This window comes from Acartia tonsa, chromosome 15 (genome assembly GCF_053477335.1).
Source record: "Acartia tonsa isolate MP-2025a chromosome 15, ASM5347733v1, whole genome shotgun sequence".
Lineage (NCBI taxonomy): Eukaryota > Metazoa > Arthropoda > Copepoda > Calanoida > Acartiidae > Acartia > Acartia tonsa.
Genome location: NC_137274.1, coordinates 28,218,140 through 28,290,228, shown reverse-complemented (window position 1 = coordinate 28,290,228; position 72,089 = coordinate 28,218,140). Strand labels below are relative to the sequence as shown.

Sequence of the window (72,089 nt, the reverse complement as noted above, 5' to 3'; positions counted from 1 at the left end):
ATCTAAAGAAGTAGTAATATAGTTTATCACCATTGGGGATATAAATAAATTTATCAGCCATTGCCTTATCCCTTTAGAACCCGAGGAGACATGTTATTGGTTCATTTTAGCGGCTCATTAAATATTGTTTCAAATAAGGGGGAGGTAGGTTGTGCTAAAATTCCGTAAAAGTGTGAGTTTTAAGACTTAAAAAGAACGATAATTTTCACTAAATATAATTTTTTTTGTCTATGGTTCTATTCAATAAGGAATACACATATTTAGTGATTATTATCATTTTACTACTGTTTTCAAGCCTTAAAACTCACAACCTTTACAGAATTTTAGCACAACCCTGCTTCCCCCTTTTTTTATTTAAAAAAATAGATTCTTAACATTAAATCTTCTAAAATTGGACATATTTCAAATGGATATATGTTACACGTGGATATATTGACAGTGGAAATTATTCATTTTATTGGTCAGTTAGTTCATCTAGTATAAGAGGAGGAGATGGGGTAAATGAAGGGGGTATAGTTATTTTAGCCAGTTGCAAGTATTACTTTATTAGAGTACATACAAATCTGGTGCAAAATCCATGTGATAATATATCCATTTATATTTCACGGGAGTATTGTATTAAAAAAAATATTAGTTTTATATGCTGAACAAAATATATGTTTTAAACCTGGGATCTAAAGGGATAAGACAATGACTAATAGATTGATGTACATCCCGCAATGATGATACACAAAATTAACCCTTCTGTAGGTTAAGATTAGTGGTTGAAACGTTTAAACACTCAACTTAATGCACCGACAAATCAAAAGTCCTCAAAGTTGTTAAGCCAACCAATAAGAATACGTCATTAAAAAACTTTGGGGACTAGTGTAATAAACAGCCGATTGTCGACTCTCTCTCTCTCTCTGGCTAAATAATAAGCTAAAATTAAAATTTGGTTATTTCTTACAAAAATTAAATTATTAATCTAGAAAATTATTTTTGAAATACACATAAAGGCATTTCCAGTATGGCTTTGAAACCGATTAATATCCGCTGGAACAGAACTGGTTCTCAGCCATACTCAAAAATCTTGCACAGCATTGTATTACAGTTTTCCACGAGTATTGAAATAAAAAATATGAAATTACTACAAGTTATGGCTAACAAAACTGGTTTTAACCTTATCATTTTTCAATTTTATGTCCGCGGAAAGATGTCTATAATACGATGTAATAAATAACTACTCTAGCAGTGTAGTTACACTATACCTTACATATGTCCATATGTCAGTACATATTTCCCAAAGAATAACCGTGTTTAAACTAACAAGGTTTCGTGATTGTATAATAATTTAATAGATTAACACAGGGATCATTCTTAAGGGATAAGACAATGAACGATACATTGATGATTTAAAAAAACTACAAATCTTATACATTTTAATTACTGGTTAATTGCTGAAAGAAATAAGTTTAATGAAAGCTTTTAGGCCATTGATAAAGAAAATATGAGATTATAAAACTTTGAGTAATAGTGTAATTAACAGTCCCTTTCCCCTTTTTTATACCATTTCTAGCTGCGCTACTTATGTATATAATTGTCTTTTTGTCATTTACTTTAAAATATAACTAGCGGCTACGCCCCCTAGAGGCCTCTAGGTGCACTTGTGGAGGGGGGAGTCGAATTTGATAACCCAATTTCCTATTTTAGATTTTATAAGAAAATTTTATAAAAATATTTTGGGAGGTGGAATTTTTTTTTTTTTTTGGGGGGGGGGAGTGTCTCACCCCCCAAGAAAATAGTTATAAACCTTTCCGGGACCTATGAGAAGCTACACTGTTAAGGAGAACCCAATCTGTTCAGCAGTTAGCGAGATCCTTCGGTACAGACACACAGACAAACAGACAAACATCCTATTACTTTAGTATAAGGATTACCTTTTTTAAAAAAAATACATTATGAATATATATCACAATATTAACTTTATGATTTTAATAGCAAAGTTATTTCAAATAATTAAATTGTTCGTCGTTGTCAGGGGGGTACTCAAATTTTCAAAATTGAAAAACAAAATTCTAAGTTGATAACGCCATTTTTTCAAGAAAAATTTTTTTTTTAAATCTAGTTTAAAAATGTTCCAAACTGTTTAAAGAAAATCTATGAAAATTATAATATTTGTAATCAAAGTTAGTAAGACATAACCTCTCAGTGTACTTTTATAAAAAGTACCTTATTGAGCACTGATAACAACACCCCCTCCCCCCAAAAAGGGCAATAAGGGGGCAGGTTTGTTTTTCGTTTTTTCTTACTTTAGGTGCAAGGGTCTAACCTTTTAGGGGATATAGAATAATACTCTTTCCCCACATTATTTTCATTTTTTTTTAAGTGGGAAGGGGTTGGTGGGTCATTTGTGCCCAATCTGTAATCTTAGTGAAAACACCCCCCGAAAAAATTACTACCAGGTAAACAAAGCACTGAGTTATTTTTTCTCGCTTTAAAAACTTTCTTTGCCGCTCATTATATTTTGATACAGCTATTGTGATATTTCATTAAATAAAAATATAAATCTTAATATATAGATAACTAGCTGCTGCGCCCCTAGCCTCTAGGGGCTTTGCCCCAAGAGGTAATTATAAAAAAATGATGCTGTACGTATTGGTGCAAAAAGTGGGGCACACCCCACCCAAAGGCGTGTTAGGTTAGAAAAAAACCCCGCAGAAACGGTTTACACAGGATGTACTGGGACCTTATGGTGAGTTCAGAACATGCTTTCCCTAAATTGAGTTAGTACCTTCCCATAGTAGAAAATTTTAAAATTACTGTTGGTGATCAAATTTTACTTTTATTTTTAGACCACCTTCACCTGACCTGCTTTATTGTCATATTTTGCCTTTCACGTTTATTATGCAAATTCGCTCACATTACAGTTGAAATGACAGATATTGCAGCTTTCTAAAAAGGTCTCTAACATTTTTCTAGCTCTAATACTTTTTGAGATATCTTATTTGAAAGTATTGTTGTAAAAACATCTTTTACACAGCAAAAAGTTGAAATAAGAAATTAGTTATTTTAGAGAAAATTACAAGTATCTTCATGTAAATCTTTCTAATTTTGCTCCAAATTGACCAAATTGGACAGTTAAGGTGCCTAAAACTATCTACATTCAATGGACAATCCAAATCCACACTTTTTAAGACTTTATAAGTCAACAGGAGCATGATGAAGTGAATTTTAAAAATGCTAAAGGAAAAAATATTTGCTGTTTATTTAAATAAATTGAAATTTGATCGACTTTAGCAAGGATTTTAAGATAAGTTATGGTGTATAAAGTTGTCACTTTGTAATGAGAAAGCCAATAAAACACAATCATCTGATATTTTGAACCAATAGAAACATATCTTAAGAAAAATAGACATAATCATTGAAAATAAACAAAAAATTTGTTGGAATTTTAAGCATTTCCAAGCAGTTTACAAATGTAATCTACTAATTCTAGTAATTTTTTCTAAGAATAGTTGATTGGCCTTTTAAATTTTTTATAACCTTATGAAACAAAATTAGTTTTTGCCACCTTAAATAAGAAATCATAGTATTTTAAAGACTTTCATGGATAATCTCATATATAATAAAAGAAACAATTTATTCTTAAGCCACATTTTTTTGTTAATAAACACTATTAGGTACTCTAAACTAATACTGAGATTTTTAAAAATAATAAATCATAATCAATTATGAGTTTCTAGACCTTAAAACACATTTTACATTATTAAAAATGCCTAAAAAGTGATTTATAATTAAAATTAAATTACATTTGTTTCTTTGATATTACATTTTAGCCTTCTCCTATTGACTTATAAAGTCTCAAAAAGTGTGGATTTGGATTGCCCATTGAATGTAGATAGTTTTAGGCACCTTAACTGTCCAATTTGGTCAATTTGGAGCAAAATTAGAAAGATTTACATGAAGATACTTGAAATTTTCTCTAAAATAACAAATTTTTTATTTCAACTTTTGCTGTGTAAAAGATGATTTTACACACACCCCACCCCAAGGCGTGTTAGGTTAGAAAAAACCCCCCGTGGAAACGGTTTACATAGGATGTACTGGGACCTTTTGGTGGTTTCAGAACATGCTTTCCTTAAATTGAGTTAGTAGCTTCCCATAGTAGAAAATTTTGAAATTACTTTTGGTGATCAAATTTTACTTTCATTTTTAGACTACCTTCACCTAACCTCCTTTATTGTCTTATTTTGTCTTTCATGTTCATCATGCAAATTCCTTCACATTATGGTTGAATTGACAGATATTGGAGCTTTCTAAAAAGGTCTCTAACAATTTTCTAGCTCTAATACTTTTTGATATATCTTATTTATAAGTATTGCTGTTAAATCATCTTTTACACAATAAAAAGGTGAAAAATAAAATTAGATATTTTGGAGAAAATTAAAAGTATCTTCATATAAATCTCTCTAGTATCGCTTAAAATTGACCAAATTGGACAGTTAAGGTGCCTAAAACTATCTACATTCAATGGACAATCCAAATAAATACTTTTTATCACTTTATAAGTTGACAGGAGGATGCTAAAATGTAATATCAAAGAAACAAGAGTAATTTAATTTTAATTAAAAATCACTTGTAGGACATTTTTTTGAATGTAAAAGGTGTTTTAAGGAACAAGAAACTCATATCTGATAATGATTTAATATTTTAAAACACCTCAGTACTAGTTTAGAGTAACTAATGGTGTATATTAACAAAAAATTGTTGCCTAAGAATAAATTGTTTCTTTTATTACATGTGAGATCATCCATGAAAGTCTTTTAATTACTATGTTTTTTTTTTAGTTAAGGTGGCAAAAAATAATTTTGTTTCATGAGGTTGTAAAGAATTTAAGAGCCCAATCAACTATTCTTAGATAAAAATTACTAGAATTAGTAAATTACAGTTGTAAACTGCTTGGTAATGCTTAAAGTTCTAATCAATTTTTGGTTTATTTACGATGATTATGTCTATTTTTTTTAGATATGTTTCTATTTGTTCAAAAAATCAGATGATTGTGTTTTATTGGCTTTCTAATTACAAAGTGACAACTTTATACACCATAACTTACCTTAAAATCCTTGCTAAAGTTTATTAAATATCAATTTATTTAAATAAAACAGGAATTTTTTTTTCCTTTAGTATTTTTAAAAATCACTTAAGCTTAATCCTATTGGCTTATATAGTCTTTGTAAGTATGAATTTGGATTTTCCATTGAATGTAGATAGGTTTAGGTACCTTAACTGTCCAATTTGGTCAATTTTAAGCGATACTAGAGAGATTTATATGAAGATAATTGTAATTTTCTCTAAAATATCTAATTTTATTTTTCACCTTTTTGTTGTGTAAAAGATGATTTAATAGCAATACTTTGAAATAAGATATCTTAAAAAGTATTAGAGCTAGAAAATTGTTAGAGACCTTTCTAGAAAGCTCCAATATCTGTCAATTCAACCGTGATGTGAAGGAATTTGCATGATGAACATGAAAGACAAAATAAGACAATAAAGGAGGTTAGGTTAAGGTTGTCTAAAAATAAAAGTAAAATTTGATCACAAAAAGTAATTTTAAAATTATCTACTATGGGAAGCTACTAACTCAATTTAGGGAAAGCATGTTCTGAAACTACCATAAGGTCCCGGTACAGCCTGTGTAAACCGTTTCCACGGGGGGTTTTTTCTAACCTAACACGCCCTCGGGTGGGGTGTGTACAACAATACTTTGAAATAAGATATCTCAAAAAGTATTAGAGCTAGAAAAGTGTTAGAGACCTTTTTAGAAAGCTCCAATATCTGTCATTTCAACTGTAATGTGAACGAATTTGCATGATTAACCTGAAAGACAAAATAAGACAATAAAGCAGGTTAGGTGAAGGTGGTCTAAGAATAAAAGTAAAATTTGATCACCAAAGGTAATTTTAAAATTTTCTACTATGGGAAGGTACTAACTCAATTTAGGGAAAGCATGTTCTGAACTCACTATAAGGTCCCAGTACATCCTGTGTAAACCGTTTCTGCGGGGGTTTTTTTCTAACCTAACACGCCTTCGGGTGGGGTGTGGGGGACAAATTTCAAATTGGTTGGCGGTTCTAGGGGGTTCCTTTCCTCCTTCCCTTTTCTTTCCCCTCACTTGTGACGTAAATAAACAGCCCCTTCAAATCATTTTAAAAATTGTCCCCATTTTTTGCACCAATACGTACAGCATCTAAAAAAATTATATAGGTGCATAAAAAAAGATGCGAAATGGGAATCATTACATCTTTAATTACCTACCCAGCTGAAAAAATTGCAAAAGTTGGTAATTTTCGCAAATAAATGGTGAATTCGCAAAACATGTGCAAAAAAAATTCTAAAAAGAAAAATTGGGGGGGGGGGGGTTGGTAGTTGTTTTTTTGGGGTGGTTAGGGATATCCCACCCTCCAAGAAAATATCTTAAAACAGACACACAGACATCACACACAGCTAATTGCACAAAGAAAATAAATATGTGTGTGTGTGTGTGAGTGTAAGTTTTGTATTAATTATAAGAAAAATTTGACAACAGATTTTTGGAAAACAAATGATGAACATTCTAGAAATATTTAAACACACACACACAGAGAGATATGTCTGCTATGAATTATTTGTTTTGTCTTTACTATGATGAATCTTTATAGAGAAATAAAGAATAACAAAAAATTGTTTTGTTTATTGTTGAAATAACTTTATCTGCTCTGGACAGATAGATGGCAGAAAATGTGAATTTAACAAGGATAACAGCATCTATAAAAGCAGAAAATTGTGAATAAATTTATTGCCTATTGCACCACCATACAGTTATGGCCTAAGCATAATAAATATTAATAAAATAATACCTAGAGGTTACAATAACTTACAGAAATCCTGCAAGAAATACACTGCTTTAATTGCTGAAGACTTCCACAAGTAGAACAAATACTCCAAATTTGAAGCCTTCAGCTTCAATAACAAAAAGTTAAAAATGAAAAAAAGATTTCCATTGATAATAATAGAAATTTTAATATTAAAATTTGTTAGCTTATTTTCTCAATGGAAATCTTTTAAAATTTTCCTTTCCTTTTGAAACATTGAGGGTAATTATGGAGATCTAGGTCATTGAATTATTTTTGAAAATAAACCAAAATTGATGGCTAATATAGGAAGAACAAATTAAAGTAATATTATGCTGAAATACTGGTTTTGTTTGGTAGCATTGGGTTAATATTTTCATTTGTCATAGTTATTCTTAGCTTTCCATCCTTTGAAGTTTATTCACCCTTGTTCTTAACCCTTAACGGTCGGGGGGGAGGAAGGCCTTGAACGCCCCCCCCCCTCCGGTTTTTTCTATCTCATTTTCTGTGTGTGAAAGATAAAGAGCCCAAACTGCGTGACTTTTTAAGTATGGGTATGATACATAACTGAGAGTTGGAATTTTTTGAATATCTTCATCCTGGCGGGCACAGGATGCCAACAAACCTGGCAGGGTTATCCAAATTTTTGTCCATGCCTGCCATGGTTAATGTTTACTTTAAAGGATTTTATATTTTATTATGCATTTGTTGTGTGATATCCTAGATGCACTAACAACATTATTTGTATGGCTATGTATTGTCATTGTATACTTTCATTCTCGCTTTTTATGAATTAATTAACATTGTATAACAAGTGTTATTTAGACATGCATAAGATTTATTTTCAATAATATTTATAAAATTATGGATGATAAATATCCCCAAAAAAATAAGAAAGGCGTTGTTTATTGCTCAATACTTTCCTTTAAAAAGTTATAAACCTAAGGCTCTCCATTAGAGTAACTGTTTGTCCGTGGCATAATTTTATTTAGTGGAACAAAATTTCATGGTTTTTAAATTCATTTTATAAATGGTGCATTATTTGCCAAATGTACCAGAGTCCCTGGATGTCTAGATATCTAGCTATCTATGAAGGTAGATAACAAAAATTTAAAAAACACCCATTTTTTTACAATTTTAAAAATAAATGTTTTCATCAATCTTACATCCAACCTATACATTTTATACACCAAAATGATTGTTTATTCATGTAAAAAGCGCACATAATGCTATTTTGGCCAAAACTCTAATTTTACAGGGTGTTCAACAAAAAGTGTATTTTGGATATCTAGCGTAATACCCAAAATACCTGTCCAAAAAAAATCATTTTTTTTTGGCTTAAATCCTGTGTTTTATCTGTAGGCATATGTGGTATATAACGGTTCGGAGGACCCGGGACTTTAAGGTTGTCAAATTTCATTTTGGGACACCCTGTAAATGTGATTTTTGTGTCTGTAGAGCTAAAACTTGGTCCAAATTGGCTATTTTTTTCAAATTACTCTAATATGTGTCTTAGTATGTTTCGCCATAGTTTTTTTTTGTTTTTTTTTAATTTTTTTTCTATTTTTAAGCTACTTAAAACTGTCATATAGATACAGATTTTGACTAATAACAATAATATTTGCCTATTTTACAAATTTTTACACTTTTGGGACACCCTGTGCATGTTTTTAAAAAATGATGGTTTTTGCCCATTTTTGGGAGGAAGGAGTCGTTTTAGGGCCATAGACTATTTCTTTATTTTTGTAGAACTTTTCAAGATACATCATTTGTTATTTATGCAAAAAGCGCAAAAAACGAACCGTTTTGCCGTTATTCACTGCCAAAGGCGGAATTTTTTACGTTTTTTGCCGTTCCCGAGGTTATAATGGGCATTTGAGGTAGGAAGACGTTGATTTTTCAAGATAACTGTGAAATACTTTTATTTAGGATTTTTAATTTACTAAATTTCATGTGAAGTAAAAACTTTTCAAAAGGAATTTTAAATGCACATGATTTATGTTTCTTTTATTACTTATGTCATAGTAATTATTTATATTATATTCACTTCATTTTCTTGTTTTAACAATTGAAATCCATCTCGACAAAAAACGGTTAGCTGCACAAAAAATTTGACTTCACATGAAATGGTGGGAAATAGGTCCTAAAACTGTAGGTATGTCCTTAAGCAGTATTCTGTATTTGAACATTTTTGCAACAAATTTACTTACTATTTTGTATTGATTTATATTTGAATTCAGTTCTGACACTCTACAAGTGTCAATGCTTGTTTGTCTTACTGCTTCAGAGCTTGGCTTTTATTGATATTTTCATCCTTGGTTGAGCAAAATTTAATATGAAATAATCACGAAACCTATAAAAAAGTAAAGAATAACATATAGTAAACACATTGCAATGATAAGCTTTATTATTAAATTATTAAAAATGGAAATAATATTAATAAATATTAAACTTGTTAGTTGATAATTAAATAATAAATGGATATATATAAATATACAAACCTCTGAATCAATTTAGAAAAAAAACAGTCAATAATTTATAATTTTTTATTGTACAAATTATAACCCTACATAAAAATAAAATGGATGTCTTTTGTTTGTACCAAAGGATCTCACCAACTGTTTAACCTGCGACTCTGGCTAAATCCACTCGTCGTCTGGGAGGAATTGGGTCTCACCATGCAAAAACTAAAGATATTTACCCTTTACAGTCGGGCCCCTTGCCGCACCTTAATAGGTTGGGGGGGGGGGGGGGCCTTCAACGCCCCCCACCCCTTATTATCTCAGTTCCTGTTAGAGCAAGAGGGCTAGAAATGGTTTCTACAGCTGTTATGTCAGATGTGGGACATTAATAGTTATAGTAGGATTAATGAATTGGCAAAAAACAGGCGCAACTCATTTCCATGCACAGTTTTTTTCTTTTTGAAAATTATACGGGAAGTTGGTTGTTGACTTACCCCTCCCTTCTTTCCTTTTAGTGCCCATAGAGGTCTCTAGTGGTGTAGCCGCTGGTAGATATACATATATTAGCTCAATGCCAGCTGAGTATTAACATGAATATTCAGCTACTATTGGGGTCATTTTTGGATACTCAGCTACCATTGCAGGGAAAATGTGTGGATTTTCAACTACAGAGATAAAATCAACCTTATTCGACGTTCACTCAAAGCCCAAAAATAATGGACTTAAAAGTGGATTAAACTGTATATAAGACATTTGCGAATATATTGATACCATTAATTTGCCTCTTAGATAGAAAAAAGTATGTTTTTTTAATATTTTTCTCTTGCTACAAATCAAATTTCAAATTTGAGTCACCAAAAATGCTAAACTAATTTTTGCTCTAGAAGAATCAATTTTTGGAGTTAGAAAGTGCTTAATACCTCATTTTAATCGCCTGGCATTGCTTTATAATATACAGGTAATGACTTGGTTTTTTATGGAACAGCTGACTAAAAAATCGAGGTTTTGTAATAAACCCACTTTTGTTGTTGCTCCATAAATGATATTTTTTTCCCCAATTTTTTTGGCTGTAAAGAAGCTTTATATATTCATATAACATCCAACAAAAAAGCTAAAGGAATAAGACAAATATGATGTACAAAGAGGTTGAAACGAAATTAATAAAACAATTAATCAAAAATCACTAAAGTCACCCAAAGTTGTTGAGCCAACGAATAAAAAAAAGTTATTATAAAATTTTAGAGACTAGTGTAATAAATAGCCCATAGTCTTCTCTCTCTCTCTGACAAAAGGGTAATTTTTTTGTTGCAATGAAAACCATATTTCACAATTTTTAAGGCCAAACCACCAATTAAATATTTTTACAGCGATGTCTAGACCTGTAAGAAGCTTCACCGGAAAGAATGAAAACATCTCACAGACATACAGACATCAGGGTATTTATTACACTTGTCCCCAAAGTTTTCTTACTGGATTGTATGACAATAACTTTAGGGACTTTATTGAATTTTGATTGGTTGGTTATTTTAGTTGAGTGTCTCAATATTTTAACCACTAAATATAATCTACAGAAAGAATAATTTTGTTTATCATCATTGGAGATGTGCATCAATTTATCATCCATTGTCTTATCCCTTTAGATCCCTGGAAATATCCACTATAATACTGCCTCTTAAATTTTAATTGATATTTGTTTTCTTTTTTTATCAAAGAAAACAACCATTTTTGAAGCCTTGGGCTTAACTTTTTTCTTGCAGAGGGGTATTTACTAATTAGGATCAAAGGTGGGTTCAATTTTAAATTAATTACTATCATTACACCATCTCCAAAATGTATTTTTAGGATATCTCTCTCTCTCTCTCTCTCTCTCTCTCTCTCTCCCCCCCCCTTCTCTCTCTCTCTCTTCACCACAAAGAAGCATATCTTAGACATACAGACATACGGCTAGACATACTGTATAAGATTTGTGTCTATTAGCTTTCAATAATGACATTCCAAGGTTGGGAAAGCTTTGTTTACAATGTACTATTAAAGAGAAAATCCCCCCCTATTTCCCCTTTCTCCCCAACCCACAGGTTTAGATAGGATAGTGGACAAAATAATGCCATGGTCGTAGCAGGTATGCGTTTTGTGTCAGTTTGGAAGGGTGACGCAAATTTCAGACCCAAGATTTAACGATTTGAGAAAGAATTGTCTTTATATCATGGCGAATTTGATGATCTTGCAAGCTTCGCTTTTATCTTATAGAGAAAATAAGTAAATCAGGACTGAGATCTGAAATTTGACAAAGCCCAAATTGTGGTAAAATTGTGTCACAAGTGATCCATGTGACGTAATAAAATGAGGGAGATGAGAGGAGAAGTGGGAAAGAATACAAAGAATAAAAAAGAGATGGATAAAACCTTATTTTTAAACTAAATAAACTAACCAATTAAAAGTCTCCAAGTTTGTTAAGCAAATGAATAAAAAAACTTTACTATAAAATTTTGGGGACTAGTGTTTTAAACAGCCCAATGTCCCCTCCCTCCCTGCCACTATATACAATATATATTGTTGTCTGTCTGTCTGGCTAATGGCTACCAGTACCTTGTGCTAAAATATACTGCCATGGGTGAAGGAATAGGTGTATTGGAAAACATTGTTTTTGGGCCTATGAATAAATTAAATTGCTAAAATACATAAACAGTACTTAAGCCAAATGTATAAATAACATCTATCTATCTATCTATGATAACTATCTATCTATCTATCTATCTGTCTGTCTATCTATCTATCTATCTATCTATCTATCCATCTATCTATCTATCTAACAACTATCTATCTATTTATCTATCTATCTATCTATCTATCTGTCTGTCTATCTATCTATCTATCTATCTATCTATCTATCTATCTATCTATCTATCTATCTATCTATCTATCTGTCTGTCTATCTATCTACCTACCTATCTATCTATCTATCTATCTATCTATCTATCTATCTATCTATCTATCTATCTATCTATCTATCTATCTATCTATCTATCTATCTATCTATCTATCTATCTATCTATCTATCTATCTATCTATCTATCTATCTATCTATCTGTCTGTCTATCTATCTATCTATCTATCTATCTATCTATCTACCTACCTATCTATCTATCTATCTATCTATCTATCTATCTATCTATCTATCTATCTATCTATCTATCTATCTATCTATCTATCTATCTATCTATCTATCTATCTATCTATCTATCTGTCTGTCTATCTATATATCTATCTATCTATCTATCTATCTACCTACCTATCTATCTATCTATCTATCTATCTATCTATCTATCTATCTATCTATCTATCTATCTATCTATCTATCTATCTATCTATCTATCTATCTATCTATCTATCTATCTATCTATCTATCTATCTATCTATCTATCTATCTATCTATCTATCTATCTATCTATCTATCTATCTATCTATCTATCTATCTATCTATCTATCTATCTATCTATCTATCTATCTATCTATCTATCTATCTATCTATCTATCTATCTATCTATCTATCTATCTATCTATCTATCTATCTATCTATCTATCTATCTATCTATCTATCTATCTATCTATCTATCTATCTATCTATCTATCTATCTATCTATCTATCTATCTATCTATCTATCTATCTATCTATCTATCTATCTATCTATCTATCTATCTATCTATCTATCTATCTATCTCATCTCTCTCTTTCTCTCTCCTGGCGTATTTTTTGTAGCTGTGAAATTTATCCCTTACCCCTAAGAAATTAGGTTGTAAAAGAAGGGCTTTAGGGTCGGATCTGAGATATTTATTCTGAAAAATAAAATACGACGAATTCAAGTACCAAGTGATTTAAAGGGACAAGACAATGATATATAAATTGATGTACATTCCCAATGATGATACCTAAAATTATCTCTTTTGTAGATTACAATTAGTGGTTGAAACGTTTGGACACTGATTTTTATGAATCAACAAACCAAAGTTCATTGAAAGTGCCCAAAGTTGTTATGAAACGTTAGTATAAACCTTTTGGGACTAGTGTAAACAGCCCAATGTCCTCTCCCTATAAAGAAAAAGGGGAAGGGGGAGCTAGTTTATGTTAGTTTGTTTGTTACTTTAGTTTAGGTTAAGTTGAGTTTAATGAATTTTGATTGACTGATTCATTAAGTTGAGTGTTCAAACTTTGTAGTTTGATTTTTATACAATATGTATCTTTAATATTTTTTTTTTCTAAGATAAGAATACAATTTATAAATAAATCAAGACAAGTCATAATCTATTCTTGTGATTTTTTTATAAATTTTTTGGAACTTACAGTGAAGCAGTCAATGCATTGCGATTATGGGCTGCAATATCAGATGTTGCTTTGGTTTCAGCAACATCACTACTCCGTTCAGCTACTTGCAAACATTGGATAAATCTTTATCTATATCTTCTTTATAGCATTTAGAATTTTAGACATTTTAGTTTTAATTTTGAAATAGTAATCAAAAACATTTTATCAGTGAATTTGGATTTTAAATTTTTGATTTATTTTTGAAGTTTAGAAATTGTAAGAGAAAAGGAGGGTGAGTTATATTTCTGTCCTTTTAAGGAGCAATTTTGTTTTCTAGCATGATTCAAATCTAGATTTTTTACATCTAGACTTAAAAGACTCTTAAAACTACTTTGAAAAATACATTAAAGTCATTTGAATAAGATTATCCATTCCTTTAAATTCATCATTGTTCTCATCTGTGTTTGAACCAATAGTAGAACTAGTTTCATTCTCATTAGATTTTTCTTGTAATTCTATTGTCAAAATTTTATAAATTTACTCAACATTTCATATAACATTTTTAGTTGTTTTATCAGAATAATTATTTCTCAAATTGTATTAAAACAAGTTTATAAAAATTTACAATAATAAGATTAAAACCAGTTTTTTGCCCCAAGATTCCAAAGGCACAGGCTAAAAAAACTGGTTTTATTCTTATGATTGTATATTTTATATTCATAGAAAACTTGATATAATAAGATGCAAGACATAATTTTCCAGTATGGCTAAGAACCAGTTCTAATCCACAGGATATTATTCAGTTTGGAAGCTATACGGGATATATATATATTCAAATTGGGATTTGAATCCGATTTGTTTTGGCTGAATTAGAACCTTTCTAAGCCATATTGAAAATCATGTATCATATTATATACAAGAATAAAATGATATTAATAAATGATAAAATAAATTCATGTAAATATTTAGTAAAAATTTTATTTTCCTTATAAAACTGTCTATAATATAATGTAATAACTATTCTCATATTCGTTGACAACCTTTAGTAAGAAAATCAATATAAATTATAAATATTTTTAAAACCTGAATTTTGTGTCATCACCCTGAAAAAATAAAAGTATTAGCAAAAAAAGTGAAAAAAAAATACTTTTCTAAATTTTTCCCATTAATTCCTTTAATTAAAAAAAAAAGAGGATGTTTAAAAAAATAGCTTTATATTTATTATTATAAACTCTACAGTTTTGGTCAAAATTATATACAAAATAATACAATTCATGTTCAATGACAATAAGAAAACAATATATCTACTCACATCTCCAGAACACTACAGCTCAAGACCAAGCCCTTGTGGAGAATTTTGCTTTACATAGGACACTAAACCATCTTACTTACTTTAGAAAAAGACAAACCTGTCTTAATTTGTAATAAAATATTTTCATGCCTCTGGAGAGGTAAATAGATTCAAAGTTTAATATTGTTTCTAATCTGCATTGCTTAAGCATGAATTGGATTATTTTTTGTTTTTATTGAATGTAGGGTTTATATTGAAAAAAGTGAGAGAAAAAAATTTTAAACACCCTTTATAATTTGAAATCCCTGTAAAAAAAAAATTAGAAAGGAGAGATAGATAGATATAAGACTAACCTGTTTATGAGCAGAAGAACAATTATGAAGGTATAGAGCTTTAAATATCCACCCATCTGAAATTGAACAAATACAAATTAGTAAATATTTTTTTTTATATTTTTTCAGAAAAGCACTATTAATTAAGTTCTTTTTATGGTTTGATAAATAAAAATATGTGCAAAAAAGAACTTTCTATGTCATCTGTATAAAAAGTGTCATAATCATGGATTTTAAAAGACAAGAAAATTGACAAAATTATATATTCATCCTCAATTATGAAAACAAAATTAGCTACTTTGTAGATTATAATTGTTGGTGGAAAAATTTGGACACTGCTAGATTTAACCAAATAAAGATCTAATAAAGTCTTAAAGAATTCTAAAGTTTCTAATGAGAATAGTTATTTCTCACGATGTATTATAAACAGCTTTCAGCGAATATAAAATGTACCATCATAAGATTAAAATCAGTTTTTTTAGCCCCGAGATGCTGAAGGCAAGGGCTAAAAAAATTGTTTCAATCTTATGATTGTACATTTATATATTTGTAGAAAAGTGGATATAATACAATGCTAGACATAGTTTTATTTGTATCAATGAGAACAGGTTCTAATCCACCGGATATTAAATGAATGAGAAAACAAGCATCATTTCAAATTTTACATCCATGACAGACGGTGGATTACAGCAGAGTATGACATAGACTAAGTAAAGCTGTGTTAGTGGTGTCTTAGGCTTGCTAGATCTTGCTGAAGTCGCTGTGTTTAGTGCCATAGGAGAATGGGGATAAATGCCACAGCTTTTGGCCTACCCATTCTATTGAGAGGGAAAGAGAAAGGGAAGGGGGGATGAAACCCCCTAGAAAATAAATTGGGTATAGGGTATATCCAGACGTTAATAGAATGGGTAGGCCAAAAGCAGAGACATCTATCCCCATTTTGCTAGGGCACTATAAACAGTTACACTCAAATTGATTGCAACTGATAGAGGATTTTGGTAGAAGGGGCTGAGGTAGGCTGAATGCATCACGCAAGGTTACTTAAGCTGGGTTTGGTTTATGGATTATGAATCTTAGAGTAGTTTATTCAAGTTAATCTTTTAAAAGGATAGAAAATAACTTACTTTAAAGTTTTTTATCAATCTGTTAAAAGAATAGAAAATAACTCACTTTAAAGATTTTTTTCTTTCTTCAACTGTTTATTACAAAGGTTCTGAAACAAATATAAAATGAAGTAACATGAAGTAAATAGTGTTAAAAAGAATGATCACAATAGTTATTATAGTTAGATATAATTAATATCAATTTTTTAAACCTAGTTTTTTTTATGTTTGTATTTATATTTATCTTCTTCAAAATTAATTTTATGCATTTTTAAAATTTGAAGTCAATCTGCTCGCCAAATGTTTTTTTTTTCCATAAAATATTTTAGATTTTTAAAGTCGCCTTATTGATTTATATCTCTATATGTCATTTCTGTAATAGATAGATATAATCTGGAAAACAAATAAACTTTATATTGAATTGACGACGTATCTCTATATTAATGGCTGATTAGTTTAGCTTCGCTTTTGTGGATGCTAATTGATACGTATATATTTATGAATCTCATTGAATCTCAACAATAATATAGATATTAATATCATTTCCAGTATCACTTTGAAACCGATTAATATCCAGTGAATTAGAGCCGGTTTTCAGCCATACTGAAAAATTATACATAGCATCGTATTATATCCAGTTTTCTGTGAATATAAAAAAATACAATCATAGGATTAAAACCAGTTTTTTTTAGCCTGTGACTTTTGGCATCTCAGGGCTAAAAAAACTAGTTTTAATATTATAGCTGTACATTTTTATATCCGCAGAAAGCTGTTTATAATATGATAAAATAGCTATTACCTATTACCCTCCCCCCCCCCTCCCTTATTCTATTTTAATTTTTGCTGTTATTATTTATATTAAAATTGACCCCTCCTTTTCTATTTTGTTATTAATAATTATGGATCATGTTAAGAAGACAAAGTCTCAGGTTGTGTCGCATTTTTACATTAGCTTTTCTCACATTTCTAGCCTCTGCGGAGGGCTCTAACCCTGAGGAGCCTATTTTCTAACCCTGCGTGGCAATCATTAACCCTTACCTTACCTAACCTATCCAAAAATAACATTTCAAAATCTACTGTGAAAATGCGACGAAACCCCCAACTTCGTTTTCTTTCCATGACCCATAATTTGTTTTATACTAGTCCATGATAATCAAAATTAAAAAAAAATATTTTGCATTACACATTATCAAAATTTAGATTTATAACTATGTTATTTGAAAGTGTTGAAAACTTGATCGATTAATGTATTTAAAATAATTCCCACAGTTTTTGAGAACCAGTTCGTGCTTATGTGGGGGCTTGCATCACTTTTCAATATTTTAATGGTTTTACCATTATATAAGCATAAATTGAATAAATTTTTTCATGCATAGTCCCTTTAATGGTTTTACCATTATATAAGCATGAACTGAATGAATGTTTTCATACATAGTCCCTTTAATAGTTTTACCATTATATAAGCATAAACTGAACGTTAAAACTATAATAATTATTGTGATCATTCTTTTTAACACTATTTACTTCATGTTACTTCATTTTATATTTGTTTCAGAACCTTTGTAATAAACAGTTGAAGAAAGAAAAAAATCTTTAAAGTGAGTTATTTTCTATTCTTTTAACAGATTGATAAAAAACTTTAAAGTAAGTTATTTTCTATCCTTTTAAAAGATTAACTTGAATAAACTACTCTAAGATTCATAATCCATAAACCAAACCCAGCTTAAGTAACCTTGCGTGATGCATTCAGCCTACCTCAGCCCCTTCTACCAAAATCCTCAATCAGTTGCAATCAATTTGAGTGTAACTGTTTATAGTGCCCTAGCAAAATGGGGATAGATGTCTCTGCTTTTGGCCTACCCATTCTATTAACGTCTGGATATACCCTATACCCAATTTATTTTCTAGGGGGTTTCATCCCCCCTTCCCTTTCTCTTTCCCTCTCAATAGAATGGGTAGGCCAAAAGCTGTGGCATTTATCCCCATTCTCCTATGGCACTAAACACAGCGACTTCAGCAAGATCTAGCAAGCCTAAGACACCACTAACACAGCTTTACTTAGTCTATGTCATACTCTGCTGTAATCCACCGTCTGTCATGGATGTAAAATTTGAAATGATGCTTGTTTTCTCATTCATTTAATATCCGGTGGATTAGAACCTGTTCTCATTGATACAAATAAAACTATGTCTAGCATTGTATTATATCCACTTTTCTACAAATATATAAATGTACAATCATAAGATTGAAACAATTTTTTTAGCCCTTGCCTTCAGCATCTCGGGGCTAAAAAAACTGATTTTAATCTTATGATGGTACATTTTATATTCGCTGAAAGCTGTTTATAATACATCGTGAGAAATAACTATTCTCATTAGAAACTTTAGAATTCTTTAAGACTTTATTAGATCTTTATTTGGTTAAATCTAGCAGTGTCCAAATTTTTCCACCAACAATTATAATCTACAAAGTAGCTAATTTTGTTTTCATAATTGAGGATGAATATATAATTTTGTCAATTTTCTTGTCTTTTAAAATCCATGATTATGACACTTTTTATACAGATGACATAGAAAGTTCTTTTTTGCACATATTTTTATTTATCAAACCATAAAAAGAACTTAATTAATAGTGCTTTTCTGAAAAAATATAAAAAAAAATATTTACTAATTTGTATTTGTTCAATTTCAGATGGGTGGATATTTAAAGCTCTATACCTTCATAATTGTTCTTCTGCTCATAAACAGGTTAGTCTTATATCTATCTATCTCTCCTTTCTAATTTTTTTTTTACAGGGATTTCAAATTATAAAGGGTGTTTAAAATTTTTTTCTCTCACTTTTTTCAATATAAACCCTACATTCAATAAAAACAAAAAATAATCCAATTCATGCTTAAGCAATGCAGATTAGAAACAATATTAAACTTTGAATCTATTTACCTCTCCAGAGGCATGAAAATATTTTATTACAAATTAAGACAGGTTTGTCTTTTTCTAAAGTAAGTAAGATGGTTTAGTGTCCTATGTAAAGCAAAATTCTCCACAAGGGCTTGGTCTTGAGCTGTAGTGTTCTGGAGATGTGAGTAGATATATTGTTTTCTTATTGTCATTGAACATGAATTGTATTATTTTGTATATAATTTTGACCAAAACTGTAGAGTTTATAATAATAAATATAAAGCTATTTTTTTAAACATCCTCTTTTTTTTTTAATTAAAGGAATTAATGGGAAAAATTTAGAAAAGTATTTTTTTTTCACTTTTTTTGCTAATACTTTTATTTTTTCAGGGTGATGACACAAAATTCAGGTTTTAAAAATATTTATAATTTATATTGATTTTCTTACTAAAGGTTGTCAACGAATATGAGAATAGTTATTACATTATATTATAGACAGTTTTATAAGGAAAATAAAATTTTTACTAAATATTTACATGAATTTATTTTATCATTTATTAATATCATTTTATTCTTGTATATAATATGATACATGATTTTCAATATGGCTTAGAAAGGTTCTAATTCAGCCAAAACAAATCGGATTCAAATCCCAATTTGAATATATATATATCCCGTATAGCTTCCAAACTGAATAATATCCTGTGGATTAGAACTGGTTCTTAGCCATACTGGAAAATTATGTCTTGCATCTTATTATATCAAGTTTTCTATGAATATAAAATATACAATCATAAGAATAAAACCAGTTTTTTTAGCCTGTGCCTTTGGAATCTTGGGGCAAAAAACTGGTTTTAATCTTATTATTGTAAATTTTTATAAACTTGTTTTAATACAATTTGAGAAATAATTATTCTGATAAAACAACTAAAAATGTTATATGAAATGTTGAGTAAATTTATAAAATTTTGACAATAGAATTACAAGAAAAATCTAATGAGAATGAAACTAGTTCTACTATTGGTTCAAACACAGATGAGAACAATGATGAATTTAAAGGAATGGATAATCTTATTCAAATGACTTTAATGTATTTTTCAAAGTAGTTTTAAGAGTCTTTTAAGTCTAGATGTAAAAAATCTAGATTTGAATCATGCTAGAAAACAAAATTGCTCCTTAAAAGGACAGAAATATAACTCACCCTCCTTTTCTCTTACAATTTCTAAACTTCAAAAATAAATCAAAAATTTAAAATCCAAATTCACTGATAAAATGTTTTTGATTACTATTTCAAAATTAAAACTAAAATGTCTAAAATTCTAAATGCTATAAAGAAGATATAGATAAAGATTTATCCAATGTTTGCAAGTAGCTGAACGGAGTAGTGATGTTGCTGAAACCAAAGCAACATCTGATATTGCAGCCCATAATCGCAATGCATTGACTGCTTCACTGTAAGTTCCAAAAAATTTATAAAAAAATCACAAGAATAGATTATGACTTGTCTTGATTTATTTATAAATTGTATTCTTATCTTAGAAAAAAAAAATATTAAAGATACATATTGTATAAAAATCAAACTACAAATTTATATCTTTATTTTATTTCAAATAAACAAGAAAGCTCTATTTTATGATTTTATGTTTTGTGTTTTTAGTTGAATATATTTGTTCTTTTTTAAAAATATTTTTCTGAACATTTAAATCTATGAGTTATTATGCATTATTTATTGTGATTCAAAAACGGCTATCTTTTCTAAATTATTTAACAATTAGATGTGGTAAGGGCTCCTAGAAGGGAACCTAAAGTGCCCCAGGATTTCAAACTTGTTCTAGTGAATGTTAAAATGTCCCTCTTTGACTTTTCTTTCATTAATCATGAATATTGATTTCAGGGTTCAACTTTTTACCACAATATTCATGATTGCTATGGCTCTGTTGGTGAGTTAATTTTCAGCAGCAAACTTGCTCTGTAAGTTTTAAAGTTTGTCCGTTCATCTACATTGAAAATTTTTTGCCTTGTTTTTAGGGATAGATGTCTTGAGAATATAATCTTTTCTTATGTTTTATCTCCATACAGACTGTCAGGAAAATTAATAGTTATTTCTCTCATTGTATTATAAACAGCTTTCCACAGATATAAAATGTATAATTTCAAGATTGAAACCATTTTTTTTAAGCCTCGAGATGCCATGTATATTTTTATATTTTTAGAAAACTGGATATAATACAATGCTAGACACAATTTTTCAGTCTGAGAACCGGTTTTAATCCACTGGATATTATTCTATAATTTATTGGGTTTTAGTAAAATAAACATAAAATATTGATAAAATACGCATATATTAAAATAAGATAAGATAAAGTAAAAACGGTGAGATATAGTTTTTCTGGTTTATAGCTGTATCGATTCCATTTTCCATGTTGATGTTGTCATCCTCTGCATCGTTGTTGGTGTTGATGATGGTGTCGCTGTTGAAGATATTCTTCTTTGAAAGCAGGAAGAGAGTTGTATCTGTAAACACTTCTTAAATCTGGAAGTTGATTTGTTGAGTTTGGTTAGCAGACCAAACACAAATTTTGAAAGTGTTTCTGTGTTGCTGTCCTGTAGATGGACGCCATTGGTGAGGTTGACGCCAGCAAAGTTGTCATTAAACACAGCAGGATATTCGATGTAGTGAACATGTTCGTGGCTGAGACCGGGTGACATGGCAATATACTTGGAGACATCAAGAGTGAAGTTGATCATGTTGACAGGGTTGCCTGTGACGTCAACAATAGCATGGTCACGGTTGTCACAGCATTTCACTATGTGTTGGGGAAAAGGACCAAGCATAACTATTTTCCCTGTGAAAATACTTGTTAGTTTGACAAGTATTTGTGACAGTAGGACTAGATGAAGGGCAGCTTGTTCATCATTGAGGAGTTGTGGGTGAAGAAGGTGATACTGTCCATTAGCTAGTTGGTGTTGTTCTATGACTAGCATACTGTTTCAAGTGGCATGGATGATTATAATATCATCTTTGTTACACTCCTTTAAAGCAGACATGTCAAATTTCTTGAACGAATCAAAAAAATCACCTCCTTTGGACCAGTTTATAGTATCCGGATTCAGCGCAAGTACAACGCAGGCTGCTCTCGATTTTTCTGCCAAGATACCTAGTGTTGAATAAGGATTTGTGAACAAGTTCATCAGTTGGAAGTACTACACGTCCAAAGGTGTTTATGACATCATTCTCCTTGAGTGTGATATAATACATTCCACAAACTGTGCCGCAATGTGTTTAGGAGGTCCAAGTTGCCAGTTGCCTCTGAATCCTGTCACGAATTCCATACTGCAATCACACAGAGAACCCACCTCATTTACCATAATTGGCAGGGCGGGTATAGCCACTACACCCGCACCAAAGTTCTGAGAGGCAGATAGAAAAGCTTTCCATAGACAGAACTTGGATATTAATCGGTTCTGCACTGATAAAGAAATTTCTTTAATGATGATTCTTTGATTAAAATAGCTTAATCTAATTTTCTACCTCCATTTCTTGTTCATCTTATGTTGTTGTTTCATTTTACTCATCTTTTTTAACAATAATCTTATCCCTAGGGTTTATTGCTGCAGGGAATTCCAATTGTTCCATTTCAAACATCATTGAAGTCTGATTTTCCAGGTAGAAACATTTTGATTTTTTTAAACCTGCAAGCATGGCTCAACATTTAGTGCATCTTCTTGTTGTCAGGAATGGATAGGTTTGAATCTCAGCTGACATCGCTTCATAGCTAAAGATGTTAAAATAGTTCCTACTGCTGCTATGTCAGGTAGGCCACATAAATAGTAGGAGGAATGACTTGTCCAATAAACAGGCACATTAAGGTTTTCTCAGAAAAGGTTGTGTAATCAGGGAGTTGGTTGTCTATTAAATGTTACTTAACCTAATATCCTTGGGTGTTAAAGTATTACATCTCCACAAGATAAAAGGCATCCACCAAGGTTCCAGATATCTCTTCTAATCCTTCTAGTCTTCAGATGGTCCTGGAGCTGCCAGCATCAATTCTCTAAATGAAAATCAGGGCTGGCAAGATGTGATTAATGGAGCTCCTAAAGGTGAAGTTGTGAAAACTACAGGTTTATTGCCAAATGATAATGATCTTGCTCGTTCTCGTTTTAATGCTGATTCATAGAAAGAATTAATTTCATTTTAATCTTAAAATTCTACCTCATGTAGTTTTTAATTTTACTTTTTTTTTTCATGTAACAATTTAATTCCTCTACATTCTTCAATTAAAGTAAATCTGATTTAATAACTTAACCTTATCACTTATTTTAAAAAATTGTCGGACACCCTAAACTTCTATAATTTCTTAGCCGTAAATGATAAATTCAACCCTTTTTTTTTCTCACATGTATATATTATTTCCTTCCTCCCTCCTTCTCCCGCCCCTTTTCCCTTTAGATTACTCTTTCCCCCTTCATTTTACCTGTATACTTTACCACGTATGTGTGTGTGTGGGATTATTATTCTCTCCTACTATTAGATCTAATATAAATGAATGAAACATTCCATAGGCTTGGAACAGACAATTTAAGTAACAACAATTTTCATAGATTGTTATATGATGACAACGAAGATTTTGATATTTATAAAGAAATTGATTTAGATAGCTCATATTATTCTCCTGATCAATTTTGTGAAAAATTTAATAACTCTAAAAATATTTCTATTTTAAGTATAAATTTACAATCCATAAATGCTAAATTTTCTAGCCTTTCTGATTTAATTTATTTTTGGAAAGAAAAAGGGGTTATTTTTGACATCATTTGTATACAAGAATGTTACTCCATTGTCATTCCATCCATTTTTGAAATATCTTTGTATCATCCGATTGTATTTAAAACAAGATCAACTTTCGTTGGTGGAGGGGTAGCATATTATATTAACAAATCTTTAAATTTCTCTGTTCTAAATGAGTACTCCATTTTTCATGAAAAAATTATTGAAAGCTTATTTATTGAATTAGAATTTAACAACAAGAAAAAACTTGTTATTGGTAATTTTTACAGATCTCCTAGCACTGGTGTAAACAATCTCACACCTAATATGCAAATTGAGCTTTTTTTGGAACATTTTCAAGGTATTTTAGATTCTATTAATGAGAGAAAATGTAAAGCTATTCTCTGTGGAGATTTTAATCTAGATTTATTATCTTACAATGTACATAACTATACAGCTGATTTTGTCAGCATGCTCTTCAGCGCTGGCTTCCTGCAGCTGATCTCTAATCCTACTAGAGTGTCAGCCCATAATAATACAGCTACACTTATTGACCACATATGGACAAATGATATTAAGGATCAAATGGTTGCTGGAATAATAACCACTTATTTGAGTGATCACTTTTCAACTTTTCATTTTATTAGCACTAATAAACACAAGCCAAGCCCAAAAGTAATTTCCACCAGAGTCTTTTCTGACAATAATATTGAAAGCTTTAAAGATGACTTAAGTAATTTGTCTTTTAATGAAGTCTTTGAAAAAAATAACCCTACAGAAAGCTATGCTATTTTCCAAAACTTATTTCAATCTTCTTTTGAGAAAAACTTTCCTGTTAAAGAAATCAGATTTAATAAAAATTACCACTTCATTCAAAAATGGATGACCAACGGTATATTAAGGTCTAGGAATAAGAAATTTGAATTACAATCTAGATTAGCAAAAGTTCCAACAACTGAGAATAAGGAATTGTATACTAAATATAAAAATATTTATAACAAAGTTTTAAAAACTGCAAAAAAGTTATATTACAGTAATCTTCTTGTCTCCAACCAAAACAATCTTAAAAAGAGTTGGCAAATTATTAAAGATGCAGCTGGTTTGAACTCAAAAAGAAAATTTACAACTGATAAAATTATTGTTGAAGGTAATGACATTCTTGGTGAAAAGAACATAGGACAGGCATTTAATAGGCATTTCTCTAGTATTGCTCTTAATATTCGACAGACTATACCACCTACTGACAGACCACCTGATTCTTATCTTGAAGAATCTGGCAATCTTTTTAATATTCCCCCAATCACACCTGCAAATATAACCGAAATTGTTAATAACTTTGAGATAAAAAAATCTTGTGACAACCTTGGAATCTCATCATTCTTATTAAAAAAAGTTGTCCATTATATTTTAGATCCTTTATGCCATATTTTCAATAAATCAATTGAACTTGGTTCGGTACCTGACCAATTTAAAATTGCAAAAGTAACTGCTGTCTTCAAAAAGGGCGGAGACCCTTTTAATCTTAATGATTACAGGCCAATTTCTCTACTTCTTATATTTTCAAAAATTCTAGAAAAGTTTATTGCTATTAACTTGCAAGCATATCTTTCTGAAAATAATCTTATTGATGAACTACAATTTGGATTCCAGCCAAATAACTCAACATTTCATCCCATGATTCACCTACTTAATCACGTTAGTAAAGCTATGAATAACAAGGAGTATACAATTGGAATCTTTTGTGACATTCGTAAAGCCTTTGACTGTGTTCCCAAAAATACTCTTCTGATGAAGTTACGTAAATTTGGCATCCATGGCAATATGCTCAATTGGTTTGAATCATATTTAACAGGTAGAAATCAATTTGTTAAATTTGGCCTTTTTGATTCTGATCCATTAGAGATAGATAGTGGAGTGCCCCAAGGTAGCATATTAGGTCCTATTTTGTTTCTTATATTTTTTAATGACTTGCCTAAAACAACACTTTTAAAAGTCCTTCTCTTCTGTGATGACACCACTATATTAGCATCTGGTAAAAACCTGAATGAGCTTGTTGAATTTGTTAATGCAGAACTCAAAAATATTTCCCAGTGGTTTAGGGCTAATCAAATGTCATTACATCCCAACAAAACAAAATTCACTATATTTTATCCTACCCCCTCTCTTATTCCTTGGAATGAAATCAATCTCTATTTTGATGATAATGAACCAAATACCCTTTACCCTAACCCTTTACTTAGACATAGAATAGACTTTGTCAACCATGAAAGTGATATTCCAGCTATAAAATTTTTAGGTATTTTTCTGGACCCAGCCTTGAATTTCAAAGTTCATATAAATGAGTTGAACAAAAAACTCTCTAAATCATTATTTTGTCTACGAAAATGCCAAAGTCTACTTACTGAAAAAGCCCTCAAGGCTCTGTATTTCTCTATTTTTCATTGTCATTTGGTTTATGGAATCCTTATTTATTCGTGTGCATCACATTCAAATCTTACTGGTATCATAACAAAACAAAAAATGGCTGTAAGATGTATTAAGCAAGCAACTTATTATAGTCATTCTCGACCTTTATTTAAAGAGCTCAATATTTTACCCTTTGAATCTTTATCACTTTATTTTAAATTAAAATTTATTTATGAGTACATAAATAACTTGTTGCCCAGGTCTTTTAATAATATGTGGCCAAGAAGGGGGGAATTAAATGGTAACTATAATTTGAGGAACAATAATAATCTCACTGTTCCTTTTTCCAGAATCAACTTAGTAGAGAGGCTTCCTCTTTGTTCTCTACCTAATACATGGAATAGTTTTAATGACCGTGACAATATAAAAAATGCCTTAAACCTAAATCAATTTAAGAAGCAGCTTAAAAAATGTATTCTCTCAAGAATAGATATAACATGTAATAGACTACTTTGTCGTTCTTGCCACCTAAGAATGTAAAACCTCTATGTTGTCTGTTTTACAAGCCTTAGATAAATCAATTCTCCATTCTCTACTTAATTATAAGTATTTTAATCATTAATATGAACTCACACACACTCACACAATCATCCTACCATTTCCGTCTGCAAATCCTTTCTCTATTCATATCCCTGTAATATACCCTTATAAAATGTTTACTTTCTCGTTGTAATAAAAAGATTCACACTACCTTTTAGCTTATTTTTCTATGATATTTGCAAAGGCTATCTAATATCACCTCGAGAGAGATTATTTAGTCCTTTGACACGTATATTATCTTTTTTGTCTTATGTGGATATTATTAACCTTGTTATTATACTGTAATTAATTAATCATGATCAATTTTACTGCTTGTTTATGATTTTTTATGTCATGTATATATGTATGCCTATTTTACTATGTGTCATAAAATAAATATTTCATTTCATTTCATTTCATTTCAACACAAATACAATTTTCTATTGGTCCCAGAAAATTACAACAGCTTTTAATACAAGAAACATGTTGTGGACAATTATACATGTTACAATACAATCAGTATTATCATGGCCTAGAACCAGTATTAATCTAGTGGGAATAAATTTGATCTTAAACCCTACTGGAATAAAAAATATTTTTTGCATAAATATTTTTTCAGGTGGAACTGATATGTTGCAAGCCCTGCCAGTTGCTGGTATTACATTCGCAGGTAGCTATCATTCAGGGGATTATAAGGAAGTTTGTATAAATAACTAACATTCATATGTTCATTCGAAACAGATTAATATCCGGTGGATTAGAAACAGTTATCATCCACACCAAAAAAACTATGTCTATGTCTAGCATAGTATTACGTCCATTTTTCTACAAATATAAAAGTGTAAAATCATAAGATTGAAACCAGTTTTTTTGACTGTGCCTTTGGCATCTTAGGGCTAAAAAAATAGTTTTAAACTAAAGAAATATCCTAGGTAATAACAATACTGATCCTTTAAAATCATTATGGCTAGCCTTTCTTTTTACAATTTTGATAAAACACATTTTTCAAGCTATTTATATTATTTTAGCTATAGAAAATATATTTCAATATTCTTTTGGATTGTAACCAAAATTTTCTTTTGTGCAAATAAATATTAGCTAATGATTATGAATGTTAATCTTGTGAAAGCCAAAAATGTTTAATTTTCAGAGTGTATTCTTCCTACAAGAATAAACCATTAATTATGTTAGGTGGAGCAAGTGGAGGTATAGCAGAGATTGTCATGTCTGCAATGGAGGGGAGGACCTGTCCACCTGGGATGTGTAAGGTGAGAGTTTTTTAACCCACGACCATTTGTTGTCTGGGAGGTGATAGCTTTAAATCTTGGCTTAATAAATACCGCATCATAAATAAAGACGTTCAAAATGGTTCCTACTGCTACTATGTCAGGTGCATGACATTAATAGTTAGAATAATGTTCAGATCTTGTCCACTCCTAGCATACTAGAGCTGATTTAAATTGTATCTTTTCGTTCTCTTTTAGGCATAAAACAGCAATAGCAAAAGATGAGCATAAGGCTAAATAATACATAATTAATACTTTACCCTAAACAGTTGAGAATTTAGGCCAAAGGTTGTACAATCAAAGATTTAGTTGTCTGGGTGCTCTTAATTCATATTGTGTTATGCATAGAAATCAAAGCTAACTTTCTATATTTTTTCTGTTAGTTTCCTTTGAAACTATATTTAAAGAGGTAGTTGCATGAAGTAAACTGCTTATTTTTTTCTTTTCAACAGTTCAAACGACAGCAAAAGGACATTTTACTAGGTAGTTTTAGAAATATTAAGACTTGAATATCAAATTTTTTTATATATGTAACTTATGTGGCTGTCTTGTTTTTACAAAGAAAAAGGATGAATCATGACTATTTTGGTGGTGCCTTATTGATTGCTATTGATTGAAATGCAAAAATATATGTAAGAAGATAACATAAGAAAGGCTTGCAATCAGTTGTTAAATACACTGCACTTCATGCAACTATCCCATTAATTAGTTATTTAATTTTTTCATTTTGAAAGATAACCCTATTCTGTTAACAATTTATTTTTTAGCCTCATGGCAGTGATCACTGCTGTTGCTTGGAAGTTTCATATGGAATTGAAGGATTTATCAGGAAAAATTTCATATTCATATTAATTTGTTTGAGGATCAGGATATAGCTGTAACTCTTTGGGGATCCCAGTATTAAATAAAAATAATATTTTGTGCTTACCATGGCAGATTTAGAGAAAATGTCAATAATTTATTTTAAAATGTTATTTTTATATTGAACTTTTGGTGTTTATGATCAAATAGTTTTAAACTGCTTCTTATATGGTATACCTATAATGCAAGATTTAAATGAATTTTAACTGAGCTAAAGAAAAATTTAAATTTGAAATATAACTGTTAGATGCCCGGATAATTGTGCATCTGCTGGTAAAAGCATTCAGGAATAGAATAAAATCTCATATTTATCATTTGGCTAATATCTAAACAAAATCGTATTAATAAAGTGCATTTGAAAGGCCTACAGACATTCAACTCTTTGATTTGTAAGTCCTGTAAAAATTAGTCAAGCCTTCCTCTGACTCAAAATGTTAATGTTGCAATAAAAAAAAAAAAATAATTGGGTTGGGGTTTCAGAGCTTGTTAGAAATTGCTATGAAAAGATTTTGTCAACACAACAACATCTATTAAGAAATTTTAAATTTTGGTTTTACCTTCATCACAAAAAGTATCAATTTTATAAGTATAATATATCTCAGATAAATTTATTCTATATCATTAACAGGATACATTTTCCAAGCTATTTGGTTGGTTGGCTAAATAGCAAGTTTCACGAAAAACCCTGTTCTCCTCAAATAAGAATCTCAACATTATTAGTAATATCCAATTTATCTACTTATTTTATGTTTATCATAGTAGCTTTATTTACCTCTAGAATTTGTAGTTATTAAAGGAACTCTGCAAGAAATACACTGCTCTAACTGCTGGTGAAGTTTTTTATTTTCCACATTTAGAGTTTAGACCCAATACCCCAAATTTGAAGCTTTCAGCTTCAATAACAAATAAAGTTAAATTTAATATTGAAATTTCTATCATGATTGCTTTCAAAGAAACTTATACAATTTTCATCGACATAAAATTTCATTTTGGAATGCCTATAACTTTATTGTTATTAAAGCTGAAGGCTTCAAAATTGGGATGTTGGGTCTACTTGTGGCTGTCTTTAAGCAGTAAAAGCGGTGTATTTTTTGCAAATTTCTTTCAACAAATAATCAATTTACAATAAAATTAATATTCTATTTATTGACATTAACATTAATTTAAATTATCAAATAAAAAACTTAAACAAGGGTGTAAACATCCATAAAGCGAAGCCCTAAAATTAGTAGGAAGGACAAACAAAGTACTGGCCCCCCAAAGTGGACTACTGAAAATCCATTTTTTTCTTGCAAAGGGTAGAAGATTTGAGCTCATGAAAAATACGCTAAAACCTTTTTTAGATGTTGACACCTAAGTTTTGAATTTTTGATTTTACAGTACTTTTTAAATAAAAACTGAAATATTTTTTTGGTGTTCTATAAATGGTAATAAAAAAACGAAGAAAATAAGCCATTAATCATTAAATTCTGATAACTATAAGTGGGGTAAAATTGCTTTCAAAAAGTTCTCATAAAAAAACACACTGTATATAATTTTCTTTTGTATCTCAAAATTGTTAGTAGTGAAGCTACTCTATAATATATTTTTTTCAGCCTGTCTGTCGGTTAGTCCCTAACACTATGGGGTAAATGTGATTTTCTTGGCTGCTTTTGAAGATAGAACGTTATGATTTTAAGTGAAGATTTCTATGACTAATGCGCATCTAATCTGTACATTATTATGTTTAACTCAGTTATGTTATAAACTTTATTTCTTAAGGTTTCATGACAACTAAACTTTTGTCCTCAGAGAGCTAAAGGGATAAGAAAATAAACGATAAATTGATGTACATCAACAATTATGCTACACAAAATTATCCTTTCTGTAGATTAAAACTAGTGGCTGAAACGTTTGAACACTCAATCAAAATACACTAAAAAACCCTTAGGTGATAAGCAAACTAGTGTAATATATAGTCCCCTGTTCCCTCTCTCTCTCTGCTTTGTCCGTTCTGCCCATTCCATGATTTTTAAATTATGGATGTTGTCATCCTTGTTTAATTTATAGTAGATTTAGAAAAAGAATATACATATATGACCCGCGACCGTGGCTCAACACGTAGCGCATCCGCTCGTCGTCGGGAAGGTGTTAGGTTCCAATCTGCGTCATAACTAAAGACGTTAGAAATGGTTTCCACTGCTACTATGTCAGATGCGCGACGTAAATAGTTATAGTGGGGGGAATGCCTTGGCCCAAACCAGGCGCAACTCGTTACCATTCACAGTTAGGACTTCTCAGACAAAGGTCGTGCATCACAGAGAGTTGGTTGTCTGTAATCTACTGTAACATGGGTCTGGCCTTGAGTTGACAAGTAAAAGTTGACTGTTCAGTCCAGGTGCAACTCATCCATACGACATATATGATGTAGAAATTACTAGTATTGGAATTATTAAAAAGCTTTTCTATAATTAGGGTCGGTCCATACGTCCGTAATATCTAGCTCTTTTTGTTAATTGAGACATGTTAGAAATGTACTATCAATTTCCAATTTTAGGTTTAGTGTTCAAACGTTTCAACCATAAAATTTCAACTACAGAAGGGGTAATATCATATTTCATCATTGCTGATAAACATCAATTTATCGGCCATTGTCTTATCCCTTTAGATCTCTGCTCTACAATAGTGATTCGTCCTTCGTTTTGGTTTAAGAGCTTTGCTTTTATGGTTGATGTCATTCCTTTTTAATTAAATTTTGAAATTGTGATAACATTTTACACAAAAATGTAAAAAGAAATGAGGTAAAAAAATTATTGAAAACTCACAAAAGTACAATTAGGAGTCTTACTTTGTAATTGAAACTAGCGGCTTCGCCCATAGCATCTAGGTGCTTTGCCCCAAGAGGTTTGATCAAACCAATTTTTCGTATTTTAGATTTAAAAGAAAAATGAAATAAAAATTTCTTTGGGGGGGGGGGGAATTTTTATATTTTTTTTTTTGGGGGGGGGGGGTAGTCGACTTCACTATTTTAATTTTAGTTTTAAAAAGAATTTTTTTTTTTTGGGGGGGGGGGTATTTTCATTTTTTTGGGGCGGGGTTGGGGGTGTCCCAACCCCCAAGAAAATAGTTATAAACCTTCCCGGGACCTATGAGAAGCTACCCTGTAAAGGAGAACCCGATCGGTTCAGCGGTTAGCGAGATCCTTTGCTACAAACAAACAGACAGACATCTTTCTACTTTGTATTATAGATTGTTATATTATTGTTATAATTTAACACTAAATAAGGGAGGGAGGGGAAAATGGGCTGTTTATTACACTGGTCCCCAAGGTTTTAAAATAATGTTTTCTTATTTGTTGGCTCAACAACTTTGGGGACTATTATTTGATTTTGATTGGTTGGTTCATTAAGTTGAGTGTCAAAGCATTTCACCCATTATAGAAAGGGTAATTTTGTTTATCATCATTTGGGATGTGCATCAATTTATCGGCCATTGTCTTATCCCTTTAGATCCCTGTCTTTATTCAAAATTTTAAGAATGAATTGTTGTTATTAATTGTAAACTAAACAGTTTGCATGGCTTTTTAAATCGAATTAAGTTAATTTCCTAATAATCAAATAATAATTTTTATTGTATTTCATAATTTTTTGTCTTTCAGATTTATTCATTTAAGAATAATTCGAAAATTTAAAAAGGTAAGAATTTTTATTCATCCCATTGTACAAACAGATTTTCGCAATTATTAAAATTCAAAATTATCATTTAGAAACCAGAGCTGGATCTTTAAATCATTTTAGTGGTGAGCCAGATCGGGGTGAGCCAACTTTCCACCAATGAGAGCACAGCATTTTATGAAATGCGGTGCTGTGATTGGCGGAAATTCGGCGCACCCCGATCTGGCTCACCACTAAAATGATTTAAAGATCCAGCTCAGTTGTTTTTTTTTTAATAAAAATATATTGTGGGAGGCTTCTCATACATTTTACTTTATTTTTAAAAGCGAAGCTTTTCTATTATTAGGAAAGGTCCATCCGTCCGTAACAGGTAGCTTTTTTCGTTATTTAGGCATGTTAAAATGTCCTATCGATTTCAAACTTTGTATGGTGATTCCTGTAGTAGCAACTCTATAATCATTATCATTTTAAAGATTTTAAACATGTTGATTTTTTTACAACAAATTTTTAATTGATCTAATTATCTGATTGATCTGATTTTTGGTATACTGATTCCTAGGACAACAAAGTACAATATTATAAACAAAGCAACTCTATAATCAAGTCCTAGAAAAGTAAGTATGTCCATAAACATTATTCTGTATCAAGCAGGTTTTCAACAAATTTACTTACAATTTTGCTTCGACTCTTATACTTTTATCTTCTGATTATTCAGTTCTGACACCAAGTGTTAATGTCCGTTTGTCCCACCTTTTCAATGCTTCGCTTTTATGGATGTTGTCATCTTTGTTTTATTTTTAGATGCATGGATACAAGAAACTTGTTAAATTCATAATCATTTTTCTTTTTATTGAAAGGTGAGTTTTTATTTAACACTATTTGTATACTACTAGCAGCTACGCCCCTAGAGACCTCTAGTTGAACTTTAAATGTTTTTTTTTTAAATAATAAGATATCTTGCAATGTTACGTAGGAGTCTCTATTCGAGAGAAAAAAATTCGATTTATTGTGATTTCTCTTGGGAGGGTGGTGGTATAGTTATAAACCTTCCCGGGATCAATCAGACGATGTTAAGGAGAACCCGATCGGTTCTGCAGTTAGTGAGATCCTTTGGTACAAACACACAAACAGACAGATTGCACCCAAAAAAATATAATAATGGGAACAAACGAACTGGTGCATCAAACCCTCTAGGGGACAAACGTACTTGGGACCAATTCCTCTAGGGAGAAAAACGTACTTTGGGAACATCCTTATGTAAAACGCATTAGGAATTTTTTTTCAATGTATCATAATCAATTTACTGTTTGTCATAAAGGTCAATTTTTGTACAGCAAGGTTAAATAGGGTTTGAAACCATGCCTTGATAGAATTAGGCAAAACTGTAGGATGGATTTTTAAATGTAGCCTACAAGAAATAAACCAATCTAACTGCTGAAAGACTGCCACTAGTAGACACAATTTCCCCAAATTTGAAGCCTTCAGCTTCAATAACAAAAAAGTTATACACATTTCAAAATAACATTTTAAGTATATGAAATTTTTAAAAGTTTTTCATTGCTCATGATAGAACTTTTGGGTATAGTCCCTTTTCGTGGCAACGCACCTTTTACCTTCTTCATATTTTTCACAGTAGCTTTTCTCCTATTTCTAGCCCCTGCTGGTGCCTCTAACTCTGCGGGGCCAATTGCCTAACCCTGTGGGGTAATCACCTAACCTAACCTAAAATAACAAACAAAAACCCCTTTTAAAAATACGACGAAACAATATTAAATTATGTTGGATTTATACAATATTGTATTTCTTGCAGGATTTCTTTTAAGATTCAGTCTGTGGGCAAAGTCCCCACAATATTGAAGTTCACAATATTCTATTTGAATGTCATGTTTTAAAATGATTTAGATTATTTACAAATTTTGGAAATACTTATTTAAATTTTTTTTTAAATTACTAATTTTGAAAAATCCTGTAGCGTTTTATTAATAAAGAAATGTCCCTATAGTATGTTTGTCATCTATTATTTTTTTCCCCTAGGGGGTTTGTTGCACTTGTTTTATGACAGGTTTTTGGGGATGATATAATTCACTAAGCAAAACTTTATTCTAAAAAAACTATTTAGAGATAACTTATTATATGGATGAAATTATATTCGGTCAGTTGAATTTGAATTGCCGATTGTGTACACAGTTTGCTCGGTGTTTCCTCATCCTATCTCAATATTTACTACTAGCTAAAAAAATCAAACTTCCAAAAAATATAAATTTGAATGTATAAAAGATACATTCAAAATTTTAATTTTTCAATTTTTTGTTGTTGTTGGAAGTTTAAAGCTTTTTAAGCTAGTAATAAATATTGAGATAGGATGAGGAAACACCGAGTAAACTGTGTACACATTCGGCAATTCAAATTCAACTGACGATTTATTCTTTTTACCGTTACCATGTATTATCTACAAAATTTAATACAACACTTTTAAAATCCTTAGAATAAAGTAACAGTATGTTTTTGTTTGTACCGGGGGATCTCGCTAACCACTACTCTTCCTAAAAAAACAATTAGCCACCAAATAAAAAAAATTAAAACATTAAATTAAAATTGAAAATGGGGGGGGGGGGACGAAATAAATCATACCTATTTTTTTTTCTTTACATCTAATATAAAAATTGGGTGATCAAATTAAATTCTCCCCTCTCCAAGTGTCCCTAGAGGCCTCTAGGTGTGTAGCCGCTTGTTTTAAATAAAGTTTTATGGAAAGTTAGCATGTAATTTTTTTGCATTTTTGTAACAAATTAAACTATGATTTAACGCTGGTAAAACTTGTCTCTGATTTTTTAATTGTTTTAGAGTCGTCACTGATGATGCAGGTTTTGGAAAATATTTATACTAATAAAAAAAATCATGGGTCAATTAAGTCAAAAATTGTGGCTAAAACTGAGAGTAGCTGGTTCTGGCTCACAGGAAATTAATTCGAAAAAATGAAGAAACCTATAAAGTAAAATTGATGACCTCTCCATTTAATTAGTACTATTGATCAATATTTCTGTTATTTTTTGATTAGAAGCAACACAAATGCAATTCTGTCTTAGTTGGGCTAAGCTACATCAATTTAAATATTTTAAAAAGTACAGATATTTTTCAAAATTCCTATCAAGAGGCATCTGATGAGAACAGAAAGAGTTTTTCTATTGCTGTTAAAGAAGATGATAAAAGTGAAAAATCAATAGGATTGGATTCATTTTCTATTAGATTAGCTTCATTAACTTAAATAGATAACTATACTGCCTCCCAATTATTGTAAAAATTTATTTTGCCATTTTTCAGCTTGAAATCTTGATAAGCTTGAATTCGGATTAGGTTGTACAAATATGTCCGGAAATAATGCTAATCAACATAAAGAGTAATTTGTTAAATATATAAGAACCTGAACTAACAAGGAAGACAACATCCATAAAAAAAGTATCAGAACTAAATAAGAAAACTGTTTGCAGACTTATAGAGATGCTTTGCTTAAAATATCATACCTTATTGTATTAGGAATCATTGTTTAAAATTCAAATAAATTGGATCATTGTATCAAAAAAAATGTAAATAGTTAAGAATCTGCTTGTTTCAAATGGACATTAGAACTTTATTGTAACAATTAAAGAGTTGCTACGTTTTCTAAATAGTTCAGCAAATATTATGCAGTTTAAAATAGATAGGACATTTCCAACATGCCAATATCAGCGATTAAAGCTATCTGTTACATACAGATGGACGTATAGAACCTAATCATTGGTAAGCTTTAAAATATACATTCACAAAAGATATCCAATCAATGTATTATCCAATTAAATAGATGCTCAGAGTTCTATTGATTTATCTGAAACAAGACAAACCTCTACTACTACTACTCCTAAAAAGGATGAAAATGCGGTGATCAAAAAAGAAAATGGTCTATATTTTTATCTATAAAGAAATAAAGCTATTTGATTTAAAACTTCATTAAGAGAATAATACTTTTAATTCTTATATTAACATACAATTGTTTTTTTCTGTAACTAACTGACTTTTTAGATATGAGTATGACAAAGATAGTTGTATTTTTAAAAGCAAAGCTTTTCTATAATTATGGTCGGTCCGTCCGTCCGAGACAGATAGTATTTTTCCCTTAATTTAGGCATGTTAGAATTGTCCTATCGATTTCAAACTTTGCATGGTGACTCCTGTAGAAGTTAGGTACGATTTAGAAAGCGTAGCAACTCTATAATCATTACCAGAATGTCCGTACGTCCATTTTAAACATGTTGATTTTTTTCCCTTTTTTAACAACAAATTTTCATGTGATCTAATTATCCGATTGTTCTGATTTTTGGTAAACTGATTCCTGGGACAACAAAGTACAATATTATAAGCAAAGCATCTCTATAATCAAGTCCTTAAAATGTGAGTATGTTCATAAACATTATCCTGTATCAAGAAGTTTTTCAACAAATTTACTCACAATTTTGCTTTGACTCTTATTCATTTATAATCTGATTATTCAGTTCTGACACTATATAAGTTTGTCCTATTGTTTCAGAGCTTCGTTTTTAGGGATGTTGTCATCCTTGTTTTTAATAACTCCATCAAAAATGATTTCTAATGCATATTTCATTGAAACTTGTTAAGCAAAATAAGTTTCTGAATTCAGATACTTATACAAGTAGTCTAGTGGAAATAGCTTTTATTAATTATGAATAATTGTTGCAGGGTTCAACTTTTTTCCACAATATTTATGATCGCTATGCTTCTGTTGGTAAGTTATTTTCAGTAGTTCATCTGTAAGCTACATTGCTCTGTCTTTAGATTACAGATATAAAATATACAATTAAAAGATTGAAAATTTTTTTTAACCCTAAGATGACGCGTTCATTGTTATAATAGAAGAAAACTGAATATAATTATACAATGCTAGTATGTCTGAGAACCGGTTTTAATCCACCGCTTCTGAACGAATATGGTAAATTTCTTTTTCGTATTCATTCCAATCTGGTGGATAGGAACCGGTTCTCATCCATACGAAAAAACTATGTCTAGCATCGTATTATATCCAGTTTTCTACGAATATAGAAATGTACAATCATAAGATTAAAACTAGTTTTTTTAGCCGGTGCCTTCGGCACCACGGGGCTAAAAAAACTAGTTTTAATCTTATAATTGTACATTCTATATCCGCGGAAAGCTGTTTATAATACGATACGAGAAATAACTATTCTTGTATCCATTCGAATCCGGTGGATAGGAACCGGTTCTCATCCATACGAAAAATTTCTTTATAGTATTTTACTATGATGTAATAGTAGATTCAAATAAGGATTTTTTGATTAAAATAGCTATATCTGATTTTCTACCTCCATTTATTTGTTCAACTTATGTTGTGTCATTTTATGCATGTTCACACTTTTTTAAAATAATTGTTTCATCTCTAGGGTCTATTACTGCAGGGTATTCCTATTGTTCCATTTCAAACATCATTGAAGTCTGATTTCCCAGGTAGTACCAATTTATATTTTTAACATTTTATAGTTGTAGCACGCCTTCTTTCTGGCGGGTCCAAGTCTGGTCTAGGAAAACGGCCTCATACCAGAAACATTAAAAAATGTTACCTACTGTTGTGAAAGTAGGGGTAATGCCTTTATCCATTAAGAGGTGCAACTCATTTATTTGGTAAGCCACCAGGATCAAATGAATATTCGTCAACTTTTTCATTTTATTAGGGTTGTGAAAAACTGTATGCCTCTATCACAAAGAATCATATTTTTCAGTTTTAAACATGAAAAAATTGTAATAGTTATTTATTGTATCGTATTATAAACAGCTTTCCATGGATATCAAAACCATATTTTTTTCTCCCTAAGATATCCTAGGCATGTCCTTAGAAAACTAATTTTATTCTTATGATGAAGCTAGTAAAAGTGGCGGCACAGATTATGACGCCAAAATAAATTGACCAATGAGAGGCCAGTATACACTGTAATTGACCAATGGCAAATTTCATACTGGCCTCTCATTGGTATAATTGTTCAGTATGGCAGAGAACTGGTTCTAATCCACCGGATATTAAATGGTTTCAAAGCGATACTGGAATCAACATTATAGCCAAATATATTTATCATAATTAACAAAACATTGTAACATAAATAGACTTTTCTTAACAGATTTTGTATGCTTGCATATTTTACTAGAACTTTGAAAATTCTTTCAGAAGCCAATACAATTATAAAAACAAAAGCCGCTCAATAAATCATTGAATAGTTCAGAACATCGCATATTCATCTGAAACCTAAAACCTAAAATAAATTTTATTTAAGTATCACTAGCCCAGAACCACTATTATTCTAGTAGAAATAAATACTGGAAAATAATAATTTTTTCAAAACGTTTTTTCAGGTGGATCTAATATGTTGCAAGCACTCCCAGTTGCTGCTTATACTTTCACAGGTAGATATTATTTTGGAATCATAATAGTTATTTCTTGTACAATTGTATAAACAGCTTTTCGCAGCTATAAAATGTACAATTATATGATTAAAACCCGCCCCGAGATGAATGCACGGGCTTAAAAAATTGGTTTTAATCTTATGATTGTACATTTTTATATTCGTATAAAAACTGGATATAATAAAATGCTAGACAATTTTTTTTCTCGTATGAATGAGAACCGGTTCTAATCCACTGGATAATAATCGGTTTCAAATGAATACAAGAAAATTCTTCAAGAAATATAATAATACTAATCCTATAATATCTTTTAGGCTAGACTAGGATTTATGGTTTCAAGTCTCTATATTGCTTAGGAAATTCAAACTTTGAAGTAGGCCTAAAATTTGGATATAGATTTAGATTATTATAAATACCCTGAGGATATTTTCTTCCGGTAATAAGAAATATTAATCAGATCTCACTTTATGTACTAGATTATTAAAAAAAAAAATCAAATAGTTTTAAAATAATTACTAAAATTTCTAACATAAGAAATTGAACTTTTTTGTATTATCCTCTTAACCCTTACAGATCGGGCCCCAATTCCCACCTTAATAGATCAAGGGGGGGGGGCTCTTTGAGCCCCCCCCTCTCTATCTCGGTTCCTGGTACAGATAAAGACGTAAAATTTTTTTCTGGTGGTTCATGTGTATTTTTAGAGAAAATTACTTTTTCTAGTCATGGCAGTCAGACCGCTCCTTAGCCGCTTTTTAGCGGCCAGCCGCTAAATTTTAAAACAGCTGTAGAGCGGCAAATTTTGCAGCTAGGATGACCAAATTTTAGGACGAACTTTTATTTTTCATAACAAAAAAATTACTTTTTCTGATCATCGCCGAAAAACGGCAAATAACGGAAACCGCCATTTTCGGTGGTTACGGCGGTAAAACGGCGGTTGGCGGCGCAAATTAATATTTTTATCTGTTTATTATTGCTCAAGGATTTACCAAAAAAAATTATAGGTCTCTAGCTGTAATAGAAGCCACGATATTCATGATACATGTCTGTAGTAAAAGCCGGACAAAAATCGGTCATAAAGTCGGTCAGGGAGCGGTCAAACGGTCATAACACCACTTTTCTCAGATGGTCATTGATATCTAAGTATTCACCAAAAAATTTTAGGTTTCTACCTTATACACAAAAGTCATAATGTAGAAATTAAGATTTATTTAGAATTTTTTCTAATTTTTTTTGCTACCCAACCGACTTTGACCGGACACCACGACCGACACAGACCAGATATCCCAATAAAATCAACTCTTGCGGACGTATAATTACTAAACTTAAAAAGTCATGAAAATATATAGCTCTCCATCTTACCTACAAAAAAAATGAGATTGAAAAAACTAGAGGGGGGGCTCTTTGAGCCCCCCCCCCCCGATCTGTAAGGGTTAAGATTTATTTTTTCAATTTTGAAAATTTTGGTTTAAAAAAATAATTTCTCCTGAATGACCCTGTACTAAAGTAATTAACTATTGATCAGGGGGAGCAATGGGAGGAATTACTGATATGGTGATGTCAGCTGTTGAGGGTCGTACATGTCCACCACTTATGTGCAGGGTAATCATGGTTTATTGCTTTAGACTAGTGAATAACTGTAGTGGCAGTTGTTGGGTCTGCTTAATTCTAACATAACTAAAGACATTGGCCCAAAATTGGTTCTACTATTGACAATTTATGGTGAGAACTTTCTGACTAGGATTGAAAAAATAGGTTCTACTATTGACAATTTATGGTGAGAACTTTCTGACTAGGATTGAAAAAATAGGTTCTACTATTGACAATTTATGGTGAGAACTTTCTGACTAGGATTGAAAAAATAGGTTCTACTATTGACAATTTATGGTGAGAACTTTCTGACTAGGATTGAAAAAATAGGTTCAACTATTGACAATTTATGGTGAGAACTTTCTGACTAGGATTGAAAAAATAGGTTCTACTATTGACAATTTATGGTGAGAACTTTCTGACTAGGATTGAAAAAACCAAATTGTTTAGATGCGGGATGTTGGCTTAACAATCCTAGTCTGGAAGTTCTTACCATAAATTTCCTGCATTCTCAATGACCCCTCCCTCCCTGGATATACTAAATGAGAATTTTAACTAGATAGGAATACCTTTTACATGTTAGGTATACCTAAGTAAAGGCTTACCTAACCTTTCATAAAGGTTACTCAAGCAAACTAAAGATAAAATTCATATGTATACTAAACAAGGGGACCTTTCCTAAACCTGACATTAGAAAATTGCATTAGGAACCCCTTTCTTCTTTTGTGATACCCTTTGTTATTATTATCTTGATTATTATATTCTTTTTAGCCATATAAAGATGGACCATGCTGCTGTATTGGAGTTATATTTAGTGACAATGGAACAGACATCAGGCATTTCCTTTTTCAATTCACCTTCTCTTATAAATATTTTGGTTTTTTTTGTAGTAAAGCTACTCTATAATTTGAAATGTCCATCTGTTAGTCAGAGACAGAAATTTTTTAGGGGTTAATTATTTTAACATTCTTTATATTTTCACAAAGTTTCATGAAGATTTGTCAATTTGTTAGGGTGCTAGATTGATTTCTACGTTATTAAGTTTTCATGATTTTCTCCTATGGAAGATAGACGGCTGAAATTTTCGGAGATTGAATACTTTCATATTCTACATACTTTTATCAAGTTTCATCGAGATTGGTTTATTAGTAACAGAATAAAATATAGCATAACAATCTATTAAAAGTTTTAAAGTAATAAGTTTCCAAGTAATAATATGTAGTAGAACAGAAGGGGGATGGGACTTAAATTTTTTGGTATAAAATAGGTATTCATGCAAAAAAGAAATGATTCTTTTTAAGAAAGGTGTCATTGTAAATAATTTAACTTGTTCAAAAAAAAAAATGAAAACAAGGCAAGTTGGAAGCTCTACTTAATTTAACAGTTGTGTTTATGCTTATTTGAGGTTATGTTAGGTTAAGCAGTGGTAAAGAGTGATCTTGAGGGTTATCAAATGATTTTAAAAAGTAAAAAAAAATATTTTTGTTGATATGTATAAACACTTGGTCTCATGTTACAAGCCAAGATATTTGACTTAATAAATACTTCACATCCCCTAGTGAGAAAAAATTTGGTTACAATTATAAATTTTTAACGTCTTTTTCAATTATAAATCTAGGAAAAAAATAAGATAAGACTCATCTTAAAAAAACGTTAATATTACAAGGGTTATCCTATTACTATACTATTAATATTTTTCTGTTTTCCAAGTATAAGAATGTAACAGTAATTGAATTTAAGAGAAGTATACCAGGGTCATCCTTCAATTTTTGTTAGGTCACGAAGATAAAAAGTTAGACACTTTTACTAGGTTCGGATGTTGTCATCCTTGTTTTAATAGTTAAGGCAATATTTGCTTTATTTTTTTCATATTAGAATCAAAGATCAAAACAATTTTATTAATCTTTCATTGAAATGTATCAGTCTTAATCATTGGATGGCCAAATTTGAATACAGCTAATTTTATTCAGAAAATTAAAATCCTGCTGATTGCTTCACAATGACAATGAAAACACAATGTAACTAAGTTTAGGAACAATCTTAATATTACCTGTCTAAATTGATATTTTGAAAATAAAAAGGAAATTTGTGCAGATGCCCCGAGACATGTGACTCTATTGGTAAAAGTATTCAGGGATATAATAATAGCTTAAAATTATCTAAAATTTACCACGAATATGAAAAAAAATTTATTTGAAATCTTTTTTGCTGTCAATAACGTGGCATTGTGAAATGATTACAAATACTTCAAAATAGCCAATTTTTGGTATTTTTTTTTTCTTTCATGCATGGCATCTATTAATATGAGAAAAAAAATTTTTGTGGTTACTTTAAGTCTAGAGTTTATGTCAAGTCAGATTTTTTATTTGCTTTTAGTTTGTGAGAAAAGAAAAGCACCAAATACAAGCCCCTAAGTAAATTAAAGCTGTTCACAAAAAAACATTTCAATACAAATTGTAGTATTCAAAAGTTAGATAATTAAGGTTTAAATTAAATTAGTTATCATGAATCTTTAGCTTTTCTATAAATTCTTTCTTCTACATAATTAAGAAAATTAGTCATACATAAGCAAAAAAGGGAATAGTAATTTTCGCAAAATTCTGTAAAGTTGTGAGAAAGACTCAAGTCCAATGCGCTTATTAGGTCAAACTGTTATCAAATGTGTTTGGTCAACATTAAGAACAGTAAGACTTAATAAGCGCATGTGAATGGAAGCTTGCCTAAAATTTTATGGAATATTGTGCATGCTACTTTTCCTTTGGTCATACCTAGTTCATTCATATTAAAGGGACTGAGCAGAAAACCTAACCTAACTAAGAAAAATAACGGGACCGAGGAAGGGGGGGGGGAAGGTTGTATAAAAAATTCAAAATTGAAAAAAAATTCAAAATTGAAAAAATAATTCGAAATTGAAAAAAAATTCAAAATTGAAAAAAAAATTTGGGACTCCTGTGTTTGTCCACTTTGACGTTTGTCTCAAAAATCCCACGCCGACGTTCGTCCACTCTGATATTTTTCCACTCCGACGTTTGGGACTCCTGTGTTTGTCCACTCTGATGTTTTTCCACTCCTATGTTTGGGACTCCTACATTTGGCGTGAAACCTAAGCAACTATAGGTATACTGATTTAAAAATCTATTATTAAATAAACAGGATACATTTTACAATCTGGTTGAATGGCTGGCTAGATGACAAGTTTCATGCCCTCCTCACTATATGAATCTCAATAATGTCTATTTTAGTTTGTATTATGTTCATTTTTGTTGATTTGTTATGAATCGAAATAAATTAGATGTTTTTGTTTATATTTGTATAATACAGTACAATGATCTTTGTCTATCTATCTGTATCGAAGGATCTTGCTTACCACTGAACCAATATGGTTCTCTCATAGGTCCTGGAAGGTTTTAACTTATTTTGGGGGATTGTACTAAACCCCTTCCAATTGGCTACATTCATATTACACTAAATCCCAACCTGCCCTCTGCCAATTGGCTTATCTTATTTATTTAAATACACTTAGTAGGCTCAATGTTTTCTTAGCTTAGCTCAAAATTAGATAAAAATTAAATTAATTACTTCATATTTAAAATTATTCTTATACAAAATAATGAATAAATTTTAAAATGAATAGGTGGGGGTGGGGTTAGTGAGTAAATCCTACTCTGCGGGACGACCCAGTAACCCAATATATCCTGAAGCTCTGTATAGTGCCTTTAAAACTCTGGGCTAGAGTATCCTAAATGACGTCATATTGGAATAGGCTGATAATCTACTGGCTTTTACATATGCAACTATTATAATCATTATTACTAACCTTTGTAGACTATCACACTGCAACCCCCCCCCCCATATTTTAAAATAAAAGATTTAAAATAGGGGGAGGAAGGGTGAGCCTTTTTCTGTTGTTTATTACTTTAGATCAAATTAGGGTAGGATAAACCAGGTACTTTGGTAGCTCAGCAGGGTTAGAGCAGAGCACAATTTAAGGCCCAAACTTTATGAAGCATATATCAGCGGTGCCCTAAACATGCAAGGCTAGTCAGTACCAATAATAACCTATCCTAAACATGCAAGGCTAGTCAGTATCAATAATAACCTATCCTAAACATACTAGGCTAGTCAGTACCAATAATAACCTATCCTAACCTAAACATGCAAGGCTAGTCAGTACCAATAATAACCTATCCTAAACATACAAGGCTAGTCAGTACCAATAATAACCTATCCTAAACATACAAGGCTAGTCAGTACCAATAATAACCTATCCTAAACATGCAAGGCTAGTCAGTACCAATAATAACCTATCCTAAACATACAAGGCTAGTCAGTACCAATAATAACCTATCCTAACCTAAACATGCAAGGCTAGTCAGTACCAATAATAACCTATCCTAAACATGCAAGGCTAGTCAGTACCAATAATAACCTATCCTAAACATACAAGGCTAGTCAGTACCAATAATAACCTATCCTAATCTAAACATACAAGGCTAGTCAGTACCAATAATAACCTATCCTAAACATGCAAGGCTAGTCAGTACCAATAATAACCTATCCTAACCTAAACATGCAAGGCTAGTCAGTATCAATAATAACCTATCCTAAACATGCAAGGCTAGTCAGTACCAATAATAACCTATCCTAAACATACAAGGCTAGTCAGTACCAATAATAACCTATCCTAATCTAAACATACAAGGCTAGTCAGTACCAATAATAACCTATCCTAAACATACAAGGCTAGTCAGTACCAATAATAACCTATCCTAAACATGCAAGGCTAGTCAGTACCAATAATAACCTATCCTAAACATACAAGGCTAGTCAGTACCAATAATAACCTATCCTAATCTAAACATACAAGGCTAGTCAGTACCAATAATAACCTATCCTAAACATACAAGGCTAGTCAGTACCAATAATAACCTATCCTAACCTAAACATGCAAGGCTAGTCAGTACCAATAATAACCTATCCTAAACATGCAAGGCTAGTCAGTACCAATAATAACCTATCCTAAACATACAAGGCTAGTCAGTACCAATAATAACCTATCCTAACCTAAACATACAAGGCTAGTCAGTACCAATAATAACCTATCCTAACCTAAACATACAAGACTAGTCAGTACCAATAATAACCTATCCTAACCTAAACATACAAGGCTAGTCAGTACCAATAATAACCTATCCTAAACATACAAGGCTAGTCAGTACCAATAATAACCTATCCTAACCTAAACATGCAAGGCTAGTCAGTACCAATAATAACCTATCCTAACCTAAACATACAAGGCTAGTCAGTACCAATAATAACCTATCCTAAACATACAAGGCTAGTCAGTACCAATAATAACCTATTCTAAACATGCAAGGCTAGTCAGTACCAATAATAACCTATCCTAAACATACAAGGCTAGTCAGTACCAATAATAACCTATCCTAACCTAAACATGCAAGGCTAGTCAGTATCAATAATAACCTATCCTAAACATGCAAGGCTAGTCAGTATCAATAATAACCTATCCTAAACATGCAAGGCTAGTCAGTATCAATAATAACCTATCCTAAACATGCAAGGCTAGTCAGTACCAATAATAACCTATCCTAAACATACTAGGCTAGTCAGTACCAATAATAACCTATCCTAAACATACAAGGCTAGTCAGTACCAATAATAACCTATCCTAAACATACAAGGCTAGTCAGTACCAATAATAACCTATCCTAACCTAAACATGCAAGGCTAGTCAGTATCAATAATAACCTATCCTAAACATGCAAGGCTAGTCAGTATCAATAATAACCTATCCTAAACATACAAGGCTAGTCAGTATCAATAATAACCTATCCTAAACATACAAGGCTAGTCAGTACCAATAATAACCTATCCTAAACATACAAGGCTAGTCAGTACCAATAATAACCTATCCTAATCTAAACATACAAGGCTAGTCAGTACCAATAATAACCTATCCTAAACATGCAAGGCTAGTCAGTACCAATAATAACCTATCCTAAACATACAAGGCTAGTCAGTATCAATAATAACCTATCCTAACCTAAACATACAAGGCTAGTCAGTACCAATAATAACCTATCCTAAACATACAAGGCTAGTCAGTACCAATAATAACCTATCCTAAACATACAAGGCTAGTCAGTACCAATAATAACCTATCCTAACCTAAACATACAAGGCTAGTCAGTATCAATAATAACCTATCCTAAACATACAAGGCTAGTCAGTATCAATAATAACCTATCCTAAACATGCAAGGCTAGTCAGTGCCAATAATAACCTATCCTAACCAGATTTACCCAAAATAATAAACAAAGAAATAAAAATACCCTTCATTAACAATTTATAATTTAGAAAAAATGTGACGTGAGGTTCTGTTAGGGTTTGTAATTTGTGAATTGTGATTCTCCTGTGATATTTAATTGAAAATTTTTTTAGTAACTTTGAGAAGGGATGCTAATATATAACTTACTTTGCCTGTCCATCCATCCGTCCATCAGTCAGTCCATAATGCTATGGAGAAAAGTGATTTTCTCAGCTCATATTCAAGATAGGCGGCTAAAAATTTAGTTGAAGATTCCCTGTATTAATGAGCATCAAGTGTATAATTTACTTGGATCAGTCGGTAATACATAAAAATCAATTAAAATATTTTTTATTATTTTTTCAGATAGATCTCGTGATAGATATGAATTATTGAATATTAATCAACTGAAAATAATTTTGTATAATTATGTATGTTTAAATGCTTATATTTATTTTTTAGAATTATTCTTTATCCCTTACAGATCGGGGGGGGGGACATATTGACCCCCCCCCCTCTAGTTTTTTTAATGTCATTTTTTTGTAGGTAAGATAGAGAGTTGTGACTTCATGACTTTTTAAGTTTTTAAGTTTAGTAATTATACATCGGCAAGAGTTGATCTTATAAGGATATCTGGTCTGTGTCAGTCGTGGCGGCCGGTCAAATCGGTTAGGTGGCACCAAATTTAGAAAAAATTCTAAATAAATCTTAATTTTTACATTATGACTTTTGTGTATAAGGTATAAACCTAAAATCTTTTTGGTGAATACTTAGATATCAATGACGTTCTGAGAAAAGTAGTGTTATGAACGTTTGACTGCTCCCTGACCGACTTTATGACCGATACTTGTCTGGCTTTTACTACAGACATATATCAATATCGTGGCTTCTATTACAGCTAGATACTTTTTTTTTGGTAAATCCTTGAGCAACAATAAACAGATAAAAATATTAACTGGCGCCGGCAATCGCTGTTTTATCGCCGTTTTACCGCCATAACCGCCAAAAATGGCGGTTTCAGTCATTTGCCGCTTTTCAGCGATGATCAAAAAAGTAATTTTTTTGTTATGAAAAAAAAAGTTCGTCCTAAAATTTGGTCATCCTAGCTGCAAAATTCACTGCTCTACAGCTGTTTTAATATTTAGCGGCTGGCCACTAAAAAGCGGCTAAGGAGCTGTCTGACCGCTATGACTAGAAAAAGTAATTTTTTTAAAAATACACATGAACCACCAGAAAGAAATTTTATGTCTCTATCTGTAACAGGAGCCGAGATAGAGGGGGGTCAATATGACCCCCCCCCCCCAATCTATTAAGGTGGGAATTGGGGCCCGATCTGTAAGGGTTATTAAACGTTTTCTTTTTTATGTATTAGTTTTTATTGATAAATTCAGCATGAAACAATAATATTTGGCGTTACCCCCCCCCCCCCCCACAACAACAAACAACTATTTTTGGTTAGGTTAGGTTTTAATATACTATTACATGGATGTTGCATCAGATTTTCATGTACTCTAATAAAGTGATACTTGCAGCTGACTACCTCAACCACCCCATACACCCCTTTCCCTCCCCTCCTACTGGATGAACAAACTGACTAATAAATGAGGTCCATATCAGCAACCTAAATTGACGACAAATTTTTCCATATCAATATATCTATGCATATCCTATATCCATTTCTGAAAGTAAAGCCAAATAATATATATTTATTGTTAGTTAGACTTTATCAAGTCAAAAAAATCCCAAAAAGCCACATTAACCCTTAACAGTCGGGCCCCTTGCCGCAACTTAATCGGTTGGGGGGGTGGGGGGGTGTTCAACGCTTCCCCCCTCTATTATCTCAGTTCCTATTTGAGCTAGAGGGCTAAAAAATTTTGTGCAAGTCCTCTGTATGATAATAAATTTCCGACCTTAAGTAAGTCAAAGTCAATTTTCGCTTCCTTTACCCTTTTATTTAACAACCTTTGTTTTTAGGTCCTTTTTTACTTAAAAATTTCAAACGGCTGTAATTTTCTTATTTTTGAAGTTAGAGGAACAATTTTTTTTGCAGAAAATGTTTATCTTTGTGTAAATTTTATATTAGAAATATCAAAATAGAAATTTCAGCGGCCCCAGCTGTACTTAGCAGCTGCCAGCCGCCGCATTCGGCGGTCGGCGGGAAAACGGCGGCAGATCTTTATGAAATTTTAGTACCTTATGTAGACATGTCAGAAAAGCTTAAGTTTAAAATTTGAAGTCTCTAAGTCAAAAATTGCGGCCACAGGAGCCTTTTAAAGATTTCTGGAGACCTAGAGGATCAGGACCTGCAGGATCATACCTGGAACCTGAAATTGAATTGAACACATGTATTTCATATAGAGATGTACTATTAGAGGGTATTTTAGTAATTTGGTAAGATAAAATGCTTTGTTTAAGTCAAAAAAATATTTTTGTTCTTTACTTGGATGACCCTGCCAGGTTTGCTGGCATCCTGTGCCCGCCAGGATGGAGATATTCAAAAAATTCCAACTCTCAGTTATGTGTCATACCCACACTTAAACAGTCAAGCAGTTAGGGCTCTTTATCTTTCACACACAGAAAATGAGATAGAAAAAACCGGATGGGGGGCGTTCAACAATGCATTTTTAGAATTTTATAATTAATTTATAATTTTTATATAATATAAATGATTTTAAGGCCAAGAAGTGAAGATTATAGTGCCTATCAAAATGACGTCATACAAAACAAATGACCAATAACAGGCCAGTTTACATTGCACAATGTAAATCTATACTGGCCTATCACTGGTCATTTGTATTGTATGAATGTTTGTTAAAGGCACTATAAGCTGCTTCCAAAGAAGTATTTAAAAAGTTAATGCGTTTAGCTTTTCTTAGTTAGTCGTCTATCTTTAATAGATTTTTTTTAGATTTATGCATGTTAGACTTGTCATATCAATTTAATACTTGTCATGATGAATCCTGTAATGGGTATTATCTCGAAAGCGGAATAGCAACTCACTAACCATTACTGTATTGTCCGCTCAATATACACAAGATTTTTAAAAGCGAAGCTTCTCTAAAATTAGGGTGGGTCCGTCCGCACGTCCGTCCGAGAGTTAGCTCTTATTAATTAATTTAAGCATGTTAGAATTTTCCTATCGATTTCAAACTTTGCATGGTGATTCCTCTAGTAGTTAGGTACGAATTAGAAAGCGTAGCAACTCTAAAATCATTACCAGAATGTCCGTACGTCCATTTTAAACATGTTGATTTTTTTCCTTTTTAAACAACAAATTTTTGATTTTTTGTATATTGATTCCTGGGACAACAAAGAAAACTATTTTAAGCAAAGCAACTCTATAATCAAGTCCTAAAGTTGTAAGTATGTCCAAAAACGTTATCCTGTATCAAGCAATTTTGTGACAAATTTACTTACAATTTTGCTTCAACTCTTATACATTTATATTCCAATTATACAGTTCAGACACTTTACAAGTGTTAATGTCCGTTTGTCCTACCGATTCAGTGCTTTGCTTTTATGGATGTTGTCATCCTTGTTTTTTATGCATTTTGCTAATGGTCGTATTGAAGACCCTTTCTCTTTCCTAGATATTGGTATCCTTGTTTTTGTTGCAATTATAGCTACCATTCATTGCGAATCTTCAAGGTCTTCTTTTGATAAGAAACATTTGGATCCTTTATCCAATCATTGTGATATTTTGATCAAATTGATTTAGAGTATGTGATTTACTTATAATTATAAATATTTTATGTGAAAAGGTTTCCTGATTTTTAATGTTTGTATAAATATTTATTTTTGAGACATTAGAACTATTGAAAATCTACTATTTAACCGACTTCATTCATTTGTCCTTTAAAATTTATTTTGTGCTTCAATGCTTATTTAATCATATAAAGATGACAACATCCATAAAAGCAAAGCTTTAAAATCAGAAGAAAGGACAAATGAACATGAACGTTTGAAGAATGTCAAAACCTAATAAGCAGAAAATTATTTTAAAGGTATAAACAAAATTGTATATAAATTTGTTGCAAAACTGCGTCAATACAAGATTCTGGTTAATAACAATCCTACATTTTTATGACTTGATTATAGAGATGCTTCGCTTATAATATTATTGTACCTTGTTATCTTAGGCATCATTATTTGAAAAATCAGATGAATAGGATGATTATAAACAGACTCTCTGCTAATGATTATAAAGTCCCTGTGCTTTCTAAATGTTCCAGAAATCAAAGTTTGATAACGATAGGGCAATGCTAACATGCCTCAACTAAATAAGAGATATCTGTTTTGGATGGATATACGTACAGACTAACCTTAATTACAGATAAGCTTTGCTTTCAATTTTAAATAAAGAAGTATGCATATATCAAGCATATTTAAGTAATTTTGATACAGATATATCAAATTTTTTCAGACTTTGAATAAAGTAAATATTTGATATTATAATCAATTTGTCCGTCTGTCTGTCTGTCTAATTTCACCTTTGTTGATGATATCATTCTTGTTTTTAAAAGCGAAGCTTTTCTTTAATTAGGGTTTATCCATCAGTTGTCAGTCCGTAACGTTTAGCTCTTTTCTTATTGTCTTATCAATTTTAGACTTTGAATGGTGATTCCTGTAGTAGTTTTATAGGATTTCGAAAGCATAGCAACTCTATAAATGTTACCAGAATGTCTGTACGTCCATTTTAAACATGTCAATTTTTACCTTTTTTGAACAGGAAATTTTATGGGATAAAATTATTTGATTGATCAAATTTTTGGAATACTGATTCATATGACAACAAAGTACAACGCTATAATATGCAGCTCTATAATGAAGTCCTAAAAATGTAGGTATGTCCTACACACTCCACCCGAAGACGTGTTAGGTAAGAAAAAAAAACCCGCAAAAACGGTTTACACAGGATGTACTGGGACCTCATGGTGGTTTCAGAACATGATTTCCCTAAATTGAGTTAGTAGCTTCCCATAGTAGAAAATTTCAAAATTACTTTTGGTGATCAAATTATACTTTTAGTTCTAGACTACCTTCACCTAACCTGCTTTATTGTCTTATTTTGCCTTTCATTTTTATCATGCAAATTCGCTCACATTACAGTTGAAATGACAGATATTGGAGCTTTCTAAAAAGGTCTCTAACATTTTTCTAACTCTAATACTTTTTGAGATATCTTATTTCAAAGTATTGCTGAAAATCATCTTTTACACAGCAAAATGTTGAAATATAAAATTAGTTATTTTAGAGTAAATTACAAGTATCTTCATTTAAATTTCTCTAATATTTCTCCAAATTGACCAAATTGGACAGTTAAGGTGCCTAAAACTATCTACATTCAATGGGCAATCCAAATCCACACTTTTTGAGACTTTATAAGTCAACCGGAGAACGCTAAAATGTAATATCAAAAAAACAAATGTAATTTAATTTTAATTATAAATCACTTTTAAGTCATTTTTAATAATTTAAAAGGTGTTTTAAGTTAATAGAAACTCCTAATTAATTATGATTTATGATTTTACAAATCACAGTACTAGTTTAAAGTACCTAATAGTGTATATTAACAAAAAAAAATGTGGCCTAAGAATAAATTGTGTCTTTTATTATATATGAGATCATTTATGAAAGTCTTTTAATTACTATGTTTTCTTAGTTAAGGTGTCAAAAAATAATTTTGTTTCACAAGGTTATAAGAAATTTAAAAGGCCAATAAACTATTCTTAGAAAAAATTACTAGAATTAGTAGATTACATTTGTAAACTGCTTGGAAATGCTTAAAATTCTAACCAATTTTTGGTTTATTTTCTATGATTATGTCTATTTTTCTTACGATATGTTTCTATTTGTTCAAAATATCAGATGATTGTGTTTTATTGGCTTTCTAATTACAAAGTGACAACTTTATACACCATAACTTACCATAAAATCCTTGCTAAAGTCGATTATATTTCAATTTATTTAAAGAAAACAGGAAATATTTTTTCCTTTAGCATTATTAAAAATCACTTCAGTATGCTCCTGTTGGCTTATCTAGTCTTAAAAAGTATGTATTTGGATTTTCCATTGAATGTAGATAGTTTTAGGCACCTTAACTGTCCAATTTGGTCAATTTGGAGCAATATTAGAGAGATTTAGATGAAGATACTTGTAATTTTCTCTAAAATAACTAATATTATATTTCAACTTTTTGCTGTGTAAAAGAAGATTTTACAACAAAACTTTGAAATAAGATATATCAAAAAGTATTAGAGCTAGAAAAATGTTAGAGACCTTTTTTGAAAGCTCCAATATCTGTCATTTCAACTGTAATGTGAGCAAATTTGCATGATAAAAATGAAAGGCAAAATAAGACAATAAAGCAGGTTAGGTGAAGGTAGTCTAAAAATAAAAGTAAAAATTTGATCACCAAAAGTAATTTTAAATTTTTCTACTATGGGAAGCTACTAACTCAATTTAGGGAAAGCATGTTCTGAAACCACCATGAGGTCCCAGTACATCCTGTGTAAACCGTTTTTGCGGGTTTTTTTTTCTTACCTAACACGTCTTCGGGTGGGGTGTGCCTAAAATATTATCCTGTATTAAGCAGTTTTTAACATATTCACTTAGATTTTAGCTACGACTTTATACATTTATATTCTGATATTATTCAGTTTTGACACTCTACAAGTGTTAATGTTAATTTGTCCTACCAATTCAGAGCTTCGCTTTTATGGATATTGTAATCCTTGTTTTATCTAAACAATAAATTTGATGAAGATATTTCAAGTATTAAACATGTAAAAAAAAATAGTAAAATAAAAAGAGAAAAATCCGTGAACTTTAAAGATTAAATTTTAGTTTTTATTGGCATCTGAAAAATGAAAATGTAAAAAGCATTAACTTAGTTAAAATATTTATAGACAATGATGATAACATCCATTAAAGTGAAGCTCAACAAATTGTCAGGTAAACGAACTCAAGCAATTGTAGAGTGACAGCCAGGGAGGGAGGAGACATTGGACTGTAAATTATACTGGTCCCAAAAAACATTTTTGTCTCTTTTTACACGTTTGGGACTTGATTTGTTTGTATACAAACTAGCATTGTATAAACTTTTCAACCATTAATTTAAACCCACAGAATTGATAATTTTGTCAATTTGCCATCATAGTAATCTTATTTTATCGACAATTTTTTTATTAGATTTATATGGAAAGCGCTTACAATTGAAACCACTCAAACAGGGATGTAAAGGGATAAGACAATGGCTAATAAATTAATATACATCCCCAATTATCATATACAAAATGCATCCTTCTTTAGATTCCAATTTGTGGTTCAAACGTTTGAACACTCAACTTAATGAACTTAATGACCAACATACACTCACACAGACAGATATCCTGTTACTTTATTATAAGGATTATCTAGAAATTTTTGTTATTTGGAAAGATTTTAAAATTTAATATGAAAAAAATACATGAAGTGAATAAAGAAAAATCTGTTAATATGAATTTTAAAAATTCCAGTTTTAGGTTGGCAGCAGATAAATGATTGATAAATTGATTGAGTATTTTATAATTTTCATATCTTTTAAATTGATATATTCCAATAATAGAGTATGAACTACCAAAATTATTTGAATACCTTCATTGATTCTTATAATCAAATCAATATAAACACTTAAAACATCAATGGTATCTCTATTCTATGGAAGAGAAAGGTGGCAGAAAATAACCTAAAACCATCTAGAAATTAAAATACTAAAATAAAACATCCTTAAGGTATATTATCCAGAACTCATAATTAGTTCAGCTACTGAGATCTTAATAGACACACAAAAAACTTTACTACCTTTTAACAGGTTAGCTTTTTTATAATGAGAGTGTGTATTATAACCTACTATTGAGTCGCACCTAAGGGTTAGTTCTTATCAACTTCAAACTTTGCAGGATGTAACAGTATGAGTAAGGTAGGATTTATAAAGGATAGCAACTCTATAATTATTACCAGAAAGTCCAATGAAAACATGCAAATTTTCTAACTTTTTTACAACTTTTTTTGTATGATATCTTTATCCTATTCATCCTTCAACAACAAGGTATAATATTTAAAACTAAGCATCTCCATAATCAAGTCCCAAAAATGTCCCTAAACAGTATATACATCTGTATTTTATATTTTTCATCTTATTTAATAGGTATAAAAATTATTATTCTGCTAATTAAGTTCTGAAAAGTTTATATCCATAAAAAATATCCTTAATCTTAGGAGCTTTGCTTCTATGGATATTGTCATCCTAGTCATAATAGGATAGAAATTACAATTCAGCATCAGGATACTAACACTTAAATATAATAGCCAACATCTATCAAATCATATTAAAAGTCAAGGATTGATTATATCCATAAAACCTTTTAGAACATATAAAGCACTTTTTAAGACTCAAGTTAAAATAGGTCTTTCAGACTAGTAACTGACAGACAAAGTACATTAAAAGTAGCTAATCCACTAAATATAATTAAGATTATAAGTAAAAAATATTTAAAATCTAAATATTCTTATTTTGAAAATCATGAATCATACAATAATCAATTTTTATAAAAAAAAAATGCAGATTAGAAAGCATTTGTAGGTAATCATTCTGTTCACCCAAAGCTGTTCTGTTCTGAAATAATTGTTATATTAATTAATCAAAATAATATTGGAATTAATAACAGATATAAGATATCAACAGATAAACTGGAAATATAAATAGATAGATATAGAGAAACTAGAGATTAGAAAGAGTTGTTTGTCTGTTCATTATGATTTTCAGATTAGATATTTTGAGATAAATAGATATGAAGATATGTTTAGATAAATAAAAAATTAAATAAAGATAGAAAGATAAACATCTTCTGCCATAAACATTTAAATAGATATAGATTTAGAATTTAGGATTATAATAGGGATACATTTATGATATAGTGAGATACAAATAGCAGTTACTAGATGTATATACAGAGAAGTAAATGAATAAATAGACAGATATATAGGTAAGTTGGTATAAACAATTAAAGACTCCTTATCTTTTATTATCCTTTAAGGAGGAGTCTGTGCTCCCTAGGCACTTTGAGAGAATGCACTGATAAATATATTTTTTTTTGTTCTTCATTCTTATTATCACAATGATTTATTTAATTGTTTCACCTTGTTGTAAGTAGACTAACACTTAATGTTACAGTTTCCTCCTGAAAAAAAAATAATTTTTAAACTATTTAGATTTTTTTATTTTGAATTGCCAGCTTTGTGCATAAAATGGATTTATTATTTAATGGGAGGAGACATAAAAAATAGCCTAAAACCATCCTAATTTTGAATTTTCATAAATATTTAACTAAACTTGTTTAGTAGTTAAAGGGATCTTAAAGGACGAATCAAAAACCTAACAACTTTATCCCCTTAGTGTCGGGCCCCTTGCCGCACCTTAATCGGTTGGGGGGGGGAGGGGGCGTTCAACGCCTCCCTATTATCTCAGTTCCTATTAGAGCTAGAGGGCTAAACATTTTTGTGCAAGTCCCCTGTTTGATAATGAATTTCCGACCTTAAGTGAAACAAAGTAAATTTTCACTTCCTTCACCCTTTTATTTAACAACCTTTGTTTTTAGGTCCTTTTTCACTTAAATTTTTCAAACGGCTGTAATTTTCTTATTTTTCAAGATAGAAGAACAATTTTTTTCACAGAAAAGGTTTATCTTTATGTAAATTTTATATTAGAAATATCAAAACATAAATTTCAGCAGCCGCAGCTGTACTTGGCAGCTGCCAGCAGCCACAGTCAGGGGTCAGCAAGAAAACGGCAGCGAATCTTTATGAAATTTTAATACGGTATGTAGACATGTAAGAAAAGCTTAAGTTTAAAATTTGAAGTCTCTAAGTCAAAAATTGCGGTCACAGGAGCCTTTTAAAGATTTCTGGAGACCTAAAGGATCAGGGCCTGCAGGATCATACCTGGAATCTGAAATTGACTTAAACACCTGTATTTCATAAAAGAATTTACTACTAGAGGATAATTTAGTATTTTAGTAAGATAAAATGCTTTGTTTAAGTCAAAAAATATTTTTGCTCTTTACCTGGATCACCCTGCCAAGTTTGCTGGCATCCTGTGCCCGCCAGGATAAAGATATTCAAAAAATTCCAACTCTCAGTTATGTGTTATACCCATACTTAAAAAGTCACGCAGTTTGGGCTCTTTATCTTTCACACACAGAAAATGAGATAGGAAAAATATATATTACTAAAGGGTATTAGATGTTAAAGTACAAAATCTGGTAGTTTTACATAACTCTGTAAAAAATGCTTGAAAAAAGGCCTTTTCTGAAACAGTTTCTTTACAAGCTCAAGTAATCAATTTTGAAATACCAATAATATCTACATAATATTATAGAATATAATAATCAATTTTGAAATACCATTAATATCTAAATAATATTATATTATATAATAATCAATTTAAAAATACCAATAATATCATCTAAATAATATTATATTATATGATAATCAATGCATAAATCCCTTTAAAAAAGTTAATTGAAAAGAATTAAATTTTAAAAATTAGAGAGAAGTTTAAAGAATATATTTTTCTTTTAATTTTATGGTTTCCATACATGTATAAAACCTTATTTTACATATCTTTTAGTATTTGCATAAATTTCCATGAAATAGAAAGATATTACAAAACTGAATAATGGGGCTTGTAAAAAAAATGTTTCAGCAGCTTAGTTCAAAAGAGATCTGTTTTTATTTTTGACAGAGTCATAGGCAATTTCATGTAATGTTCTAAACAAACACATAAGAAACTAACAGATTTTAATACAAGAATATAGCTATAGTATATATATATACTTTGATATCATTGTTTTAATATTTTTTTTTAATATTTAGGCGGTATAATTAACCAATATAAAGAATTCATTAAAAGCCAAATGAAATGATAGGATAGCTATACTTATAAATATAGAATTATTGTATAAGCTTACCATGTTCTCTAAGTATTTCTGCTATTTCTTCATGTTTTCTCCGTAGAGCATTATCTAGAGCTGTCCAACCTATGATATTTATTATCATTTAATGTATAGATAATTACCCTATGAACATTGTTTATCACATGTGCGTACAGTCATAATGTCATTAGAATATTTCTAATATTGTTGATATGTCATAATATTGCATAGTTTTAGAGAGAGAGAGAGAGAGAGAGAGAGAGAGAGAGAGAAGGAGAAAGAGGGAGAGAGAGAGAAAGAGAGAGAGAAAGAGAGAGAGGGGGGGAGGGAGAGAAATAGAAAGGGAGAGGAAGAGGAAGAGTGAGAGAGAGTGCAACTATTAATCTATTAATAATACAAAATTAATTCAAATTTTAAGAAATACATTCATGAGTTTTTAATGTATAATAAAAAGTCGCATGATCTTGGTATCCACTGAACCAATTGGATTCTACTCTTCAGGGAATATATAAGATGGCCCTGTGATGGTTTCAGGCTATTTCTTGTGTGTAGCCAGGACACCCCCAACCCCCCAAATAACAAAAAAATTCCCTTTACATCTTTTTTGCTGATGCATGTAACAAAGGGATTGGTGCTTCACCACCACTTTTTTTCTTTAAAATTTTCTCTTGTGGCAAAGCCCCTAGAGGCTAGGGGCGAAGCCGCTAGTTCATTATAAAGAAAGATAAATGAATAGAGAGATATAACAACTGAACCGATCGGGTTCTCCTTATCAGGGTAGCTTCTCATAGGTCCCAGGAAGGCTCATAACTATTTTCGTGGGGGGGTGGGACACCCTCAACCCCCCAAAAAAATGAAAATCCCCCCCAAAAATTTTTTTTCTTTTTCTTTTAAAATCTAAAGTAAGAAATTGGGTTATTAAATTGGACTCTCTCCTCCTCAAGTGCCCCTAGAGGCCTCTACGGGCGTAGCCGCTAGTAAAGAGATAAATAGATAGATAATTAAACAGTTAAATTAGAACTATTAATAAAAAGATAACATTTGTGTGTTTGTAATTCTTTATAAAGAAAGATAAATTGATAGAAAGATATATATGTGGTAGGGGTGAAGCAGTTCAACCCTACTGAGCGAGTTCGATTCAAGCGAGCCCCTAGCCTTGAAGATTCTATCAATAAATAACTAAAAGTAGTTATTGCTAAAGAGATATATTTTGAACTGATTCATTACAATAGATATACAGGTTTATATAGCAAATAGAAGTATAATAATAGATTATGAGGGGGTAGCTGGTGAGGGGTTCCTTTGAGCTGGGGCTGTGTCCACAGGCGCAAAGGTAGGAGGGAAGGCTGCCTCCTTGGTGTGGCAGGTGATGGCAGAGGAAAGGGAAGGTCTGGCTGCAGAAAGGGGGAGGGGGGGTAATCCCCTCCCCATTCCATAACAATGGGTTGGGTGACCGCTTATCAAAATGACCGTCTTTTGATAGCATATCTAAAGGTGATGGGTGGAGTTTTAACATCTGCATTTGCCGGGAGTCCCAGAGCGTAGTATAATCTAGAAAAGGCTTGTCCGTATGATGCCGTCTACCACAACCTCCCCTTCAAGGGCTGTGGGACCATCGGGACATCAGGCCTTGAACCATGATGGGCGGCAGACTCTCCCTGGGGCACAGCACGGTGTAGGACAGCTCTGGCTACACAGGCCCCTTGGGAAACTCGTTGCTCGGTCTGGCTGTGGTTGGTAATCCGCATGGTCAATTCCCGGTTGGCTCGTAGCTGAGGGTTGGTGACAGTCAAGCCCCAGGCGCTGGAAGTTAGGCCTCGTATGGCGAACTATTTCTGTCTCAGCTGGCAGTTTGACATGGAGGCCCAAGCTTACTCTGAAGGCCCCTAGAGGGGGGACCGTGATGGGAGTTGGCGCATAGAGCTCTAGGGGTGCGCCCGCCTTGTCCAGGTTACTGGGGGCCTTGGCTCCAATGCCGGTGGGTATAGCTGTCATCTGGAGGTGGCACATTGCTTTGGCGTCGTCCTCAGGGGCCGCAACTTCCATCTCAGTGGCTGCTTCTCGTCCTGGGGACTCGCTGTTGGCTGGCAGAGGCTCCATGTCGGCATCTGGGTTCCATATCGCGTCGGTGGGTAGCGCCGGAGGGACTGTTCCCAGTTCTGCAGGTTGGCTGGTCAGGTTCTCTTCTTCTCCTCCAGGGTGGTTGGTCCGGTCCTCAGGTATCTCAAACTCTAGTTCGTCCGTGGGATTACATATGGCGCCAGCTGGCGGCGCAGGCGCAGGTCCAGACTGCTCTCCTCCTTCTGTAGGGTTGCTGGTCAGACTCCTGTCCACAGCTGGCGGTGGCAGGACAGTGACTTTGGCTGGTTGGTACAGGGGCAGTTGGTCCATGGTTCCAGGTTGACTGCTAGCTGGTAAGGTTGCCGCAACCGTTCCACCATTGGACCAGTCCAGGAGTATCCAGCTTCCAGGGTCTCGGACAACGCTGGCGGGTGGTGGTGGCAGTTTGGCGGCCACCTTGTCTCCCCTAGGGCAGGTAGGAGACTGACAGTTAGATCTTCAGTGTAGGGGTAGGCCAGTTCTCTGTGTCGGGGATCAGCGCCGGTCTGGAGGTCCGGCGGGGGTCTGGCCGGTATCTGGGCAGACAGCTCCCCAGTCCCTGCTGTGAGGGAACTAAAGGTATTGCATCCTGAGCTCTCTCCCCTAGCCGGGAGGTGATCTGGCACTCTGTCTCCCTCTGGGCTAGGACAAGGTCTTTGGCCGTTGGGCTCGTTACTGGGTGCATCTCCTCTCTCTCCCCAGGCAGCTTCTTCAAGTTTGCTGGAAGTGGCTGATGTCGGTATTCCTGGTTCCCACACATCCTCAGCTGGAGGCGTAGGTTTTGGAAGGTCTCCCCTGGCTGGCAAGTTCTTCTTGGCTGGCCTTGGACAGGGGTGTCTGGCTAGAGGTGACCACTCGTTGGCAGTTGAGGGTAGACTTGGTGAATCCTTCCCAGGAACAGGCAGCTTGGTTGCTACTGGGTCTGTGCAGAGGCAGGTGGCCAGTCGTCTCACAGGGGCCTCTAGGCCTCTTGGGGAGTGGTGTTCTGCTATCCCCTTGCACCTCTGACCCAGTCCACAGCTGGGGGTGGTGGCTACAGCTAAAGTCTCCTTTGGTTCATCTGGCTGGGGCCCCAGCATCCCAGCAGGGTCTCCGACTTCCAGCAAAGCCCCGTTGGCTGGTTTCCTGGGGGCAATGGTGGTCACTTCTTCTCTTGGCTCGTACGGTAGGTCTGGTCTCTCCATGGCGTCAACGTTCGTTGCCCTTCTCCTCTCCTTGGTGGTGACATGGGTCAGGGCAGGTTGTGATGCTGCAATGGCCGGCAGCTTTGGTTAGTTGGTTAGCCTCCAGAGGACGTCACATGTATCTGCCAAAAACATGTATTTTGCATCTTATAATGAAGTTTATCAGGGGGTTCCTTCGTCGAGCTTGAGAAATTCAGCAGCCTGTTTAGGCTTTGTCCATAAAGATAAAACTGTTAGGGTTGTGGGGTCGTCAGGGCAGTTAAAAAGATGTGCCGTATCATGAGGTCTGTAGCTACAGTTGGGGCACTTATCTTCAACTGTATTGTCAAGTCTGGTTAGGTAGGAATTTAGTCTTCTACTGTAGCCAGATCTCAATTGAGAGAGTTGAGATCTGACATGTCTGCTTAGTTTCAGTTCTTCTTTGTTAACTTCAGGGGGGCCCGTCCCAAAACATTGTTTTGGGGAAGGTTGTCAAGCGTGTTTTTGACTTCTTGTGTGTGGATAGCTTTAAGCTTAGCTTTCCTGTTATCAGCATTAATAGGTAGATGTTCTCTTATGCTGCTTCTGAAGTTCTGAATTGTTGGTTTAAGGTGTTTTCTGATTGGTAGCTGCTTTTCAACATGTTTGTTGCCCGGATGTTCAGGAAGATGGCATGTTAATAGAAACTGCTTGGTTTTCATCATGCAGTGTTCTTTTATTGGCAACACTTTAGTTTCTTGGTGAATATGTTGAAAAGGAGCTATTTTAAGATTTCCAGTGATTACTTTCAGAGCTTTATTCTGAGAGATCTAAAGTTTCTCCCAATTAGAGTCTGAGATGATAGGACTCCAGATTGGGCAGGCATACTCCATGGCACTTCTGGCAATGGCTTTGTACGTCATTGTCATTGTCTCTTTGTCTTGGCCCCAGTCAGTGCCACAAAGAGATTCGAGCATGTTGATCTTGGTGTTAGCTGTGCTGGAGATGTTCTTGATGTGCTTTGAGAATGTGAGCATTGTGTCATATGTCACTCCCAGCAGCTTGGGTTCATGCTCCAGTTTCACCAGGATGTTGTTAATTTTGACTTGTGGATGGATCTTGTACTCTTTGGTGTCTGGAGTGAATAAAGTGACAGTAGATTTTTCTGGTGACACAGTAAGCTCTCTTTCACTAAGAAAGTCTATGACCTTGGGAACATATGCATTGATGGCTTCAGTTAGAGCATCTATATCCAAGCCAGTAGCATATATTGAGATGTCATCAGCATACTGAACTACTTGGATACCCTTGGGTGGATTTGGAAGGTTCCGGAGGTAGTAATTGAAAAGGATTGGAGATGTTACCGCTCCTTGTGGGACACCTGCCTTAACATTTCTGCATTTAGAGGTAGTGTTTCTGAAATTAACACGAGATTGTCGGCCTTTCAGGTAACAGCAGAACCATCTTTTCAGAGAATCTGGCAAGGGTGATTGTCCAAGGTCATTTAGTAATTTATCATGCGATACCATATCAAAGGCTTTGCTGAGATCAATCTGCAGCAAAACTGTTCTATCAGGTGGTCGTTTCTTGCTGAAGCCAGAAGCAACTTGGTCATTAAAATCATTGAGTGCTGAAACAGTTGAGTGGTTCTTCCGAAATCCATGTTGAAAGACAGGGATTTCCAGGGATTCAGTTAGGATTGGGAGAAGCAAACGTTCCAGGATTTTAATAGCAGGACAAAGAAGGGAGACTGGACGGTAGGAGTTGAAATCTTGGGGATCTTTACCAGGTTTAAGAAGGGGGATTATGACCGAGTTCTTCCATATATCAGGTATAATGCAGCTGGCAGCAGCTGCTTGGGGCTGGCTCTGGTGGCCTCTGGCTCTTCCTGGGGGTCTGGTACCTCTCTTGTAGGCAACCAATTCTCTGGCATGGGTTCGAACCCCCTGAGCCTTGGTCAGGGGATGATCTTCTGGGTTTCTGTGATGGCGCCGGATATGGCTGGATGCCTGGACTCTCCTACGCTGCCATATACCCCCGCTGCTGTACTCAATCGCTGACTTTCCAATCTGGGTGAACATTTGTACGAATATTGAGAGATGTAGGGGTAAGAGCCAGGTACAACCACTCAACATTAACAATATGATGACCGGCAGCCAGGCGGTGGTCATTGATGCCAGGTGGTTGAGGGTCCCAAGCTGGCCATCCATGACTTCTTGCTGCACGGTGGGACGTCTCGTTTGCTCAAGGCAGGCGATAAGCTGGGCCAGGTGACCAGGTAGTGGCAGGTCCGAGTGAAAGGGCATGGTTGCAACAGGGCCTCCAGGGGCAACCTTACCGTACGGGGTTGATGTTACAGGTAGCTTCCCCGGCGGGCAGTCCTGAGGCTTGTGGTAGGGGTCCTCCCCAGGCCTTGATCCTGTGGGGGCCTGGACTCTCCTCAGGAGGGATGGCTCCCCCTTACTCCTAGTGCCAGGTGATGGCCTCTTCCTACGGCCCTGGGCTGTATCAGGCTGAAGCTTCCGTCCTCCTGGGTTAAAAGGGTAATTGATGTCCTGGCATTGTTCTGGAGCGCTTGGTCCCTCCATCTTGAGCATGGGGTCTGTCTCCAAGAATTCAGTCTTGTCCAGATCCAGGTCCGCCTGGAGTCCTACAGGTTCTCCCCTGGCATGTAGACGTTGGGGTAGATTGGTGGAAACCCCCAGAACATCAGGCTTGACTAGCTTCCTAGCCACAGGGATGCCAGTGGGAGGTAGTGCTCCCCAAAATGCTGCGCTGGGACAGCCAAGCGGATTGCGTCCTGAAGGTGTCGGTCAAGTAGCTGGACGGAGACCATCGTGAGGCTGCAGGCCGGTAGGGTGACTTGCTTGGCCGTGATCAGCAGGGCCGCGTGCCTGTTCAAGGGGAACATGGCGTTCAAGGTGTGCGTAGCCGGCCGCGACTTGATGGGCTTGGCTTGGTAGGAGCACATGGGGATGGATCCGGGAGGACACGGTTGGCCGTTGATGACAGTATCCTCAGTCAGGGAGGATTCTGGGAGGCAATCGGTCTCCGGGAAGGCTGTTGGTGATTCTACTGCGGCCGTGTCTGGTACAAGTAGAAGGGTCCCAGCCGACAGGTTGGTTCCCTTGCTGGCGGTGAGGGCCGTGTCCACCCGGTGGGTTCCGCTCTCTCCGACATGGGATGAGTCTGGGTTCAGGCCCGGCAGCGGCTCCTTGTGGCTTGGTTCATGTTCCGTGTCGTCACGGGTGGCCAACCATAATTGGACAGGCTCGGCACCGGGAACATCTGGCTGTGACTTGCCGTCTTCCACATATACATACAGAAAGATAATTAAACAGTTCAATAGCAATTCGACCTATTAATGAATAGATAAAAAGATAATACTTATTACAACTTCAATATTTACATGAAATATTAAAGATACAATATATGGTATAATAAAGCCTAGTTCACAAAAGGTCTAAAGAAGCTTTAGGTAGACCAATTCCAAAAAGGCATTTGTTAATTGAATATTAGATACATTATATATTCTTTAGTTTAGAGTAGAGTTATAGATATAGAGAAAGATATGAAATAAATTAAAGATACAAATATATGGTATAATAATATTATGTAACTAACCATCATTATCTTTATGGTTGACATCGGCTCCATGATCTAGAAGTAGTCTGACTGTTTCTGTCTTTCCATTCCATGCTGCATCCATAAGACTTGTGTAACCTAGATATAAATATATTAGATACATTATATATTTTGTTGTTCAGAGTTATAGATATACAGAAAGATATAAGTGGAGAGATAGATAGATATAGAGTTAAATGAATATATATAGATGGATAGAATATACTAAAGATACACTATATAGTAAAATAATATTATGTAACTAACCATCATTAGCTTTATAGTTGACATCAGCTCCATGATCTAGAAGTATTCTGACTGTATCTGTGTTTCCATACCACCCTGCTGCCATCATAAGACTTGTCATTCCTACATATTAATATATTATATACATTGTATATTCTTTAGTTCAGAGTACAGTTATAGATATACAGAGAGCCATGTAAAGAGATATATAGATAGAAATAGACTATAGATAGATAGAATATACTAAAGATACATAATATAATTATAGTATAATAAAATTATGTAACTAACCATCATTAGCTTTATGGTTAACATCAGCTCTATGTTCTAGAAGTAGTCTGACTGTTTCTGCGTGTCCATATAATGCTGCCCTCATAAGACTTGTCTCACCTAGATATAAATATATAGTTACATTATATATTCTTTAGTTCAGAGTACAGTTATAGATATACAGAGAGAGGTGTACAGAGGTAGATATTTAGACTAAAGATATATAGATAGATAGAATATACTAAAGATACACTATATAGTAAAATAATATTATGTAACTTACCATCATTATCTTTAATGTTGACATTGGCTTCATGATCTAGAAGAAGTCTGACTCTTTCTGTGTTTCCAACCTCTGCTGCAAGAATAAGACTTGTCTCACCTAGATATAAATATATTAGTTACATTATATATTCTTTAGTTCAGAGTACAGTTATAGATATACAGAGAGAGGTGTAAAGAGATAGATAGAAAGAATAAACTAAATATATACTATATAGTATAATAATATTATATAACTAACCATCATTATCTTTATGGTTGACATCAGCTCCATGTTCTAGAAGCATCCTCACTGTTTCTGTGTCTCCATCTGTGTATCTGCTCCCTGCTGCCCACATAAGACTTGTCTTACCTAAATATAAATATATTAGATATATCAATATTTTATAGTACACTGATATATAGATGTACAGAGAGAGGTGTGCAGAAATAAATAAATCTATAGATAGAATATACTAAATATACAATATATAAATATAGTTTAATAATATTATGTATATTATATATTCTTTAGTTCAGAGTATAGTTATAGATGTACAGAAAGAGGTATACAGAGATCCATATTTAGACTATAGATAGATAGATAGAATATACAAGTATAGTATAATAATATTATAGAACTAACCACTATTATCGTTATGGTTGACATCAGCTCCTTGATCTAGAAGTAGACTGGCTGTTTCTGTGTTTCCATTCATTGCTGCATACATAAGACTTGTGTAACCTAGATATAAATATATTAGATACATTATATATTCTTTATCTCAGACTACAGTTATATATATACAGAGAGAGGTCTGCAGATAGATGAATGTAGATTTATGTATAGATAGATAGATAGAATATACTGAATATATACTATATAGTAAAATAATATTATGTAACTAACCCTTAGTATTTTTATAGTTGACATCAAATCCATGTTCTAGAAGTATTCTGACTACTTTTGTTTTTCCATACCATGCCGCATACATAAGACTTGTGTCACCTAGATATAAATATATTAGATACATTATATATTCCTTAGTTCAGAGTACAGTTATAGATATACAGAAAGAGGTGTACATAGATAGATAGATAGAAATAGACTATAGATAGATAGATAGAATATACTAAATATACAATATATAATTATATTAAAATAATATTATATAACTAACCATCATTATCTTTATAGTTGACATCGGCTCCATGATCTAGGAGTATTCTGACTACTTCTGTGTTTCCATACTGTGCTGCATACATAAGACTTGTCAATCCTAGATATAAATATTTTAGATACATTATATTTTTTAGTTCAGAGTACACACACCCCACCAGAAGGCTTGTTAGGTTAGTAAAAACAACCTGTGGATGTACTGGGACCTTATGGTGAGTTCAGAACATGCTTTCCCTAAATTGAATTAGCACCTTCCCATAGTAGAAAATTTTAAAATTACTTTTAATTGTCAAATTTTACTTTTATTTTTAGAGTACCTTCACCTAACCTCCTTTATTGTCTTATTTTGTCTTTTATATTCATCATGCAAATTTGTTCACATTAAAGTTGAATTTAAAGATGTTGGAGCTTTCTAAAGAGGTCAAAAAGGTGAAACATAAAATTAAATATTTTATAGAAATTTACAAAAATTGAATGAGAATCCCACCCCAATAAGGTATATCACCTTATTTTCCTAACCTTAAAAATACAGACCCCAAACTTTTTAAGATAGACAATTTTTGAACAGGAGAAAAAATTCCAACAACAGTGGTCATGGTGCTGATCAAGGTGTCTCAAATATTTGGAATAGATCCTGGTACATAATACAAAAATTATTCTATCTATCTATTTATCTGTTTGATGGCTATCTGGATGATTTGCAATGCCGGGTAGTCGGCGTAGCCAATATCCGGCATTAGAAATCAGCCAGATATCTGGTATCGGGCCAAAAAAGTATCTGGCACAACACTAGTAAATATAAACTAGTTGGATAGATAAATAGATTAAAGAATAGGAAGAAACTATAGAAATTGATAAAATTAAAGGTATGCATGGACAGTTAAATAAAGGATAGATAGATAAATAAACATACCAAGATTATCTTTCTTTTCAATAAGAGATCCTCTATACAGAAGAAGCTGTACGACAGAAGTATGACCACTCTGACTTGCCCAGTGGAGACTTGTTTTTCCTAAATATTTGAATATAAAACATGATTTTGCATATTCACTCAAACCGATTGGTATCCTGTGGATTAGAGCTGGTTCTTGTCCATACAAAAAAAACTATGTCTAGCATTGTATTATATCCAGTTTTCTATAAATATAAAAATTTACAATCATAAGATTAAAAGGAATTTTTTTTTACCCCATGTCTGCAGTATCTTGGGGCTAAAAAACGGGTTTTAATCTTATAATTGTACATTTTACAACCTTGGAAAGCTGTTTGGATACGATGCGAGAAATAACTATTCTATAACATTTTAATAATTTAAATATATTTATGGTACGACTTTGAAAGTGGTTGATATTTGCTGGATTAGAATCAGTTCTATTGAAAGATTATGTGTAGCATCCTCTTACAGACAATTCTCCATGATTATAAAAAAAATCATAAACTTATTATAATTTTTGTTAGACCAGTCCTTCATTTTATATTTGCAGAAAGCTGTCTATAACAGGATGCAATGAATAACTATTATATTATTGATAAAAATATATATTATAAATTTCACTTTTAAAATTGCTATCAATCATTCTTTTTTGAAGAAAAACTATTCTTTATATATGGCCAAGTGAGAAATATGGCAGATTTCTTTTTTTGGGTATAGTCCCTTTTGTGGCAATGCACCTTAAGGGGCGATTCTTCGTACTTTTCACAGTTGCTTTTCTCCTATTTCTAGGGCTCTAACCCTGTGGGGCTAATTGCCTAACAAAGTGGTGCAATCACCTAACCTAATATAACCTAACCTAACCTAAAATAAAATATAAAAAGCCATTTTAAAAATACAACGAATCGCACCTTAAATGAACTTTCCCTTTTTTTTTAGATGACTTCACAATCTTCCCATTGAATAATAAGACAATAGGTTTCAGCCATTCACCAGATCTTAGTGCACAGAAAGAAGACAATAAGTATAGAGAATTGTAACAATTCATTTTTTAGCATTCCTGTATTTAATAATAGAGGTTGCACCCCAAGCATTTAAGTGACTACATTCAAAGGTTTAGAGTAAAAAACATCACAATTTAATTTGATAAAAAATTTGCCTAAAACCATCTTGGTAAAACGTAAGTGAAGCTTCCCTAAAGTGGTGAGCAAATTTGAAAACCAAAAAAAAATTTGAGAGAGTAGCATTTTTTTCTATGGGTTATTTCTCTTGGCAGGGTAGTGGTAACCTTCCAAAAAAATAGTTATAAACCTTCCTGGACCTGTGCGAAACTTAACTGTAGAGGAGAACCATATTAGTTCATTAGTTAGCAAGATCCTCTGGTATAACACAAAGACATACAGACAGACATATATCCTGTTACTTTAAATAAGAAAGTATGTTAAACCTCTGGGATCTGTAGCATTAACATCTGCTCCATACTGTAAGAAGAGCTTGATTAATTCCTTTGTATTTTTTACTTCAATTTCACAAATTATACTTGTCAGGTTCAAATCTTCAAAAACTAAAAAAGAACAAAAATTATTGAAAATGAAAATTGCAGTAGATGATTTGGATATTGTCACTTTCGTGACAATGCCTCTTTCTTTGTATTTCACAATTGCTTTTGAGAGGTACTGTACCTGATGATTTAAAACAAAACAAAAGAAAGTTAATATAGTAATTGATTATGGCTTTTTATATTATGTTTTATATTTAGCTAACTCATATTGGATGAGCCCCTAAGATTTTTCTGTGCGTAAAAGATAGACTTTTTCAAATTGGTGATTATACATAACATTGAGTTTTTTTTATATCTTTCTCCTGACAGCACAGGATGCCAGCAAACCTAGAAGGTTCAACCAGGTATAAAATTTATTATTGGAACCCCCCCCCCCCCTTATTATCTCAGTTCCTATTAGAGCTAGAGGGCCTAAATTTTTTGTGCAAGTCCCCTGTTTGAAAATGAGTTTCCGACCTTAAGTAAGTCAAAGTTCAGGTCCTTTTTTACTTGAAAATTTCAAACGGCTGAAATTTTCTTATTTTTGAAACTAGAAGAAAATTTTATGTAAATTTTATATTAGAAATATCAAAGTATAAATTTCAGCGGCCGCAGCTGTACTTGGCAGCTGCCAGCCGCCGCAGTCGGCGGTCGGCAGGAAAACAACGACGAATCTTTATGAATTTTTAATACGTTATGTGGACATGTAACAAAAGCTTAAGTTTAAAATTTGAAGTATCTAAGTCAAAAATTGCGGCCACAGAAGCCTTTTAAAGATTTCTGGAGACCTGGAGGATCAGGACCTGCAGGATCATTTCTAGAACATGAAGTTGACTTGAACACCTGTATTTAATATGAGGATGTACTATTAGAGGATATTTTAGTATTTTGGTAAGATGAAATGCTTTGTTTAAGTCAAAAAAAAAATTTGCTCTTTACCTGGAAACCCCTGCCAGGTTTGCTGGCATCCTGTGCCCGCCAGGATGAAGATATTAAAAAAATTCCAACTCTCAGTTATGTGTCATACCCATTCTTAAAAAGTCATGCAGTTTGGGCTCTTTATCTTTCACACATAGAAAATGAGATAGAAAAAACCTGACCGTTAACCCTAGTAATCCCATTCCGTGTAAGTAAGCAATTAACACTTTTTTTGGCTTACTTAAATGTGCCATTGTGCCATTTTTGTGGTAAATTACTGATAAGTCATATAAATACTAATTGCTTACTTATGTCAGCATTCAACAACAATTTGGTCTGACTTGTGAGTTAAAAGAGGGTGGAGTAAATAAATACTCAGTAATTTATAGTAAAAGTTACTTATATCAGTTGAAATGAAGAAAAAGGAGGAGGAGTAATAATTAATCCCTTCCTTCCTGTAAGCAGTTTATGAATAAAATGGAAGATTTGGCTGATGTAAGCCAAATAAGCATAAATTTTGATTGATTGCTTATAAGTAATTTATCAAAAAATTGTTTGATTTGGTATATAAGCCAAATAAGCAGAAATTTTGATTGATTACTTATAAGTAATTTATGAAAAAATTGTATGATATGGCTTATAAGCCAAATAAGCAAAATTTTCATTGATTACTTATAAGTAATTTATCAAAAAATTGTATGATTTGGCATATAAGCCAAATAAGCAAAATTTTTGATTAGTTGCCTATAAGTAATTTAAGAAAAAATTGTATGATTTGGGATATAAGCCAAATAAGCTAAAAAAATTATTAATTACTTATAAGTAATTTATCAAAAAATAGCATGATTTGATACATAAGCCAAATAAGCAAACATTTTGATTGATTGCTTATAAGTAATTTATCAAAAATTGTATTATTTGGTATATAAGCCAAATAAGCCAAACTTTTGATTGATTACTTATATGTAATTTATCAAAAAATTGTATGATTTGGTATATAAGCCAAATAAGCCAAACTTTACATTGATTGCTTATAAATAATTTATGAAAAAATTGTATGATTTTGCATATAAGCCAAATAAGCAAAAATTTTCATGGATTGCTTAGAAGTAATTTATCAAAAAATAGCATGATTTGGTATATAAGCCAAATAAGCATTTATTGTGATTGATTGCTTATAAGTAATTTATTAGAAACTTGCATGATTTAGTATATAAGCCAAATAAGCCAAAACTTTCATTGATTGCTTATAAGTAATTTATCAAAAAATTGTTTGATTTGGTATGTAAGCCAAATAAGCAGAAATTTTGATTGATTACTTATAAGTAATTTATGAAAAAATTGTATGATTTGGCTTATAAGCCAAATAAGCAAAAATTTTCATTGATTACTTATAAGTAATTTATCAAAAAATTGTATGATTTGGTATATAAGCCAAATAAGCAAAAATTTTCATTGATTACTTATGAGTAATTTTGCAAAAAAAAGCTTGATTTGGTAAATAAGCTCATGAGCAAAAATTTTCATTTATTACTTATAAGTAATTTATCAAAAAATAGCATGATTTTGCATATAAGCCAAATAAGCAAAAATTTTCATGGATTACTTATAAGTAATTTATGAAAAAATTGTATGATTTGGGATATAAGCCAAATAAGCTAAATAATTCATTAATTACTTGTAAGTAATTTATCCAAAAATTGTATTATTTGGTAT

General features: G+C 32.2%; 2 protein-coding genes and 5 long non-coding RNA genes across 7 annotated transcripts in view; 4 read left to right on the top strand and 3 right to left on the bottom strand.

Moving 5' to 3' along the window:
• Positions 1–14,068: 14,068 nt before the first annotated feature.
• Positions 14,069–16,472, bottom strand: LOC145306837 (uncharacterized). Its single transcript, XR_013875241.1, has 4 exons — positions 16,428–16,472; positions 15,279–15,334; positions 14,718–14,737; positions 14,069–14,149 (listed from the first exon to the last, which is right to left on the bottom strand). It is a non-coding gene; the product is annotated as an uncharacterized LOC145306837 (long non-coding RNA).
• A 1,441-nt stretch (positions 16,473–17,913) lies between these two features.
• On the top strand, positions 17,914–20,317 carry LOC145307553 (uncharacterized). The gene is made up of 4 exons (XR_013875508.1): positions 17,914–17,958; positions 19,052–19,107; positions 19,649–19,668; positions 20,237–20,317. It is a non-coding gene; the product is annotated as an uncharacterized LOC145307553 (long non-coding RNA).
• Positions 20,312–29,172, top strand: LOC145307065 (uncharacterized). Its single transcript, XM_080149404.1, has 6 exons — positions 20,312–20,712; positions 21,153–21,198; positions 22,862–22,925; positions 27,631–27,681; positions 28,203–28,279; positions 29,065–29,172. The coding sequence occupies exons 2-6, from the start codon at positions 21,178–21,180 to the stop codon at positions 29,170–29,172; spliced, it is 321 nt and encodes a 106-aa protein (XP_080005530.1). The 5' UTR covers positions 20,312–20,712; positions 21,153–21,177.
• An 8,254-nt stretch (positions 29,173–37,426) lies between these two features.
• LOC145307390 (uncharacterized) lies at positions 37,427–39,274 on the top strand. Its single transcript, XR_013875438.1, has 3 exons — positions 37,427–37,588; positions 38,262–38,325; positions 39,223–39,274. It is a non-coding gene; the product is annotated as an uncharacterized LOC145307390 (long non-coding RNA).
• A 1,524-nt stretch (positions 39,275–40,798) lies between these two features.
• LOC145307064 (uncharacterized) lies at positions 40,799–43,057 on the top strand. The gene is made up of 3 exons (XR_013875268.1): positions 40,799–40,872; positions 41,632–41,696; positions 42,955–43,057. It is a non-coding gene; the product is annotated as an uncharacterized LOC145307064 (long non-coding RNA).
• Positions 43,058–55,719: 12,662 nt separating this feature from the next.
• Positions 55,720–56,410, bottom strand: LOC145307146 (uncharacterized). Its single transcript, XR_013875315.1, has 2 exons — positions 56,369–56,410; positions 55,720–55,844 (listed from the first exon to the last, which is right to left on the bottom strand). It is a non-coding gene; the product is annotated as an uncharacterized LOC145307146 (long non-coding RNA).
• A 1,770-nt stretch (positions 56,411–58,180) lies between these two features.
• LOC145307063 (uncharacterized) overlaps positions 58,181–72,089 on the bottom strand; it is a 67,768-nt gene continuing 53,859 nt past the window's right edge. Inside the window, exons 5-15 of the mRNA XM_080149402.1 lie at positions 69,363–69,479; positions 67,898–67,996; positions 66,986–67,084; positions 66,715–66,813; positions 66,451–66,549; positions 66,067–66,177; positions 65,827–65,925; positions 65,565–65,663; positions 65,295–65,396; positions 65,028–65,126; positions 58,181–58,266 (exon numbers count right to left, since the gene is read on the bottom strand). Of these exons, the coding sequence (XP_080005528.1) occupies positions 58,181–58,266; positions 65,028–65,126; positions 65,295–65,396; positions 65,565–65,663; positions 65,827–65,925; positions 66,067–66,177; positions 66,451–66,549; positions 66,715–66,813; positions 66,986–67,084; positions 67,898–67,996; positions 69,363–69,479 (1,109 nt within the window). The remainder of the gene's footprint in view (positions 58,267–65,027; positions 65,127–65,294; positions 65,397–65,564; positions 65,664–65,826; positions 65,926–66,066; positions 66,178–66,450; positions 66,550–66,714; positions 66,814–66,985; positions 67,085–67,897; positions 67,997–69,362; positions 69,480–72,089) is intronic.

What these genes read in the sequence shown, in the direction of transcription:
- LOC145307065 (XM_080149404.1), top strand. Translation starts at nt 21,178, where the DNA reads ATGATTGCTATGGCTCTGTTG. An exon ending in TGATTGCTATGGCTCTGTTG is followed by an intron (nt 21,199 to 22,861) that starts GTGAGTTAATTT and finishes TCTTATCCCTAG; the next exon opens with GGTTTATTGCTGCAGGGAAT. An exon ending in ATTGAAGTCTGATTTTCCAG is followed by an intron (nt 22,926 to 27,630) that starts GTAGAAACATTT and finishes ATATTTTTTCAG; the next exon opens with GTGGAACTGATATGTTGCAA.